General features: G+C 50.1%; 4 protein-coding genes across 5 annotated transcripts in view; 1 reads left to right on the top strand and 3 right to left on the bottom strand.

Annotated features, from left to right (window-relative positions):
• The first annotated feature begins 9,438 nt into the window (after nt 1–9,438).
• SELENOW (selenoprotein W) lies at nt 9,439–11,933 on the top strand. 2 transcript variants are annotated; one of them, XM_044671113.1, is made up of 7 exons: nt 9,439–9,457; nt 10,322–10,401; nt 10,675–10,699; nt 10,797–10,850; nt 11,083–11,157; nt 11,248–11,340; nt 11,493–11,933. In XM_044671113.1, the coding sequence occupies exons 2-6, from the start codon at nt 10,373–10,375 to the stop codon at nt 11,320–11,322; spliced, it is 258 nt and encodes an 85-aa protein (XP_044527048.1). In that variant the 5' UTR covers nt 9,439–9,457; nt 10,322–10,372; the 3' UTR covers nt 11,323–11,340; nt 11,493–11,933. The 2 variants fall into 2 exon arrangements, with proteins under 2 accessions (XP_044527048.1, XP_044527047.1); XM_044671112.1 differs by lacking the exon at nt 9,439–9,457 and having other exon boundaries at nt 10,126–10,401.
• Nucleotides 11,934–21,941: 10,008 nt separating this feature from the next.
• On the bottom strand, nt 21,942–38,554 carry DHX34 (DExH-box helicase 34). The gene is made up of 16 exons (XM_044671111.1): nt 37,853–38,554; nt 35,915–36,226; nt 34,920–35,177; nt 34,390–34,492; nt 30,209–30,426; nt 28,249–28,423; nt 26,693–26,886; nt 26,074–26,175; nt 25,546–25,782; nt 25,223–25,396; nt 24,933–25,044; nt 24,593–24,699; nt 24,063–24,341; nt 23,571–23,747; nt 23,259–23,396; nt 21,942–23,197 (listed from the first exon to the last, which is right to left on the bottom strand). The coding sequence occupies exons 1-16, from the start codon at nt 38,552–38,554 to the stop codon at nt 23,066–23,068; spliced, it is 3,420 nt and encodes a 1,139-aa protein (XP_044527046.1). The 3' UTR covers nt 21,942–23,065.
• A 12,192-nt stretch (nt 38,555–50,746) lies between these two features.
• On the bottom strand, nt 50,747–52,505 carry C5AR2 (complement C5a receptor 2). Its single transcript, XM_044671110.1, has one exon. The coding sequence runs from the start codon at nt 52,479–52,481 to the stop codon at nt 51,456–51,458; it is 1,026 nt and encodes a 341-aa protein (XP_044527045.1). The 5' UTR covers nt 52,482–52,505; the 3' UTR covers nt 50,747–51,455.
• Nucleotides 52,506–59,113: 6,608 nt separating this feature from the next.
• Nucleotides 59,114–64,939, bottom strand: part of C5AR1 (complement C5a receptor 1) — a 10,677-nt gene continuing 4,851 nt past the window's right edge. The window contains exon 2 of the mRNA XM_044668585.1: nt 59,114–60,338. Coding sequence (XP_044524520.1) covers nt 59,317–60,338 — 1,022 coding nt within the window. The 3' untranslated portion in view covers nt 59,114–59,316. The remainder of the gene's footprint in view (nt 60,339–64,939) is intronic.

Genomic DNA, 64,939 nt, shown 5'->3' with positions numbered 1-64,939 from the left:
TGACCCTTCCCAAAGGGGGCCCACCAGTGCCTCAAAGGGGTCGGGCTGCCCCCGTCTCTCCCCCAGGGTCCATGAGCATGAGCGTGAGCCTGGACAGACAGTGGCACTACATGTAGGGGCCGCGGCGGCCTCCCCACCGACGGTGAGTATCTCCTGCCCCCCCCAGCACCCATCGCCCCGGGGGACACAGGAGGGGGGTGAGGGGGGCCTCACGGTCTGGTGAGAGCGAATCCCTCATCTTCTGTCTTGGAATCAATGCTGCAGACTGTCCCGGGGCAGAAGAGCAGTAAGCCTTGGGCCACAGAGGACCAGTGACTCGCCCAGGGTCACCTAGCCAGGAAGTGTCTGAGGCCAGATTAGAACCCAGGACCTCCGTCTCTGGGCCTGACTACCTAGCTACCCCCAGAGCTCTTCTGATGTGCCCTTCAGGGTCAGTCTGTCTCTGGGCTCTGCCTCTCTTTCTCCCCAGCAATGAGGAGCTCCAGAGGAAGGGCCAGCCCGGAGGTCAGGGAGACAGCGGAGGGGAGAGCCGGACCTCGACCGCCCCCTTCCCTGGCCAGCCCCGGCCCACGGACCTTCCTTCCCCTGGTCTCTGCCTCTGAGCCGTCCTCGCCTTCCTCCCTTCATGGGTCTGCCGCCTCGCTGTCTCCTGGGTGTCCCTGTGGGTGCCTCAGTTTCTCTTTCGGTCCGCCTCTCCGGCGTCCCTCGCGTTCTCTGGGCCCATTTTCTGTCCCCCAGCCATGGGGGATGTGAGGGGAGATGCGGGGGGCCTCCAAGCTCTCCTCCAGCTCCTGACCCTCCACAAATCCCTTTCCTCCCCAAAGCCAGGCCTCCATCCGCGTGGCTACGGGGGTCCCGTGAGCCGAGCCCCCCCCCACAGCCGGGGCTCCCGGCCGGGCCCTGCCTGAAGCTGGCCGGGCCGGATGCCCTCCCACCTCAACGCCTACCTCCCCGGGCTCCCCGGGCTCCTGGGCTGGGACTCGCTGCACACTGAGCTATCCATCCCTCAGCGACCATGATGAGAAAATCCCCGCTCCGTCCTGCAGGCGCCTCAAAGACTCCGGGCCCCCCCTGCTTCTCCCTGCGCCCCAGGCCCCTCCGTGCCCCCCGGGAGCAGGAGCCGTGCCTGGCCCGAGGCCAAAGGGTGGGGAAGGTCCGAGGGCCCGGCCGAGCGGGCAGGCCTTCCTCCCGGCCTGGGCCGGCTCTAGAGGGCTCGGGGCCCACAGGGGGCCGGGGCCGGGGCTTCTCGCTGTCTCCCCCGCTCTGCCCCCCACTCTCTTAGTCTGTCTCTTTCTCAGCCTTTTTAAAAAATGATAAAATCTTACCAAAAACTCTCCTGCTCCGGCCTTTCCTGCCCTCGGCCTACCCCGAGTGCGTCTTTGCGGCTGACCATGAAGGCCAGGCGGGGGGGGGGTCCCCGGGGAGGGAGGCAGAGGGAGGAGGAGGGGGACACCGGACTTGGACCGCCTCCGGCCCTTCCACGGGATCCTTCTCTTTCCAACTCTCGTTCTCGGGCCCAGGACCCGAGTCTTTCTCTGTGCCGTACCCCAGTGTGTGCTCCGCCGGGCCCCTGAGCCTTTCACACAAAGGGGGCTGGCCGGAGGGAGGATGCCTGGGCCCCCCCCCAGAAGGGCAGGTGTAAAGGCCCAGGCCTGGCGGGATGGTCCTCCCTCCTGCCTCCCCCTGTGCCTCTTCTCAGAAGGAGGGGGCAGGACTCCTCTCTCCCCTCTTACTGCCCAGAGAGGGAAACCGAGGCAGGGGCTGTTTATCTCAGGCCAACAGCAAAATGGCCCAGATCGGGACTCTCTCCGCCATCCGAGACCGCAAAGGGGCCGGAGCTCGGAGACTTCTCTTAGGGGCAGGAGCCTCAGGGGGGTTTCCAGAGAGGCAGATACAGGGGGATGCAGGGGGGCAGCAGGGCACCCTCTGCTCTGGCTTTCAGCCCCTCCATCCGGATGAATGAAAAACCATTGATTACGCACCTACTGCGTGCCAGGAGCTCTGTGCGGTACAAACAGCCCAGCTTGCAAGGAGCTGTGAAGCCACAAGGAGCCACAGCAGCACAAGGGCAGAGGCCCAGAAGCAGGGCCCAAAGAGAGGAGGCCAGCAGGAGGGGCAGGACAGATGGCAAGGCTGCCGGGGGATCCTGCCCGAGCTCGGTGTGGAGTGGGGCCACAGAGGGAGAGTTTGTACCCCAACCCCACTGACCCATCAGCTGGGAGCAGCCTGGCTCTGTGTGTGGGTGTGAGAGACAGAGAGACAGAGACAGAAAGACAGGGGACAGAGAGAGAGAGAGAGAGAGAGAGACAGAGACAGAGACAGAGACAGAGAGACAGAGAGAGAGACAGATAGAGAGAGAGAGACAGAGAGAGAGAGAAACAAAGACAAACAAAGACAGACAGAGACAGAGAGAGAGAGATATGGAGACAGACAGACAGAGTTTTCTCCCCAACCCCACTGACCCATCAGCTGGGAGGAGGCTGGCTCTAAGTGTGGTTGTGAGAGACAGAAAGACAGAGACAGATGGAGAGGGAGACAGAGAGACAGAGAGAGACAGAGAGACGGGGGGAAGAGAGAGAGAGGAGAGAAGAAAGGTGGGGGAGAGAGAAAGAGAGGAAGAGACAGAGAGACAGAGATGGAGACAGAGAGGCAGAGTTTGCTCCCCAACCCCACTGACCCATCAGCCAGGAGCAGCCTGGCTCTGTGTGTGTTGCCGGATGATGGCCGGACACACACAGCCAGAGCACACCATCCGCACCTCAGCCTGGACTCCACGCGGGACGCTGGCGCACCGTCTACGGCACCCACATCCAATGAGCAGCAGCCCCGGCTCTGTCCTCATTGGAGCCCCCCCAGGCGGCCCCTCTGCTCTTGGAGGGCTCTGCTAGGAAAATCTTTGCAGCGCACTCAGATTGGCCCCTTATAACTTGCGTCCGGCGTTTCCCCTAGAACAAGGCTCAGCCCCCCTGCCGCGTGCCCGCTGCCTAGTCTCTTCCCAGTCAGTCCCTTTAAGGAGCTGCACGTCGGGGGCTCGAGGCCCTTCTCCATCCCAGTTTCCCTCCTCTGGGTGACCCTCTCCAAGGACCCTTCCAGCATCCACGTCCTGGGTCCGAATCGTAGCTGTCGTCCACTCCTGGGGCACCTCCTCCATGACCCAAAAGGCCTCAGACTAGCCGTCCCTGCCAGCCCTAGAGCTGTGGTCCCTCGACGCCTCGTTTGGGGCTCCGTGTCCGTTTTCGATTCAGGATCCACCCAGTATACGGCGACGTCTTCCTTCAGATCTGATGTCCCTGGATGTCGGCAGAGCCCGAGGGCCACCTCCTTGTCTCTCCTCCCCGTGGATCCGTCGTTGCTGGGCCTCCGTTTCTCTGCTCCTCTTCAATGGGTCTTCATTACTCTCGGGATACAGCAGCCAGTTCACACCCGCCGCGCACCTCACGGTGCCCTCGAGGGACCACAGAAGAAGCCGCGAGTCATCCCTGGAGGAGCCCCAGTTTTCCAAATGAGCCTTTATTTCAGGGAGAAACTCGGGGCACCAAAAACTCTAGAGGAACCCCCAGCGGCAACGCGCCCATCTTTGCTTCTCTGGAGCTCAATTCTGGGCTCCATCATTAGCTCTAAGCAGCCTCTGGAGAAGATGGAAGATTGGAAAGCTGAGCTCTGTGTGGCTCTCCCCATTGGCTGTGGATGAAGGTGGATTACAGAATTCTGGGAACCTTGAGATTCCGGATGTCTAAAATGGCTACGAAGCAGAGCCGATTCTATGACTTCTGAGACCCCGGGAGCTCAGAGATTCTAGAATCTGGCAAGCCAGCATTTTACAACGTCTGAGAACCTCAGACTTCATGACAGTATTCTTGTAAAATTCTAGGTGTTAAAGATGCTCATGGACAGCTGGGTGGTGAAGTAGGTAAAGCACTGGGCTAGGAGTTAGGAGGAGATGAGTTCAAATTGGACTTCAGATACTTATGGGTTGTGTGACCCTGAGCAAGTCACTTTACCATGTTTGTCTCAGTTTCCCTTTCTGCTAAATGAACTGGAGAAGGAAATGGCCAACCACTCCAGGATCTTTGCCAAGAAAATCCCAAATGGAGTCACCAAGAATTAGGCAAGACTGAAACTGAATAACAAAATGCTAATACTCAGGACTCCAGCAAGACTGAAATTCTAATAGCACAATAGTCCCTGGTCTAAAATGTTGTGATTCCTCTCTCTCTTTTCTTCTCTTCTCTTCTCTTCTCTTCTCTCCTCTTCTCTTCTCTCCTCTCCTCTCCTCTGTCTCCCTCTCTCTGTCTCTGGGTCTCTGTCTCTCTGGGTCTCTGTCTCCCTCCCTCTCTCTCTCTCTCTCTCTGTCTCCAGATAACGAAACTGAGGCACAGTGGAGCCAAGTGACTGGCCTGCTGTGGCCATACAGCTAGAGTCAGAGGTGAGATTGGCTCCGGAGGCTTCCTGGCTCCAAGTCCAATGCCCTCTGTGGGGGCGGGGGGGGGGGTTCCCCTTTCATCTGCACTTGACTGTTAGGGAGGATCCCAGTCAGGGGAAGGAGGGCTGAGAGAGAGAAATGGCCGCTCAGAACGCTCCTCTCCCACGTTCTGGGATTATTACAATCTTAGCTGCCTGGGACTCGGAGAGGTCGTAGTTTATATAGGATCACAGTCAGGTGTCTCAGGCCAAACTTGAACTCAGGCCTTGCTTCCTCCAAAGCCTCCATTAAATCCTGATTCGAAGACTCAACGACTTTCAGAGCCCGTGACTTTGAAACCTTCTGAGCCAGGCCCATAAGCACATGACAGCCCAGCCAGACTAAGCCCAGCCCCAAGACTGAGGAGCTCCCGGCTTCTGAGAATGCTAGTGCTGGGGGGGGGGGGGGGAGGAGAAGGGGGAAACAGAAAGGAGAACAGGGGATGGGGTGGATAATCTGGGACCCTCCGGAGACTGGGAGGGTCCCAGAGATTGGCTCGTTTCATTATACAGATGGGGAAACTGAGGCCCAGAGAAAGGAGATTTCTTCGAGGGATGTGCGGCTCTGGAAAGAGAGGCAGAGAGGGAGGGAGAGGGAGGGAGAGGGAGGCTCTTATGCAGAAGCTGTTTGGGGAGAAGAAACAGCTACTGTGCCACCCCCCCCCTTCTTCTCCCGAGGGCTCCAGGCTCCCCCCACCCTTTCTCCTGACCTGGGGTCTTGCCTGCTTCATTCACTGTAATTAAACCAATTGGCTTCAGCACTTGCTTCAGAGAACCCAGGGAAGGGAGATAGGAGAGGAGGTTAATGGCAACTAAAAATACCCGGCCCCCTCCCCCCTCCCTCCTCACCGGGGGTCTCTGGTCAGGCCCTGAGCCCCAGGCTGCAGCGAGCCCAATTAGAGCAGGGAGGTGGGGGGAGGAGGAGGTAAGAGACAGAGAGAGAGAGAGAGAGAGAGAGAGAGAGAGAGAGAGAGACAGAGACAGAGACAGAGACAGAGACAGAGACAGAGACAGAGATAGAGACAGAGAAGGAAGGAAGGAAAGAAGGATGAGGGAGGGAAGGGAAGAAAGAGGGGAGGGGAGAGAGGATGAGAGAGCAGAAGAGAAAGAGAAGGAAGGAGGGGGGAAGACAGAGACTAAGGAAGGAGGGAAGGAGGGATGTGATTCTAGATAACTGAGGCTGTGCTGCTACTGTCTCTCTCTGGCTCTGTGTGCTTATGGCTATGTGAGGTGCTGTCATGAAGGCCTGTTGTGACTCTCTGGGGGTGTTCCCAGGTTCTCAATGCATCTCTTCAAATGATACAGGTGGGGACAGCTAAGTGGCTCAGTGGACTGAGTGCCAGGCTTGGAGATGGGAGGTCCTGGGTTCAGATACTTCCTAGCTGTTTGACCCTGGGCAAGTCACTTCACCCCCATTGTTAGCCCCTAGGAACCAATACACAGTATCAATTCTAAGATAGAAGGGAAAGATTTTTTTAAGTGATAGAAGCCACTAACCAGTCCACCCACATTTATTAAGGCAGCAAGCAGCATGGTGGATAGAGTGCTGGGCCTGGAAGACCTGAGTTCAAATCCAGATTCAGGTATTTACCAGTAATGTGGTCCTAGGCAAGTCACCGTTTGCCTCAGTTTTCACAACTGTAAAATGGGGATAATCACAGCACCTGCCTTGCAAGGACGTTGGAAGGATCTAATGAAACCATATTTGCCTGACCCACAGTAGAGCTCTGGAAGGGCCAGCTGGGCTGGAATGGGGGATAACAATGGCCCCCCTTCCCATTAAGAATAACAGCACTCATAGTCTCAATCAGAGCCATCTCAAAGTGCCCTGAGCTACTCCAAAGGCAGGGGGTTCCCCTTCGCTACAGTATTTTTATTTTTTAAGCGTTGCCTTCTGTCTTGGAGTCGATACTAAGTCTCCACCCTAAGCAGAAGAGTACTGCTTGGTCTTCAAGGAAAGGTTGGCAGCCGGGTTGCTCCGTGGATAGAGCTCCGGGTCCTGAGTTAGGAAGACCCGAGTTCAAATCCAGCCTCAGACACTTTATTAGCTGAGAGGGCAAGCCACTTTACCTCTGTCTGCCTCAGTGTCCTCCTCCGTAAAATGGGGATAATGAGGGCACCTCCCCCAGGGCTGTGGGGAGGATGTTGGTAAGGCATCCTGCGAACCTCACAGGGCTCTACGCACACTGGCTCTTGCCGTGGTAATGATGATTGAGAAAATAATTTGGCTTCCATAGTTCCCTCCTCTGTAGTGTGGACGAGGGGAGCTCTGGGTGCTCTTCCAGGTATAGGTCTGTGGGCTTAGGGAATCGGTTTAAGGGTCAAGAACTGTCCAGAAGAGCCACTCTGCTAGGATCCCCTGGAGGAGGTCCAAGTGTGCTGGGGGAGGCTGGGAGAATCTGTGACAATACTAAGTCTCTAAGTTGCCTCAGCCCCACTTCATTCATTCATTCATTCGTTCATTCATTCATTCATTCATTCACTTACACCTGCAAAGGGTCTCCCCATGTCTTGTGCCCTGGAGCCCTTGGGACAGACCAGAGGAGCCTCTGGACAGCAGCTCAGAACCAGGCTTTGAAATGCATAAAATAAAATTCAGAGAATCCCAAAGGAAACCAATTCTGTGGAAATAAGGTTCTTCTGAATCTTTTCCCAAAGGCCACAGACCCCCGGGAAGAACCATCACTGAACAATGGGGAAACTGAGGCCCCGAGAGAGGAAGCTTCCCTTCTGGGGATGAGGGAAGGACAAGGCACTTCTGGGAGCCCCAGCAAGGCTCAGCTCCCTTCAACTCTTCCCTTTATGTTCATTCATAGTTATTCTCTTTGTAAGTTGAGAGAGAGAATAAATGTAGACCCACTGATACTCCCTGAGGGTACCCAGGGTAAAGAATCATTCATTAGCCAGCTGATTAGCGCTTACTGATTGGCCTTTAATTACATATAATTATATAGTATAGTATCACATGTAATGCATAATACAGTATAAATAATATAGAACATATCATATAAATGCGATATACACAGAATATATTCTATCTACATATAAAATAATGCATCATATATGATATAAAATAAATGTAACCTACAATATATTATAAACTAAGATATAGAATATATTTATAGAATAGCTGATTATATATAGTATAAATTATAGTATAGGATCTCTTATAAATAACATGTATAATTATATATAACAGCATATTACATATGATATAGAATTATATCTTAGATAATATGTAATATCAAATAAAGAATAGCAAACATAATAGCTATAATACAATATATTTTATGTAATTACATATAATATATAACATACCATATATTATAACTATACAGAATGTGTTATGTATCACATATAATGCACAATATATAAGTAAGCTATAAAATATAACAATATATTACAAAATAAAATATAGAATAGAATTCTACCCAGCTGTGTGACTCTGGGCAAGTCACTTGACCCCCATTGCCCACCCTTACCACTCTCCCACCTAAGAGCCAATACACAGAAGTTAAGGTTTAAAAAAAAAAAAGAATATAATTCTAGAATAGTTAATTATGTATAGATTAAATTAATATATTATCACATGTAATGCATAATATCTTATAATAGAGCATGTTATATATTATATTATGCTATATTACAATATAGCATAAAATATAGCATATTACATATAACTATACATAAGAGCAAATTATGATATAGGATGCTATATCATAGAGAACATATATTAGTAAATATATAATGGCTAATTTTATCTTTATATATATATATATATGGAGAGAGAGAGAGAGAGAGAGAGAGATCACTAGTAGTGTAGCAAAACATACTCCAACTATTTCATCTGGGCCTATAAACTTCTCTACCACCTGGCTCCAACCTACCTTTCAAGACTTTTATAACTAGCCTGGCCTTGCTGTTCTTCCCATGGAGCACCTCATCTTCAACCTCTTTGCTTTTGCCCAGGCTGTGCCCTGTGCCTGGCGTGCCCTCCCTTCTCACCTCTGCCTCTCAGAATCCTTAGTTTCCTTGAAAGCTTGGGCCTTTTCTGCACCCCTGGGGAACTGTGCTAGTGTCCTCCCTCAAATTACATTGCATTTATCGTATTCTTATTTTGTATAGCGAAAGGAAGCAGGGTCTAGAGCAGTGATGGTGAACCTTTTAGAGTTGGAGTGCTGTTCCCGCTCCCGCCCCAAGGGAGAGGCGGAATAATGGCAGGTTTAGGCCAGAAGAAGGGATTTGAAAGCTCGAGCTCTTGTGGTTATGATGGGTGTTTGACTCTTTGTGGCTGAAGTAGGGGAAATGGCCATAGAAAATGGGTAAACTGAGGCCCTGGGAGGTTCGAGTTTGGGGGAGTCCCTCAATATGAGAGGAGTTCGGAAGACAGAAGGTGGGGAGCCCCTCAGCTGAATTCAGCGAGGGAGGAAGGAAGCCTCGCCGGAATACTGGCTGGGATTGAAGTACGGACTGAGCCATGGAGAAATTCCTGAGTGCGGGAGAGCCTGGCAGGGCAGGAGAAACGAGGAGGCCCCAAATGATGGCGGAGAGACTGGGCACGGGAAGAGGTTACCATGAAATCGCGTTGGTTACCTATGGAGCAGGCATTCCGGGGAGCCCCGGGAGAGGGGCCTAGGCGAGGTCGGTTTGAGGGGGCTCGAGAGAAGCTGGGACGGAAGGGGCTGGTGGGTAGGCGTGCTGCTAACTTTAAGGAAGTTTCAGGCAGCTTATGGATGATCAGAAGGAGGAGCCCCGAGGGAGGTTGGTTAGGGCTAGCAGAGGGCGAGAGCAAGGCCTGGGGCAGAAGCCACAAGAGTCTGGCAGGGGCCGCCCATTTGAGGGGTGGGGCGGGGTCTCATCTGGGAGTGGCCGCGAGGTGCCATAAAGCCCACCCTCGGACCTCCCAGGAGGCTCCAAGTCCTCTGGACGAGCAATGGCCCTTAAGTGGTCTCCCGAAGTCCCCGGGCCTTCTCGAATTCATCCTTGCCTGCAGGCGGTGGGTTTCTTCGAGTCTGTTGGCGTGTCCGTCCCCGCCCCCAACCCCAATAGCTCGGATACCTGGAAGCCCTTCCCAGCGGGGGGGCCCCGTCCTGCTTTCGGGAGTGCCTCGCCTTCCTCACGCTCCATTTGCACCTTTGCACTAGCTGCCCCTACAGGGAACGCGCCGGCCCTTCCCCTCCAAGTTCTGGCTGCCTTCGGGTTTTAGTTCAAATCCTCCCATCCGTCTGGGGCGGGCGGGGGCGGGGGGGAGGCTTTCTGGATCCCTGGGCCCGCCCCCCCCCCTCGAGATTTCCCGGGCTCTATGTTAGCGGAACGCAGTCTCCCGGGTTAGACTAAGCTCGTAGTGGCGTGCGCGGTAACCGGGCAGGCAGGGGAGGGCCGGCTGAAGGCCGAAAGCCTGCCAGCTACAACTCGATTCAGAAGCCCCCGGGTGGAGGAGGGAGGGGGCCGGTGAAGTTACGGGTGCTGGCGGGGAAGACCGAGGGTCAGCTGCCCTCCCTTCCCCCGCTCCCAGGCTGGGATATCGCGGAGGGGGCGGGCTTAGGCCTGGGCTGTACCATCTCTGTCGATGGGGGGGGGGCAGCCTGGGGAGGAGCGCCCGTGGCCCCCCCCTTGGGTCCTCGCGGCGTATCCAGTCCCCGCTCGGTCACTCACTGCAAGGCCAGACCCCCGCTCTGCGGCGGTAGAAGGGAGCCCGGGCCGGCTGTCGGGGGCCGTCCCATCCCCGCTCTCCCCGCTGGCCTCCCCCCCCGCGCGCGGGAGCAGTGGCGGCGCCCCGCCCCCCGCCAGAGGACACAATGTAACATGCGCCGACCGCAGCTGCGTTCTATTTCCGAGCGTGGGCCGCGCTACCTTTCAGCTTCCCGCTGCAGCTGTCCACCCCGGCGGGGACAAAGCCGACGCTCCAGCCATGGCCATCCAAGTCCGTGTGGTCTACTGGTGAGCGGCCCCCGCGCTTGGAGATCCCCTGGGGATGGAGGGGCGGGGGGGGGGGTCAGGTTTGGGACCCGAGGCCGGGGTCTGGAGGGGCCGCGCACCCCCCGGGAGGGAGGCTCCAGGCTGCACTGTCGGTTCCCAAAGCCCTGGACGGTGGGTTTGGGAGGGAATCCCCCCATTCCTACCCTCCCCCCCGCGCGCGTGGCCTCGAAGGTTTTCCCGCTAATGGAGGCTCCTCTCTTCCTTCCCCTCTTTGTCCGCTGTGCTCCCCGCTAGTGGTGCCTGAGGTTACAAGCCCAAGGTCAGTGGTCTGCGGAGGGGGGAGGGGGGAGGGGGCAGCGGGCAGCCCCGGCTGGGCCAGCCACCTCCCATCATCCCCCTGCCCTCTCCTTCCTCAGTATCTGTTGCTGAAGAAGAAGCTAGAGGATGAATTCCCCGGCCTCCTGGACATCGTGAGTGCCAGCATTGGGCGGGCGGTGCCAGGTGCAGGAAGGAGCCCCACATGCCAGCCTGAGATATCTGCTGAGGGGGGCGGGGGGGGGGGCGGGGAAGGGCCCACTCCCACACCATTTGGGAGCCTGCATTTTCTTTAATTACTCCCGCTGGTCCTCTGCCGCAGCCTCTGTGGGGGAAGGTGGGGAAGTGGCACACTGAGAACCTCAGTCTCTTCTTCTATGCCTCCAGAATGGGGAGGGGACCCCGGAGGTCACCGGCTTCTTTGAAGTAACGGTTGCTGGGAAACTTGTCCATTCCAAGAAGGTGAGTGAAGCTGGGGCCGAGGCCTACCACCTTGGGGACCCCCATGAGCAGGGGACACGGGCTCTAGCTCATCCCCTCTCTGCTCCTCAGGCTGGAGATGGCTTCGTGGACACTGTGGACAAATACCTACAAATTGTGGCTGAGATCAAGGCCGCCCTGGCCTAGTGGTGCCTGAAGGCTGAGGTGAGGGGATCCAGAGCAGGAAGGAGCCCCTCCCCGCCCCCTCCCCATCTCCTCCCAGCCTGGTACCTTTAGAGAAGCCTCTGGTGGGGGGAGGGGCCTCCCCAGCCCTCAGGTCTCCTCTGCTTTCTCCTGACCTTCCTCCTCTCCCCCAGCTCCAGGGCCTCGTCCTGCCCCCTGCCCACAATGCTCTATGATGGGAAGGATCGAAATGTCCTCGCGATTCCTGGTTCTTCCCTGAAATCCTCGCAGCTGTTGGGCCGGGGCCGAGGCTGATGTCCTGAGCCTGCCCCGAGTGCTTGTGTGCCCCCTTCGCCCAAGACGCATCTCTCCCGCCGCCCGCTGGGTTCTTCCTGCCCGAAACGCTATTGCCCTCCCAGAAGTGCCCCTTCATCAGCCCCTCTGAGACCTTTTGGGCCTTCCCTGCTCAGGAGCTGTCCAGCCTCTGCAGCCTCAGCGATCTCCTCTGTAAAATGAGGGGGCCACAGCCTCCCAGGAGCCTCCTCTGCCTCCCACAGGCTTGACCCAGCAGGGCCCAGGAAAACCCAAAAAACAGGCTTTGCCATGAGGGCTAATAAAGAGAAAAAATAAATTTCCATTTTGTGTCTGGGACCTGTCTTGTTCCGGGAGAGAGGAGGCCGCCAGGGATCCTTGGGGATGTTGGGGATGTGGCAGGTGTGAAGAGAGCTGGGGACAGTGCGCCACAGGCAGATCCTAGAATAACTAGGGAGCCCTTGAGGATTCTGGAGTGGGGGAGTCCCCCAGCCAGAGCTGGAGCCACCCAGGGTCATACTGACATCCATGGAGTGGGGCTGGAAAAAGGAGAGACCAGGAAAGTGAGAAGTCAGATCTGGTGGGAGGGGAATTGAACCTGATCCAAAAGCTCCCACCTAAACGTGCACTGCTAGGTTCTGGAGGTGGGCAAAGGCAGGAGTACCAGCCCTGGAGCCAGGAAGACTGATGCTAGCTGTGTGACCTTGGGCAAGTCACTTAACCCTCCCAGACTGCCCTGGGGGCCCTCAAAAATCTGCAAGACTGAAGAAAATGCAAACTCAGGTTCAGTGCCATTATCTGCCCATCCAAATTCTCAGCAAATTCTGAAGCTGACCCACAAACCCTAAGAAGAATTCTTTCTGGGCAAAGGGGGGGGGGGTGTTGTTCAGTGGATGGAGAGTCAGGCCTAGAGAGGGACGTTGCGTGTTCAAATTTGACCCCGACACTTCCTAGCTGGGTGACTGGGCAAGTCACTTCACCCCCATTGTCTAGCCCTCATCACTCTTCTGCCTTGGAATCAATACACAGGATTGATTCTAAGAAGGAAAAGAAGGGTTTTAAAAAAAAGAATTCTTTCCCTGGAGCTTTGCCAAGGATTGAAATCAAGTTCACTGGCCTCTTCTTCCTAGAAACCACTTGCTTCCCTTTTTTGAAAATCAGAATTTATCTGGTTTTCTCTCCTCCCATGATTTTCTCTTCCATCTTAGAATCAATCCTGTGTAGCAGTTCCTAGGCAGAAGAGTGGTGAGGGCTAGGCAATGGGGGGGGGGGGGGGGAGGGAGAGTGACTTGCCCAGGGTCACCCAGCTAGGAAGTGTCTGAGTTCAGATTTGAACCCAGGACCTCCCTTCTCTAGGCCTGGCTCTCCATCCACTGAGCCAACCAGCTATCCCTGGCATTTCTCTTTCTGCCTTTAAAATAAATGATTTTACATGTAGAACCTAGTGGAATTGCTTGTCAGCTCCGGGAGGGAAGAGGAGAGGGAGAGAACATGAATCACATAACCATGAAATATTTTTAAAGAAGAAAAATTTAAAAAAAGAAAAAAATGTATTTTAAAGAATAAAATTATATATTTTAATTGATTTTTCCATAAAACTCCTACAATGTCCATGTCCAAAGATGTTCCTCCTGACCACTCCCCATTGGATTCCTATTCAAATGATGTGCCCGCAGGACTAGAGGGAAGACACCTATTGCCACAGGGGGAAAATGCTCCATCAGGTCCTTAATCTTTAGGGTGATGCAGATTAAAGCAGCTCAGAGGTTCCATTCCACATTCAAAACTGACCCCCTTACACACACAAAAGCAAGAGACACCTTGGAGGGGCTGTGGGACAAGAGGAGCAATGATGCCCTGATGGGAGGATGAGGCAGTCATTGGTCCAGCCATTCTAGAGCTCTGCCCCTCCAGGGATTAAATTGTGCATATACCTGGACCCAGCAATTCAGTGACTAGGCCTTAGCTCCAAAGAGAACTAAGCTCAAAAACACCCACATGTGCAAAAATATTTGTAGCAAACACAGATTGGAAAATATTAGAAAATGATGATTAATTGTATTAACAGGTATTCTGGGAAAAATGGGAAAGAAAAATCGATTTGTAGCTGGTCTTTTTATAGCAGAAAAAGGGAAGAGCCAAGATGGTGGTTTAGTAGCAGCAAAATCCTGAAACCACTATGACTGTCCTTCCAAACTGATCTTTAAAAGGCACCCCAAAAGGACAGGAGTCAAAGCAGGACAAGTGAAGGGGCTTTCCCACTGAGTACAATGTGAAAGGTAGGCAGAGAGAGTGGATTTCCATGATATAAGTACTGGAAACAAAACTGTATACAGAAAAGTGCAGGCTGACCATCCCTTCCACCTAGAGAGTCAGACTCAGAACCAGGACATAGGCAACTTTGGGATTCCATGTCAGGGGCTACACCAACAAAAGGACACTTCAGACCCACCCTTGGAAGTCCTAAGCTCTGGCAGGGATGTTTGGAGGTCCATAGTGCTGGGCACACTCAAATCTCCACGGCAGCAGTGAAAACAGCCCCAGGGCAAAATGCTGAGAGCTAGAAGCTAAGAGAGAAATGGCCAACAATTTGCAGATTCCCTGGTAGGAAAATGAGCAAACCAGCAGCAAAACTAACTAACTAACTAAAAAACAACAACAAAAAACTCTTGACCCTCAAAAATTTCTACAAGGAAAAAGAGCTAAGAATAGAACCAATAGAAAATGGTAAGATACTAGCAAACATATGCAAAATCTCAAAAAAAAAAAAAGAATTGGTCACAAGCTCTGGAAGAACTCAATAAAGGAATTCAAAAATCAAGTAAGGCAGATTGAAGAAAAATGGGGGAAAAGAAATTAAAATAATGCAAAAAGAAAATAACAGCTTAAAAAGCAAAATTGGTCAACTGGAAAAAGAAGCATAAAAATCCAATGAAGAAAAAGTGTATTTTCAAAAACAGAATTGACCTACTGGAAAAAGAGGCAAAAAAATCCAATGGAAAAAAGAATACCAGGAAAAGTAGAATGGACCAAAAGGAAAAAGAGGAGCAAAAGGTCATGGAAGAAATTCAGTCTTTAAAAATTAGATTTTGGCAAATAGAAGCCAATGATTTCACAAGAGAACAAGAAGCAATAAAACAAAATCAAAAGAATGAAAAAAAATAGAAGAAAATATGAAATATCTCACTAAAAAAATAACTGATCTGGAAAACAGATCCAGGAGAGACAATTTAATAATTATTGAACTACCTGAAAGTCATGACCAGAAAAAAGCCTAGATACCATATTACAAAAATTATCCAAGAAAACTGCCCTGATATTCTTGAACAAGAGGATAAAAATAGAGAATGAAAGAATCCACAGATCACTTCCTACAATAAATCCCCAAATGACAACTCTCAGGAAAGTTATAGCCAAATAGAGCTACCAGGTCAAAGAGAAAATACTGTAAATGGCCAGAAAGAAACAATTCAGATATCTATGGCACCCCAGTCAGGGTTACACAAAATCTGACAACTTCCACATTGAAGGACCAAAAGGCTTAGAATGATATTCTGGAAGCAAGGGAACTGGATTTACAACCAAGAATCATCTACCCAGCAAAACTGACTATATTCTTCCAGGGAAAGGTATAGTCACTTAATAAAATGGAAGATTTCTAAGCATTCCTGAAGAAAAGACTAGACTTAAACAGAACATTTGATGTCCAAATGCAAAATTCAAGAGAAGCATAAAAAGGTAAATAAGAAACAGGAAAAAAATTAAGGGCTTCAATAATATAGTTGCAAAGAATTGGAAACACAATATGCCTATCCACTGGGGAATAGCTAAACAAGTTATGGTAAGGGGCTTCTAGGTAGCTCAGTGGATTGAGAGCCAAGCCTAAAAATGGGAGGTCCTGGGTTCAGATCCACTCTCAGACACATCCTAACTGTGTGACCTTGGGTAAGTTCTTTTAGCCCCCAATGCCTAACCTTTACTGCTCTTCTGCCTTGGAACCAGTATTGGTTCTAAAATGGAAGATGAGGTTTTATAAAACAACCAAAAAACCAAGTTATGGCATATAAAGGTGATGGAATGCTTTTATTTTCTTTTTTAAACTCTTACCTTCTGTCTTAAAATCTATACAAAGTATCATTTCCAAGGCAGACAGAAGAACAGTAAGGGCTAGGCAGTTGGGATTAAGTGGCTTGCCCAGGGTCATGCAGCTAGAAAGGGTCTGAGGTCAAATTTGAACCCAGGACCTCCCATCTCTAGAACTGGATCTCTAACCACTGAGCAACCCAGCTGCCCTGGTGGAACACTTTGATGAAGGGGAAGGTTTCAGAGAAGCCTCAAATGCTGTCAAGTTTGCAAGCATCATTATGTACCTGCTATGTGCCAGGCACTGTGCTGAGTGCTCTGGATACAGAGATCCTTGGTTTGTTTTAGGGTTCCTGATGTGATAGGAAGGAGGAAAATGAGCAAACATTTATTAAGTGACTACTATGTACTAAATATTTTATAACTATCTCATTTGATCTTTCCCACAACACTGAGAGGTAGGTGCTAATTATTATGCCCATTGAGGAAACTGAGTTAAGTGACTTGTCCAGAATTTACTTGTGGTAAGAGTCTGAGGCTGGATTTGAATTTAGGTCTTCCTGACTTCATGTCTGCCCAAGATTCTTTTTTTTTTTTTTTTTTTTTTTTAGAAACATCCTCCATGGTTACATGATTCATGTTCTTACTTTCCCCTTCAACCCCCTCAGCCCCCCCCTCAGCTGACGCACATTTCTACTGGTTTTAACATGTGTCATCCATCAAGACTTATTTCCATATTATTGATAGTTGCATTGGTGTGGTCATTTCGAGTCTACATCCCCAATCATGTCCACATCAACCCATGTGTTCAAGCAGTTGTTTTTCTTCTGTGTTTCCACTCCTGCAGTTCTTCCTCTGAATGTGGGTAGCATCTTTACCATAAGTCCCTCAGAATTGTCCTGGGTCATTGCATTGCTGCTAGTACAGAAGCCCATTACATTCGATTTTACCACAGTGTATCAGTCTCTGTGTACAATGTTTTTCTGGCTCTGCTCCTTTCACTCTGCATCACTTCCTGGAGGTCATTCCAGTTCACATGGAATTCCTCCAGTTCATTATTCTTTGAGCACAATAGTATTCCATCACCAACATATACCACAGTTTGTTCAGCCATTCCTCAATCGAAGGATATTCTCTCATTTTCTAATTTTTTGCCACCACAAAGAGCGCAGCTATAAATATTTTTGTACAAGTCTTTTTCCTTATGATCTCTTTGGGGTACAAACCCAACAATGGTATGGCTGGATCAAAGGGCAGGCAGTCTTTTAGCTCTCTTGGTCTGCCCACGATTCTGTCTACTTCACCACCTGGCTGCTCCTTAGACCATATCTCACCAAGTCAGTGATAACTCTGAAATAAAATATGTCCCCTTATTGAGACCTCGAGCTCCTTTTACTTACTGGCCATATTTTTGTGTTCAGACCCCTAAAATCCTGGGGTTTTGTGTCCTATTTCTGAGGGTTCCAACTGCTACACTGACTAAACAACAGCTTCCTCTACATGGTGGCTAGCTTGGAAGAAAAAGTGAAATCTTTCCCCAGCCTCTCTTTGGTACAAAGCCCTTTTGATTAGCTTTGATCCCATTTTTTAGTAAAGGCAAGCACACTCTTTTAAATCCTTACTTTCTGTCTTCATAACAACTAAGAGAAGGGCAGGGTGGCAATGGGGGTGAAGTGGCTTGCACAGGACTAGGAAGTGTCTGAGGCTTAGATTTGAACCCAGGACCTCCCCTCTCTAGGTCTGGTACTCTATCTTCTGTGCCACTCGGCTGCCCCCAGGCACATTCTTAGCTGACCCTTGCTAGATACGCTCCATCCCTGGCCAGGAAGCTGCTATTCCCCCATTTTAACTCCCAGTCTAGAAAAATCTAAATCCCATTCTCAGACATCACCCTCTTAGCCAGCAGTTCATCCCCTTCATCCTCCTCCTTCTGAGCCCTCGTCTTCTGTGGGGCCAAGTAAGACCTTCAGCTTCCCACACAATGATCTCCTCTCTGGCCTTGACCGCATCCCTCTGTTCTCTGTAAGTGGTCAGAAGCAGAGTCCTGGCTCCCTCCTCTTCAGGCACTCCTTCATCCTCACTCAGATCTTTGCCCCATTCACAGCCCCCCTCCAGCCACCGGACACTGGTAGGGGCTCCCCTTTGCCTTCTCAGGTCCTCCTTGGCGCTCAGACTTTCCAGCTTTTCTTGGAATAATGACTTTGATGTCGCTAATGCCCAGGAAGGGGAAGGTGCTCCTTGGGCTCCATTCTCTCCCTCTTGAGGATAGATAATACAGAAATGCAAACGTCGCCCACCGGCTTACTGAATTGTCCTTCAGAGCTGCTTGGGCAAACTCCTCATGGGGATGGCAATCCCAGAGGGGTCGCCGGATCACAGACTCAGAGCTGGAAGGACTGTTGAGGTCATCAAATTCTCATTTTACAGATGAAGAAACTGAGGCACAGGGAGATAAAAGAACTGGCTAGTAAGTAGCTGAGGCAAGATTGGAATCCAGGACTTCTTGCCTCTGGTTCCAGCCTTGGATGGAGTCTTTCTGTGTGCCATCGTCAGTCTGGCTCTTCCTTCAGTTTTCCCTCATCTTCCCACATTTCTTCTCAGTCAATTCAGCCTCTGCCCCATCTCACGGAGCACCGTTCATAGTTCCTTCTGGTTTCCACTTGCCTCACTTCTGCTCCTGCCCCAGCGCTCCGGTGTTTGTGTCCCTTGTCTCCGCCCCCAGCCCGTATGGAGAGATAATGTTTGTTAAATGAAATTGCATCAAGTGTCTACTGAGGCACAAACCTGGAGATGATCAGAAGAGCAGCTCCCATGTATGTAAAATAATAACCACCCTTTATCCGTGCCTTCTTTGTGCCTAGGCTTTGTGTTAAGTGCTTTATAAATATCTTATTTGATCTTCACGACCACTCTGGGAGATGGCTCTGGCTATTATGCCCATTTTGTACAAGAAGAAATTGGGGCAGACAGAGGTTCAGTGACTTGTCCAGAGTCATACAACTAGGATGCATCTGGGGCTGCATGTGACTTCATCTTCCTGACTCCAAGCTCAGCATTCGATCAACAAAATAAATCCCATCTTTTTGGTGGTGTCATATTTTCTTTGTAAAAACCCTTGTTTTCTGCCTTAGAATCGACCTGCAGTTTGGTTCCAAGGCAGAAGCGGGCAAGGGCAATCCAACACAATCCAGGCACACCCAAAATTCCTCCCGTGGCGTCTCTGAGTCATGCAGAACAAGTGGGGTGTGAACAGAGGGAGGAGAAGGAGGGAGCCAGGGAGGGTGTCATTCGGCCAAGAATACAGCCTAAGCATCATCAGCTCCCAGTCTGTGGTTTCTAACAAGGAGGCGCCATTGGAAACCCTGAAAAGGTCCCCTGAGACCGTTGAGGCTAGCCCACAAGGAAGAGAGGCCTCTCCAGCCCCCCAGTGAGTGGTTGTTCAGCCTGGCACAGCAAAGTCGACTGGGTGGGGGCGCTCATGACGAGTAGGCCGGCCCAGTCCACCTGGGGACCCCCATCACTGGGAAGCTCTTGTCGACTTCCAGCCAAAGCCTCTTCCTCTTGGCAGCTGTTCCCCCTCCATTCTGGTTCTGCCTCTGGGGCCAAACAGAACAAGAATGTTCCTTCTTCCTACACGCCGGCTCTCCAACTCCTTGTTCCGGCTTCAGGTCTCTCACCCTTCCCGTTAGTCTTCCCTGGCATCCACCTATCGGTGTCCTTGCCGAAAATGAATTGTTAGCTTCACTTCTTCACAAAATGTCCTCTAAATGGGGCGACTCCGACTCAACACAGTGTTCCAGATTTTCCAAAGAAGTCTAGCGAGGTTCGAGCAGAGCAGAGCGAACGTCTGCCCTATTTCTGCAGCCCATGAGGGCATTTGCTTTTCCGGCTGCCAAGCCCCACTGTTGACTCTTCCTAAGCTTGTCCCCCGAGCTGCCAGACCGTCTAGGTGAACTCCCAAGTGGCCTTGCCTCTCTACTTGGAAGTTGAGTCTTTGAACCCCACTGTGAGAATCTGCCTTTGCTCCCACTAACATTGACCAGGCCAGCAGGTCCACCCTACGGAGAGGCCTTTTTGAATCCTGGCAACCCTACCTATTAGTTGCTACTTTGGCTGCAAATCTGGTCATTCTTTATCGCAGATGTGGCATTTTGGGGTTGTTTTCAAAACGAATTTGCAGCATATGGAAATGTGTATTCCATGAAAGTACTGGTATAACCTATACCAGATTATTTACTAACCTTGGAGTAGTGGGAAGAGGAGGCAGAAAATCAGAATCCTAAAATGTCAGAAAATGATTGTAAAAAATTGTTCTATGTGTAACTGAAAAAAAATTTTTTTTAAATTTTATAAAAACCCTCACTTCCGTATTGGAGTCAATATTGTGTATTGGGCTCCAAGGCAAAAGAGTGGTAAGGGCTAGGCAATGGGGGATAAGTGACTTGCCCAGGGTCACACAGCTGAGGCCAGATTTGAAACTAGGGCCTCCCGTCTCTAGGCCTGGTTCTCAATTCACTGAGCTACCCAGCTGCCCCCATAAATTTTTAAAAAACGGATTTGCATTAAAATAATGCTGAGGTACCTACCTCACCCCTATCAGATTGGCCAATATGACAGTAGAGAAAAGTAGTAAATGTTGGAGGGGATGTGGCACAATTGGGACACTAATGCATTGTTGGTGGAGTTACGAACTGATCCAACCATGCTATAGGGCAATTTGGAACTATGCCCAAAGGGCTATAAAACTCTGTATACCCTTTGATCTGGTAACACCACTACAGGGTCTTTATGCCAAAGAGATAAAGGGAAAAGGACCTACTTATAAAAAAATATTTTTAGCAGCTCTTTTTGCAGCGGCAAAGAATTAGAAAATGAGTGGATGTCCATCAACTAGGGAATGGCTGAACCAATTGGGGTACGTGTTGGTGATGGAATACGATTGTGCTATAAAAAAGGATAAGGTGATTTCAGAAAAGGCCGGGAAGATCTGCGGGAACTGATGCAGAGTGAAATAAGCAGAACCAGGAGAACATTATATGTACCGGACGATGATCATCGGTGAAAAGTTAGCCTCTCTCAGTCTGGGACAATCCTGAAAGACTTTTGACAGGAAATGCTCTCCAGCTCCAGAGAAAGAACTGTGGGAGTCGTCTTTCCCATCAGTGTATTTTATGGTTTAGTTTTGGGGTTTGGGTTGTGTATGAGTTTGCTCTCACAACAGTGGCCAACCTGGAAGTGTTTTGCATGACAATAAAAAAATGAGGAAAAAAAAAGAACTTGCACTGATATTCCCCATTGAATCCCTTTCCCCAATGAGCCTTCCCTTATAAGGAACTTTGGGGTGAGAGTGGGGGGGTATCAGCAAAACTAACCAACATATGCAAAAAATCTGATGGTCTATGCAGTGCTCCACACACCTGTGGGCTCCCACATCCGCCTTCTTGTGCTTTCTTGGTGGCAGGCATTCAGGATCAGACTTCATTGTCCTTTGGTTTACATTGTTTTAATCACAGTACGTCTTGTCTTCCTGGGTCCATCTTCTTCGATGTTTTGCATCTGTGCCTCTAAATTTATGCTTCTCTGTACTCATTGTACTCCTCATTTCCTATGGCATAGTCATTATATTCATTTACCACCATTTAGCCATTTCCCAACTGAAGGGCATCCACTGTTTCCAACTGTTTTGGCTACTACAGAAAGTGCTATTCTATTCTGGTACAGATGGGACCTTTCTTTTGGTCACCCATCTCCTTGGATTATATGCCCGGTGGTGGGATTTCTGGGTAGGAAGGAATGGACAGAAATTGCCTTCCAGAAATGGTTGGATCAATCACAGCTCCACCAACAATGTACCAGTGAGCCGTGTGCCTGGCTTTCCGTCAACCCAATGATCTCGACTATTCCCATTGTTAGTCATCTTTTCCAATTTGCTGGGTGTCTGGAGCCTTCTTTCATAACTGCAAATGGTTTATAATTCCTTGGAATAGTTTGCTTATATCCTTTGCCCACTCATTGGATGGGGAACGGCTTTAGTTCTTAGATAATTGTTTACAGCATCATTTAGAGTTCATGTGACTTGCCTACCTGGCTACTATGGAAAGATGTTTTGCAAGACTATACAAGTTTAATTGATATCAAATTGCTTGCCTTCTCAAAGAGAAGAGAGGTGAAGAGAGAATTCGGGGTTCAAAATTTTTAAAAACAAACGTTAAAAAATGTTAAAACGTGTTAAAAAGATGAAAAAAAGAAAAGATTACCATTTTATTAAAGGGATGCACTACAAAGATTTCCCCCCAGTCAGTCTCTTCCCTTCTTATTCTCAATGCATTCATTTTGTGCAGGGAGAAGCTTTTCAATTCCACATAAATGGAATTATTTTATCTCTTCTGAATTCATTCCCTGTTCGTAGCTGTGAATAGCATGTGATCGGTTTCTCTTCTAAGGTTTAAAAAAATGATTCAGAATTGATAAAGCACATTAAATGGGTCACAGCTAAATGCCAATCCTGGGAGGCCTCCATTAGCCGCCTCTCCCTCCATTCAGACGCTCGGCTGGCTGTGGATCCCCCTCTCCTACGGCTAATCTCGGCATCTTCTCCCAAGCGTAGCGGGAAAAGCTGCCCACACTTTGTGTCAGAAATCCTAACCTAGAGTCTCGCCCTCCGCTCCGAGGGCCCACTCTGCGAGCAGCCGTCCTGGCGCCGGAGATGGTGCCAGCGGGCCGCCCTGTAGCTCGCAGCTCAGGGGACGAGCCAGAAGAGGGGGTTTCTGGGTTCCATCCCCGACCTCTCCGGGAGCCCGGGACGTGGCTGCGGACAAGATGGTGGCCAGGAAGCTCTCCGAGGGAGGCAGCCGGACTAAGGGTCTCCCTTCCCCAAACTACGCATTTCCCTTTGGGGAGAAAGGAAGCTTGACGGAGAATGTCAGGGTCCAGAGGGAAAGCCCTGAGACGAGGCGCCCCAGCCCGGTTCTGGCCCAGGTTCTGCCCCACCACAGCACCTTGCATGAACTTGTTCCCTGAAATTCAGCAAGCTCCAAGTCCAGGCGAAGGACTGGCGCGGCCTGAGCCCGCCTCATGAGGCCGGACGCTCCAGGAGGCTCAGGGCAGGCCTGGGCCAGAGGAAAGGGGGGCCGGGTGTGGCCAGGGAAATGGGCCCGAGCAAAGGCAAACCCGGGCCCGGAGGGCGACAGGAGGGCCTTCCGGGAATCGAGGCGGGCCGCAGCGAGGAGGGGATGGCGCCCGACTTTCCATTCACACCCAGAGGACGAAACCCCCCAGTGGGCATGGCTGGCCCCGCGGGCAGCCGGGACCGAGTCCTTAACCCCCAAACACCAGCCCTGGGCCCCCCGCTGGCCGCTCATCTCCAGCCCCCTCACGTGTGCTGCTTGCGGTGACGAAGGATCTCGGTGGGCGTGAGCAGCAGGTCCTTCTGGCAGAGCTCACAGCGGTAGGGCCGCTGCAGGGCTGACGTCTGGCGGCTGGATTCGGCCTCCTCGTCGCTGACCTCTGGGAAGGGAAGGGGGGGTGAGGGTGGGTCCGAAGCGGCTTCGGGGGGCCCCTCCAGCTCCCGGGCACTCACCGGGGGCGGCCTGGCAGCTGTTCTCGTGGCACATCCGCTCCAGGGGGGTGAAGGGCAGGTACAGCGAACAGCGGGGGCAGCTCCAGAACGTGCGCAGGCAGTCGCTGTACAAGTCTGTGTCGCTCTGGGGGACGCCGGCCCGAGTTTCTCAGGTTTGGCCGATGGTCCCCGAAGACTCTCCCCACGATCCCCCCGGCTGTGGCCGCCCCCCCCAGGCCCCTGGCAAGGGGAGCACCGGAGCGTGTCCGGCCCCGGGCCCACCCGCCCGCAGGATGCCGGCCCCGCGTCCGGCACTCACCGTGAGGCAGTTATAGGTAAGGAAGCTGGAGACGGTGTAGCCGCCCTTGGTGTGGTCGGGGCTCATGGCTGCACCCCCAAACACAGCTGAGAGCTGGGGGGCCGCTAAGACGGTCTGGGGCCCCACGTACAGGTTCTGAGCCTCCAGAGCGGTCAGCCTGTGGACGCTGTAGAACACCTGAGGGAGAGGAGAGGGGGACGGGGTGACCTTCCCCGGCACAGACCGCAGCCTGCGCGGGGCGCCCCCAACCCCGCCTGCGGCCCCCGAATCACTAGCCACAACGTGGGCTCCATCCCAGCCGGGCTGAGCACGGAGAACAGACGGGAGGTGCCAAGCACATGGCTGAGGCCACCTGGAAGAGAGAACTGGGCCGCAGAGGCCGGCCTGGACCGCCTGCTCCGACCACCACGCCGGAGGCAGCGCCCTCGGCCTGGGCCCCCCAGGCTCGCCCTCCCCATCCCCAGGAGCCGCTTCCCCCTCCTGTGGGCGGACCTCGGATCTCACGAAGTCCAGCAGGTCCCGGCCCAGGGCCGCTGCCGCCTTCCTCTCGGCCTTGAGGGCCACGGCCTCCCTCTCCTCGCCGTGCGGCCGGGCCTGGCGGGCCAGCTGCCGGTCCAGGGCCTCTTCCCAGCGGGCCCGGAGGCGCAGGGCCGTGGCCAGGAGCTGCGTGGCCCTCTCGCCGCTCTCCAGCCGGAGCTCCAGCCAGCCGTCCGCCACCAGGCGGGAGCAGTCGCCGTTTGTGTCCAGGCTTCGGCTGAAGAGCAGGACGGCCTGGCACCGGGAGGACAGAGAAGGGAAGGGTGAGAGGCCGGCCGGCCGCCGGCGCCTGCCGCTCCTCCTTCCTGTGGAAGGTCCCAAAGGCCACCCTCGGGCTGTCCGCACGGGCAGGGCCCGGGCCAAAGGCGGAGGCTGGCGCCGAGTCCCGAGCACAGCCTCGCTCGGAGAAGCCCTCCTGAGTCCGGCGCGCCTGCCCAGACCCGCACTGACCCCGGAGAGAGGCCGGGCCGGCCGCGCTGGCTCACCTGCAGGGCCGGGAGGCGCACGCAGCTCACCAGGTAGGGCTTGTTGGTCTCCAGGAGAGAGACGAAGGCCAGCAGCTGGTGCCGGCTGCTCAGGCCGTCCTTGTGATCTGAAAGGGGCCGCGGCTTAGGCCTGGGGAGGGCCCAGGGCAAGGGGCAGGCCTCCCCCCGGGGCCCAAAGACGGCGGGCCTGGAGTCGGGAAGTCCCGGGCTCGGATCCCTCTTCAGACCTCCCCGGGGGTCCTCCCTGCCTCCCTGCAGGGCCCAGCACAGCGGGGGTGCCTCTGGGTCCCAGGCTCCCCCGCCTCTCCCCTCCAGGGCTGACGCCCCCCGGCCCCCCCACCTCTGCCCTTCTCCCGGGCCTCCGTCTGGCCTCCCTGGAGCAGGTCGGGATTGCTGGCGAAGACCGAGGTCGGGTGGAGCACGGCCCCCTGCTTGCTCTGCGTGTGGAAGAACTGGAGAGCACAGAAGACTCAGGCCCGGGCCGGGGAGCGCTGCCGGGGAGGCCGGGGGTGAAGCCTGGAATGTGCCCCCCTCCCCCCCCCCCCGGCTCCTCAAGCCAGACTGGAAGGAAAGCGAGGCTGGTGCACGGAGGCCGCCCGGGGAGGGGGGCCCACAGATGGGCACAGATACCTGGTCCGAGTCCTTGCGGCAGCCGTTGAACGGGTCCGGGGTGGCCAGCTGGGGGTAGAGGCCTCGGCCCAGCACGAGCTTCAGCAGGGCCAGCTGGTCCCGGGACAGGTCCTGGGCGGAGCTGGCGGCGGCCTGAAGCTGGCCCATGTCGTGTCGGAGCTTGAACTTGACATCCTGGGAGGGAGACGGAGGCGGCTCCTGAGGGAGGCGGCCTGGGCCGGCAATGGCGTCACAGCCGGGGAGCCGGCGGGAACCCCGGGGGGCGCCGCCTCTGCTGGGGGAAGGGTGGAGGCAAGGAGGACCCTCCTTTCGAGGCAGCCCACCTGGATGTCCACAGGCCGGGCGTCCTCCCCGGCCCGGGCCGCCGCGTCGTCGTCGCTGGACGAGCCGCCCTCCGGGGCCTCGAGCCGCAGGACCTTCCGCTTGCGGCCTTCGCCCTCCTCGTGCTCCCGCTTCAGCTGGTACAGCTCCCGGCGCCGGCGGTGCTGCTGCTGGCGGCTGTAGCTGTCCATGGCGGCCGGCCTGGCCTCCACCAGCAGCCCGTGCTCCTGCAGCAGCCCCTGCCCCAAGAAAGGCCGCAGGGTCCTGAGGCGGGAGGCCGGGCACACCCAGACCAGCCCCCGGTGCCAGGGCGGGCCCTGCCCGTGCCGAGGAGGCTCCTCGGGCCTCGGGGGCAGGCCGCGGCCTCTTGTCTGCGCACCCCCTCAGGTCTCTGCCAGGTCCCTTGCCCCAGGGCCGCCGACTCCCCCCTCGGCCCCAGGGCTGCTGACCCCTCGAGCCCTTCCTCCACGAGGCCTCCGCTCGGCCACCCTCTCTGGTGGCGTGGGGATGGCCGGCCCTGAACTTCGCACCTTGAACTGCCGGCGCAGGTTGGCGATCTCATAGAGGCGATGCTCCTCGAGGCCCCGGCGGCGGCACCACTTCCTGGAGTTGGCGCCGCGCTCTGACTTCACCTGGCAAGGAAGGAGCACAGAACCCGTCAGGCTCGTCCTCGGCCTCCTGCCCGAGCGTGGAAGCCCCGACTCCGAGGGGGCAGAGCACAGGCCTGACCACACATCGGAGGTGGCGTCTAGGCTAACTCCACCCTGAAGGTGGGCTGCCCCGGAAGGAGGGTCAGCCCAGATCAGCCTCTTCCCCCGCCACCCCGGTGCCGCCCTGGGCCAGGCAGAACAAGGCCAAGGCCCTCGGACATGCACAGAGGACCGTCCTGTCCCCCCATCCTCCGTCCTTCGGGCTAACCTCTCCTGGTTCCTTCCCTACCCTGGTGGTCCCGCTGGGACATTCAGAACTGGCCCGGGTAGAAGGTAAGCAGGGCAGCCCCAGGGGGCATCGCCCACCCTGACTTCCCTGCCTGGGCTCTCTATACCCCCATTTCTCCCGGCATTGCCCAGGTCAGGCGTCCAGTCCCTGTCCCTAGTCTGGTCCAAGGGAGCCCCCCGCCTTGAGAAGCCCACCTGACCAGGGGCTCACCTGCACCCAGGCATTGAAGGCATTGAGCAGGGTGAAGGGGTCCCCGTGGTCACTCTCCAGGGGCTTCCGGGCTGTTCCGTGGTCCAGGTTGCTCTGAGCACTTCGCACAAAGGGGGACTGGACGCTCAGGGCCGCTGCCATGGTCAGCACAGGCTCCACCAGGTCAAAGAGGCAACCCAGGATCAAGATCTTCCCTGGAAAGAACAGGAATGCCGTGGGATTGGGGGCTCCCGGGGGGAGGGGAGAGCTTTTTTCCTTCAAATCTCCACGACTCTCCAAACTGAAGAAGTGGAGGAAGGGGCGTCCCTGGGAGGGGCTCCCCACCTTCTCCCCATGGCAGTCTTTCCAGCCTGGCCCTCCTTCCCTGCTGGGTCTTGAGCTCTCAGGACCCTCGGCCACTGCCTCACCCCTGAGGCCCCCCAGCATACCCTCCCAGCCTCCCTGGGGGTTCCGGGAGGGTGAGGGCCGGCTCGTTAATTATCTGATTGGGGGCCAGCCCTGAGATTTTATCACCAAAGAAACCGTCTGCCAACACTGATGGCACAGAGAGTGGCCGGGGGCCCCGGGGAGCCGTGACCCCAGGTCTTTGTGAGTCCAGCCTGCCTGCCCACCCCAGTCAGGCTGACTCCCCCAAGTCGTCCCTCTCCCTCCCCTGCCTTCTGGTTCTCCTCCTGGCTCTCTGGCCTCTCCTCTGCCTCCACTGCTGGGTCCTCTTCCAGATCATGCCCTCTAACCACTGGGGTCCCCCAGGCTCTGGCCAGGACCCCCTTCTCTTCTCCCTCCACTACGGCCCTTGGTGACCCCCTCAGCTCCCCTGGCCGCCTCTCTGCTGATCTACTCATCTCCAGCCACCTTTTAGATATCTCCACTCAGTATGCCCCATACTGACCTCATCACCCTTCCCCCAGCCTTCCTCATTACTGGAGGGCAACCCCACGCTCCCCGGTCTGCAGACTCCCGAGCCAGGGTCGCCCCGGCCTCCTTGCTCCCCCTCACATCCACACTGTTGCCAAGGCCTGCGTATGCGGCCTTTGTAACCTCTCCCGAGTACACCCCCCTCCCTCCTGGCACTGTCCGTTCCTCCGGACAGCTGCTCCGGACGTAGGTGAGGCCTCTTGTCTCCCTCTGAGGGCGTGGGCTGGCTTCTGCCTCTTTCTGGATCCACTGTGCCTGGCATGCAGTAGGCACATAATGCTTGCAGACTGACTGATGGAGCTTCCAAGAGGCCTTCTTCCACCCCTACCCTGCCGTGATGTGAGCAGTCCAGGCTTCCTCCATTTCCCAGAGGGTGACCTGCGTCTCAGAGGTGCCCAAAGTGGCCAAGGTGAGGGCGTGCTGGAGCTGGCATTTAGGCCTGGCGTTCAAAGCTGGGTCGAGCAGTCTAAACCCCGGGCTCTCTCCCCAGTACCAAGGATGCCCTCGAAGAATCTTCAGCCTGAGCCTCGCCCAAAGCTGGGGCTGAAACTCCTCTCCTCTGCCCCATCCTGCTTGTCTCTCTGCCCCAGCATTCCCTTCTCCGGCACAGAACTCTGACGCGTGCCAGAGCGCGTCCTTACCTATGACCACGTCCACAGGCAGCTCAGACAGCAGGGTCCCTATGGGCGTGAGGTTCTCCGAGGCGTCCAGGGCACCTTGGTCCCGCAGGTAGACGATGGCTGTTTCCAGGCTGGCAGCAGGCGGAGGCTCAATGAAGGGGAAGTTTCGGGGGTCCCCTAGCCCCATACTCTTCATCTAAATCACAGAACAGACTCAGCAGGAGACCTTTCGAGCCTTAGCCCAGAGAGGGCAAGGACCTTGCCCAAGTCACAGTGTATGGTCAAACCTAAATCTCCCACCACAGCCATGATATAAGGCTGCTTCTGGAAGGAGACACCCCCAAAGAGAAAAGGAGGGGCACCAAAGGGGCATGGCCAGTGTGTCCTTAATGATCCTTCAAGCCCTGCCAGGCCCTAGAGGGAACCCCTGGGGGTAGGGAGGTCCTGGAAGGGGACCAAGGATGCCTGCTGGCAGTGGTCTGGGCCAGTCCCAGGGACAGGCCTACCTTTGGAGGTTTGGGGCTAGGCATCTGCCTACGAGGAAGGGGCTAAGACACCTACTGGCCATTTGCCTCTGCTTAGGAATCCCGGGGAGCCATGGGCAAAAAGTATGTCGGGAGTCCCTCACAGGACCATGTGCTCTGGGGGAGCTCCCCAAACTAGGCACCATCTCCCACTCCCATGCCTGGGAGAGTGTGGACACCCCCAAAAGACTGGCTAGCTGGGTAAGACCAGGAGCCAGCCCAGTGGACAGGGAACAAGCCAGGCAGCCATCTGCGAAGAAATCTGGACCCAGGTGAGGCTGCCAGCCTCTTCTCTGAGAGTGTGACTAACGACCCACCATGTCTGCTCCTGTGACGCTCAGGGACAAAGAAGAAGTACCAGGGGCGTGGGGGGGTCTGAGTGCGGACCACCCCGAACAGAGGAAGGTCCCGCCCCTAAGAAGAGACTGCTATGGAAGGGGGAACTGTCAATGTGTGCTTCTATGCGGCACACGGGCATACACTGAAAAATTCATTGTACGAAACCCGAGTATAAAGACGTCTTTTACTGCCAAAGTCTGCTCTATGTTTTCTTTTTCCTTCTAAACCCTCACCTTCCGTCTCAGAAATCAATACTGTTGGCTCCAAGGCAGAGGGAGGCAACTGGGGGGTAAGTGACTTGCCCAGTATCACACGGCTAGGAAGTGTCTGAAGTCACATTTGAACCCAGGACCGCCCATCTCCAGGCCTGGAGTTCTTTCCACTGAGCTATTTACAAAGTTTTTTTTTTTTCATTTCCAATGTTTCAGGAATTTTCCTGAACACCAAGAGTGCAGCGATGGCAAGATGACTGACTCTAAAGACCCACTTACAGGCTCCCCACAGGTACTACCAGAGTCATTCTCTATTTGGACCAGCAGTCACATCCCCCACCCCTTCAGGCTCTCTAATACTGGCCCGATTAGTTTCCTTGTTTGTCCCCACTCCGAGCATCCACACACACTCCTCCTCTGCACCCCCTCTCAGAACCCCCAAACTCCCTTCAAGGCCCAGCTCAGGTCGCAAGATCAAGAATTTGTAGCTGAAAGGGTGTTAGAGGCCAGGAGGAAACTGAAGCAGGCAGAGGGGAAATGACTTGTCCAGGGTCACACAGACAGGATCTGATCTCAGTTCCTCCTCTGCTATGCAATAAAAGGCCTTTCCTCATCCCTACACTTGGCAGAGCCTCCCTCAGCTCCCCAAAACGGTGCTATACTTCCACTGTGCACATTTTATACTCAGTTTATCTGAGGTGCTTTACCAAATGCCCAGGTAATAGGAAGGTCAAGGAGTACATTTGTTTCCATTTTACTGATGAGAAAACTGAGGCTGAGCAAGGTGAGAGGAAGAGACCTGCCTAGCTAGGGCCATGCAGCAAGGCCATGACACAGAAATGAGAACCCAGGACTTCTCTCCACGCCCTCTCCTCTGCCCAGGAAGAGTCCTGGCCTCCTACCTACCTGCAGTACCAAAGCATCCAGGGCCACCCTCTGGATCTCTGGGACAGGGTAGGGGGCAAAGTCATCATAGTCAGACTCTGCATAGAGACGATAGCACACCCCGGGCCCCGTGCGGCCAGCTCGGCCCTTCCTCTGCTCAGCGCTGGCCCGACTGATCCAGAACTCCTGCAGCCTCTGTAGCTTGGCCTTGGGGTCAAAGCTCATCTCCTTCACTTTACCTGGAGGGCAGAGGAGAACATATCAACCCATCTGCTGAAGCCACAGAACCCACGGGACCATGACTATGTGCCCAGCTCTAGACTTAGTGCCGTGGAGAGGAGTAGACGAGATGGTCTCTAAGCGCCCACCCAGTTCTCATCATCTGATCTACTCCTTCACTGGGGGGCCTCAGACCCTTCCTCCCTTGGCTTCAATTTCCCCATTTATAAAATGAAGGGATATCTGAGGTCCCCTCAAGCCCTGAAGGTCTATCTTTATGCTGACTTGTAAGTGCTGCCAAACTTTAAAGAAAGGAGAGGTCAGTGTTGTGGACTGGAAATGGTCAAGAAGGGCTTCCTGGAGATGATGGGGCTTAAGCCATGGCTTGGAGGACAGGGCAGCTGGAGAGAGCAAGGAGAAAGGCTTTGCCTGGGCCAGGCCTGCAGGACCACAGGACAGAGCCCTGCAGAAGGAGCTCAGGTCCTGGGGGAAGGGACCTGGGTTTGGCTTCCAGCTCTTCTAGATCCTTCCAAGTTTTTAAAAAGTTAGCATGCTCACCGCTTCTTATGGCACAAGAGTATTCCATCACAATCATATGCCATAATTTGTTCAGCTATTCTCCAATTGATGGGCATCCCTCAGTTTCCAATTCTTTGCCATCACAAAGAGAGCTGCTAAAAATATTCTGGAATATAATGGATTCTTTTCCTCTTTCCCTGATGCTCTTGGGAAACAAAACCAGCATTGACACTGCTGGGTCTAAGCTTTACAGTTTTACAACTCTCCGGGTACAATTCCAAACAACTCACCAAAATGGTTGGATTGGTTCCCGGATCCACCAACACTGCATTCATGTCCCCATTTTTCCACATCCCCTCCAACGTTCAGCACTTTGCCCGTTTATCATTTTAGCCCATCTGATGGATGTGAGGTCATATCTCAGAACTGTTTTGGTTTGCATTTCTCTGACCAGTAGTGAATTAGAGGATTTTTTTTTTCATATGCCTATATATGGCTTTGATTTCTTCATCTGAGAATTATCTCTTCGTATCTTTTGCCCATTTATCATTTGGGAGATGGCTCTTATTCTTATAAACTTGACAAAGTTCTTTATATATGAGACCTCTATCCGAGAGGTTATCTATAAAATTCTGCCCTCTTCCCCCCCCCCCCAACTTTCTGCTTTCCTTCTAAACTTGCCTACATTTGTCTTCTCTGTACAAAACCTTTTCAAGTTAACGAACTCAAAATTATCCATTTTACATTTCACCATGTTTTTCATCTCTTGCTGACTCATAAATATCTCCCCTACCCATAAATCTGATAGGTAATATGTTCCCTGTTCTTCTAATGTACTTATATCTCTTTTAATGTCTAGATCATGTATCCATTTTGATCTCATGGAAAGCTGTAAGATACTGGTCTATACCTGGTTTCTGCCAAACTAGCTTCTAGTTGTCCCAGCAATTTTTACCAAATAGTGATTTCTTATCACCAAAACCTGAATCTACTTTTTTTGTCAAATATAAGGTTCTTATAAACTTTTACCGCTGTTTGTTGTACATTTGCTCTGTTCCACCAATCTAACTTTCTATTTCTAGCCAGTACCATAGTTTTAATAATTACTGCTTTATAATACAATTTAAAATCTGGTACTGCTAGACCGCCTTCCTTTATGGTTTTTTTTTAAATGAATTCTTTTGATATTCTTGATCTTTTGTTCTTACAAATGAATTTTATTATTTCTTCTAACTCGATAAAATAAGTTTTTGGTAATCTAATTAAGATGGCATTCAATAAGTAAACTAGTTTAGGTAAGACTGTCATTTTAATTGTATTGGTTCTGCCCATCCATGAACAATTAATATTTCTCCAATTATTTAGATTTGACTTTATTTGTGTAAAAAGTGTTTTATAATTATATTCTTGTAGTTCATGGGTTTGATTTTGTATACTCCAAAATATTTCATTCTATCTGTGATTATTTTTAGAGGAATATTTGTTTCTATCTCTTCTTGAAGGACTTCATTAGTGATAGATAGACATATGATGATTTATGTGGGTTTATTTTCTATCCTGCTACTTTGCTAAAATTATTGATAGTTTCAATTAACTTTTTAGTTGAATTTCTAGGATTTTCCACATGGATCATCATGCCATCTGCAAACAGAGATAGTTTTATTTCCTTTTTGCCCATTTTGAATCCTTCCATTTCTTTCTCCTCTTTTGCTACTGCTAGCCATCTCTAATATTATCTTAAATAATACTGGTGATAATGGGCATCCTTGTTTCACTCCTGATCTTACTGGAAGGCTTCTAGCTTCTTCCCATTACAGAATATTCTAGCTAATAGTTTTAGGTAGATGTTTCGATTCATTTTAAGAAAAATCCATTCATCCCTATGCTTTCCAGTGATTTTAATAGGAATGAGTGTTGTATGTTGTCAAAGGCTTTTTCTGCATCTATTGATATCAATGGTTTTTATTTCGTTATTGATATTATTAATCATGTTGATAGTTTTCCGTATGTCAAACCATCCCTGCATTGCTGGGATTTATAGCAGGCTCAGTTTCGTTGCAATGTAGTATCTTTGTGATGTATTGTTGTAGTCTTCCAGCTAGTATTTTAGTTAGGATCTTTGCATCCACATTCATTAATGAGATTGCTCTATAATTAATTTTCTTTCTCCATTTAGTTCTCTTCTTGGTTTAGGTGTCAGTACCATATTTGTCTCATAAGAGGAATTTGGTAAAACTCCTTTACCTTTTACTTCAAATAATTTATTTAATCCTGAAATTAATTGATCCTTAACTGTTTGGTAGAATTCACTTATAAATCCATCTGACCCTGATGCTTTTTTCTTAGGAAGTTCATTTGTGGCTTGTTCAATTTCTCTGTCTAAAATGGGTTTATTTAGATGTTCTATTTCTTGCTCTAATTTTCTGGGCAGTTTATTTTTTGTGAGTGTTCTTCCACTTCTCTTCCATTGTTAAATGTGTTTTCATGTAACTGAGCAAAATCACTCCTAGTAATTACTTTAATTCCATCTTCACTGGTGGTATATTCGCCCTTTTCATGTTAAATGCTAGTGACTTGGTTTTCTTTTCTCTTTTTTATCTGATTAATCAATGGCTAATCAATTTTGTTCATTTTTCCTAAAACCAGCTCTTAGTCATATTAATTCAATGGTTTTCTTACATCAGTTTAATTGATCTCACCTTTAACTTTTAGGATTCCTAATTTGGTGTTTAGTTAGGGATTTTTTATTTGTCCTTTTTCTAGTTTTTTTTTTTTAAAACCCTCACCTCCCGTCTTGGAGTCAATACTGTGTATTGGCTCCAAGGCAGAAGAGTGGTAAGGGTGGGCAATGGGGGCCAAGTGACTTTCCCAGGGTCACACAGCTAGGCAATGTCTGAGGCTTGAGATTTGAACCCAGGACCTCCCGTCTCTAGGCCTGGCTCTCAAACCACTGAGCTACCCAGCTGCCCCCTTTTTTCTAGTTTAAAAAAATTTTTAATTTCCACCTGTATGACTTGAGGCAATTAGCTAATTCAAGTCAATAAGCTGGCAAACACAGAATGCCAGGGGCACAAAGACAAAAGCAAACAGCCTCTCCTCTCATTGGTACAGAAGAGGGCTGGATGGGCTAGCCTCTGAAGTCCCTCCAGCTCTGGGCCTCAGCTTCCTCCTCTGGAAGATAAAGGAGTTTGTTCAGATGACCTCTGAGGCCCCCTCCAGACTCTATCTCCATCTATGACATGGGCTGGGGGCGGGGATTCAGAGGAGGGGGGGAAAGTGCTCACAGGAAGGGGCAAGGCCTGCACTTGTTCCTACTGCTGACATTCTGGAGTTCTGTGCATCTCTGTAGTGGGCTGGCCTCTGCCTCTGAGAAATCTCTTCTTCCCAGGCTTCCCTCTGCCAGGTTGGAGGGACACAAGACTCTGAACATCATAGAAAGAGAAGGGAAGAGGGAAGGCTCTCACCAGAATCCAGCACAAATCGGACACCATCGATGGTCACTGAGGTTTCTGCGATGTTGGTAGACAGGATACATTTTCGTACCCCAGGAGGAGCCACATCAAATACCTGGGAGGCACAAAAGAGGGTGAAAGAAGAATTAGTGTTCCCAGCCTTAGGGCCCAGGGTGGCCTCCACTGGGGGAAGGGAGGGATGAGAAGAAGGAGGAAGGGGCGATCTTCACAGAGTTGGTCCAAGGTGGGGCTGATTATCCAATCCTAGGACAGTTCTAGCACTGCCATACTTGGCCCCCTGGGTCTATCTCCCCTGTTCAGAATTCCCCCTAACTGAAATGCAACAGAGATACAGAGAGATGGGAAGAGACAGACAGACAGACAGACAGAGACACAGAGACAGAGAGAGGGAGAGGCAAAGGAAGAGCATGGGGGCAGGGAGAGAGAGGGAGACAAAGGAGAAGTGGGGGGGAGGGAGGAAAAGAGGGAGCATCTTTGACTTGGAGTCACATGTGCCCACCCCTCCCCCCTAAGTCTGTCACCTTGTCCTGGTCCGTGATGGAGAGGGCACTGTGCAGGGGCAGCACCACCCAGCGTTTGGTGTGGGCAGCGTATGGCTGGAAGGCCTCAAGCACCGCACTGATCTCAGCCATGCCACTGAGGAACACCAGCAGGTCACCCCGCTCCTCCGGCGGGTACTTGTGGTCAATGGCCTGCAGCACCCGCAAGAATGGCCTTGGGTCCAACTTCTCCGACTTGGACGTTGGCGCTTCCTCCTTTGGTACCGGCTGGTAGATGACCTGCAGGGAGAAAACAGGCCTCGTCACATCCTCAGCAGCAGCCTCTGGGGCTCGGTGAGCACGAGGTGGGCAGCAGTGCAGGGCTCTCGAGTCTAACCCCCTCGTTCTACAGATTTCCTGGCTCACAGCTCTTCTCTGCAATGAGAGCTCTGCTGTGGCAGTGTGAGTGGTCCGAGCTCCCCTGCCCGAGCACAGCCAGGCCAAGGGGCCCCCCGACTCCGAAGCCAGGCTCCCCACAACACGAGGCCTCTCCAATGCTTATCACTGCTCCACAGTGTTCAAGGACACTAAGGCTCCTGGCCAAAGGAGCTGCCTGACCAAATCGCAGAGACTTTGGGGCAGATCAGAGCCGAGTCCAAGTCCCCTGAGCCCCCGGGAGTTGAGACTACCAAAGGGACGAATCCCACAGGGCCAGCCCTCAACGCCTCGCCATTTGGGACTCTGCACTGTGCACTCTGAGGCATCGGAATTATGGGAAACAGAAAAGGAAGGGGCCTTAGAAACCCCTCCTCATTTTACACAAGAGGAATCAAAGGCAGAGCGTGGTGGAAGGGTCTGGTGGAGGGCCTGCCCACACCTGGTTCCCTCCTTGGGGATGGAGCCTCTAGCTTGGGGAAGGGCTACCCGGGAGAGTGATGGGCAAGAAATGAGCCTGAGGGCCACCCTGGGGAGGGGAGACAGGACCAGGCCCTCAGCTGGGCAGGAGCAGGGCCAGCACCGCCTGGGGAGGCACTGACCGTGATGGGGAACAGCCTCCCGGGCACCTGCACCACTGGCGCGTGGCCGAAATAGCCGGAGAAGAGGCTGATGTTGATGGTGGCCGACATGAGGATGAGCTTGAGGTCTGGGCGGGCGGGCAGCAGGCGTCGCAGGACACCCAGCAGGAAGTCGCTGTGGAGGTGGCGCTCGTGGACCTCATCCACTATGAGCACCTGATACTGGGGCAGGCCTGGCTCCCGCTGGATCTGCCGCAGCAGGAGGCCCTCCGTCAGGAACACGATCTTAGTGGCCGGAGAACGCGTGCTCTCAAAGCGGATCTGGTAGCCCACCTGGACAAAGGCAGACGATGGAAGGAGGGACCCCCAGCCCATGCCCCTGGGCCACACAGAGGAAGATGCTTGTCCGGGTCCTGAGGCGTTGGCCAAGCGGGCCTCATCTCTGAATCCCCAGGCCTTGGCTGACTGCCCTCGTCCCCAACAACGAGTCCCAAGGCCTGGCAGCTCTCCCTGCCCAACGGCCCTCGCGTGTGCCCCCTCCTCTCCCTGAGATTGTTGTCCCTGGGCTCAGGCTCCTCTTCTGGCCTGGCTCTGACCTTCTCTCTGCTCGGCCCTGCTCGGGGGCCTCGGCGGTCCTCAGCATCCACACCCTGCACCCAAGTCTGGCCCCATCTCCTCCAGCCAAACTAGTTTCTTCCTGGCCATCTAGTGACCTCATTTGGACACCCCCCCTTCACTGGACACGCTGGGCTGAAGGGCCTCAGAGCCACCTACCCAAGCAGGAACCCTCTGGGCCATCCCCACCTCTGCGTGAGACGGGGAAACCCCTTCCCTGCCACAGCCGGACACCCAGCCAGGCTGACCACGTGTTCTGGCTCATCCCGTCCCCAGTCACTGGCCGGAGCCTGGTGCCTCTGCTCCTACCAGAGTGGCCTAGTAAGAATGGCCCGGATGGTGGCCCAAGAAGGCCGGGCTTCACTAGTTACTACTACCAGTAACAGCATCGTACTGGGCTTTGCCTGTGAACCACTAGCATGCATTCTCATTCAGTCCTCACAACCACCCGGGGAGGTAACTGCTGTCATCCCCATCTTACAAAAACATGAATTAAGCACCTACTATGTGCCTGGCACTGGGCTGTGTGCCGGGGATCCAAGAAAAGCAGAAATAAAGAGTCCCTACCTTCAAGGAGCTCCGAATCTAATGGGGGGGGGGGGCATGCGACAGATAATCAAAGCAAGCGCTAAACAGAATAAAGAGGAGACAATGAACAGAGGGAAGGCTTCCTGGAAGAGAAGGGATTTTAGCTGGGATTGGAAGGTAGTCAGGGTGTCCAGAATTGGAGTGGGGGGAGTGCTCCAGACAGGGGGAAAAGCCAGCCTCACCAGAGCCACAGAGCTAGGAAGTAGGATTTGAATTCAGGGCGCCTGAGTGCAGGCTCCCAGCTGCCCATGTGTAGTAGGAGGATAACAAGCTGATATCCGGGGTCAGTGACCCAACTCTGATCCCCAGTTTTCTCTCTCTGCATCAGCACCACTACACAGAGACATGCGGCTCCCCTCACAATGGCCCTAGGAAGTGCCAGTACATTTAACCCCATTTTTTTAAAACCCTGACCTTCCGTCTTAGAGTCAATGCTGTGTATTGGCTCCTAGGTGGAAGAGTGGTAAGGGCGGGCAATGAGGGTTAAGTGACTTGCCCAGGGTCACACAGCTGGGAAGTGTCTGAGGTCAGATTTGAACCTGGGACCTCCCGTCTCGAGGCCTGGCTCTCCATCCACTGAGCTACCCAGCTGCCCCCCATTTAGCCCCATTTTACAGGTGAGCAAAGGAAGACTTGGAGGAGGGAGCACGCCTTTCTAGGGTTCAGAGCCAGCCCGTCCTGACCTTGGCTCTCCTGCGGTGGCCCCTGTCTCACCGCCCAGCTCGCTGGCTGTCCCTGTCACCCTGGCCCACTTACCTGGGATCCATACTGGCTGAGGCTCTCAAAGCTAACACGCTTGGCGAGGGAGATGCATGCGATTCTCCGGGGCTGGGTGCAGGCCACGTGGCTGAAGCCGGCAGCCAGCAGGTACTGGGGCACCTGTGTGGACTTGCCACAGCCTGTGTCCCCAGCCACAACCACCACCTGGTGTCCCTGGAGGGCCTGCAGCAGGTGCCGCCCATATCGGGCCATGGGCAGGGCTGCCCGCTCCCGCTGCAGCTTAGCCAGCTTCCCAAAAGCCTGCTTCTGCCCAAAGTCCAGGTAGTGCAGGACAGCCCGGCGGAACTCTGCCAGCCGGTCGTGGGGCAGCTGGCTGCGGCTCCCTCTGAGTTCAGTGACTGGCTCTCCCTTGCTGCTCAGCAAGGCCAGGTTGATGCGGTAGCGCGGGTCGTAGGTGGCAGGGAGGTCGGCCAGGGCCGTGCATCTGGGTCCCTGTGGGGCCCCAGCCTCGGGTGGCCTCTTGGCCTCTGAGCTTGCCTTAGACCTCTGGAAGGTCTGCAGGCGTTCGAAAAAGGCCCAGAACTTGCGGCAGTCCTCTGAACCCCGGCGGATGACATCCTGGTCCCCAAAGAAAATCTCCTCCAGTTGGCTCCGAGTCTCTGGACAGCCCCAGTCCCACTGTCTGGAGCTCTTGGGCTCCCGGCAGCCCCTGCCCTCTGACCGTTTGGATGAGGACATGGCTCCCGTCCCATGTGCCCTGGGCTCTGGTGGTCCTATTGGCCTCGGGAGCAGGCTACCAGCCCACTGACCTCATTCCCTCTGGGGCCCAGGACCCGAGAGAAGGCAGAGAAGCGAGCACCAGGCTTGAGTCAGACCAGCCTCCCGGGTCAGCAGAGATGAGCTGGGAGTGGTGCCTGCCCCCTCCTTTCACCCATAGGGGCAGTCTGTGTCTTCTCTGCAGGACAGCAGGATGTTGGGATCTCTCCTCAGGGATGGTGACCGACTGTAGGGAACTGGCCACAGCTGAATGCCTGCAGGGATAAAAAGTAATCTTAAAAGTCAGAACACACCAGAGCCAGCAAAGACCACAGCAAGGGATCCATGGAACAGAACAGTAGAATGAATGAACTGAATGAATATTTCTTTTATCAACTTATCAGTTTAAGGCACAAGAGCCCCATGTCTACAGTTGTCTCCCAGGGTCACTGGGAGGAAGGGGAGGTCCCAAAGATGCTGAAGCCATGAAATGGAGTAAATTTACAACTTCAGAGTCTACAAAGGCGGCTAGTACTGGAGGCAGACATTTGAAGTCGGATTCCCCAACTTCAGAATCTTGAAAATCAATCCTCTCAGAGACCTCAGTCTCTCCATCTACAAAAGCGAAGGAATAAGTCCAGCCCTGCCTCCTAAGAAGTGCTGTCATGTTCTCCAGTTATTATAAGAGGCCCGAAACAAGAGGGGAAATGCCCTCCTCCAAGGAACTCCTCACCCAGGTCTTCAGAGGAGACGAGACCCGCGGGACCTCAGAGTCAGAAGAGAAGCCATCTAAGCCAACTCCGGCCTTTCAAGGAATTCCCTCTACAAAATTCCTGGACATGATTGCACAGCCTCCTATGGAGTCCTCCACTGAGAGAAAATGTCCTCATCAGGGCAAGCATTGTTATCTTGATTTCAGACTTACAAAGAACTTAACAGCTACAGTCTCATTTAGCCCTCACAACAATACTGAGAGGCAAGGGCTATTATCATTCCCATTTTTCAGATGAGGAAACTGAGGCTCTCTCCACTGGCACCCCCTCCCTCTATCCAGAGCTGACTGTTAACAAATCTGACATCATGCCAGGAATGAGAGGTCTCCCACAGCAGCTAGCTTGAATTCAATCCAAATGGACTTATTAAGCATTTACTGTGTGCCAAACAGATAGGAAGTGTGGTTGATTAGCCTAGAATCTGGAAGCTCCTGGTTCAAGTCCTGCCTGGGACACTTCTCAGTGCTGGGACCCTGGTCAAGTCCTAAATGGCAGAGCAAGCCCTTTTGAGCACTGATAAAAGGTTAGTTTCCTCACCAGGAGTTCCCTATAGAAGCCACTAGAGGGTGCCAACTGAGTTCAAATCTGGCCTGACAGTTCTTGTCTGCCTCAGTTTCCTCATCTATAAAGGGGGAATAAACCCAATACACTAATAATAGTGCCTACTATGAGCGCTTTTTTATAAGTATCATTGGATCCTCACGATAACCCTGGGAGGAGGGGGAGGCTGTTATTATCTCCATTTTACAGATGTAGAAACTGAATCGGTTAAGTGATTTGACCAGGGATACACAGCTAGTGTCTGAGGCCCTCTGAGATCTGTGCACCACCTGCCTGGGGGAGGGGTCATTGTAACTCTCACCCCCCAGATTGTGGAGGGTCAAACGAAATCTTTGCCAAGTTCTTTGCAAATCTCCAAGCACTCTGTAAATGCTACTAGCTATTTAGCCTGCTGCAGTGCTATTGATTGTTAAGAATAATAATTATTGATACTATTATGTAATGTATTGTTTATATGATATTGATATTATTGCCTATATTATATGATATTGATATTATTGCCCATATTATATGATATTGATATTATTGTGTAATGACATTATTTACGTTATAATATTGAAATTGTCACACTACATTATTATTGTATAATATTGAGAGTGTAATTTTGATATTATTAACATTCTTTCATATTGGAACTATATGATATGACTATTATTTACATTATTATAACATATACGTTATTATATTTATATACTATATATCATTTACATTATTGCATAATGTTGACATCATTATGTGCAATATTGATATCACTTACATTATATATATTGTTTTTACTGTGTAATATCACTATTGTTTATATTATTGCAATATTGGAATTATATCACATTACATTATTATTGTATGATATTGATATTATATTGTGTAATTTTGATAGTATTTACATTATTATATAATACTAATATTATTGGATATATCGGTATTATAAGTGCTAATTATATTATGTATAATTTACATTGTATAACATAGATATTATGTCACTATTATTTACATTATGGTATATTGATATTATGATACTGTTACATGATATGTTGACATGTGACATTGATATCACTACTTACATTATATAATATTGACATTATGTAATGGCATTTACATTGGACAACTTAATGTGATAGTGACATTTACCATTATGTAATATTAGTATTATTGTATAATATAGACAGTATTTACATGATTGTATAATATTTAAGTTTCATTGTGCAAATTTTTATGTTATTTACATTAGTATGTAACATTGCAATTATGTGATATGGATATTATTTAAATTACTATATCGATCTATATTGTTTACATTATGTAACACTGACATTATTGTTGCTATTGATTAGGCGACTGCTGTGTGCCAAGGACACAAAAAGAGGCATTTAAAACGACAGGCTGGGTGGTCCTATGGAAAGGGCGCTGCCTCGGACCCGGGATGTGGATTCCAATCCTTCACCCAGTTTTTGGGTTGCCACTCTCTTGGTTCTGAACCTCAGTTTCTCTTTCTGGAAAGAATTCTGGGGACCCTCTCAGCTGTGTCCTAAGTTTTCATTTTAGAGGAGCGGAAGCGTCCTGGTCTGGAAAGGGAAACTGAGGCACCGAGACAGTCCCTTCCCGCCGCCCGGGCCGGTTTCCACTTCTGGAGATTGGGGCGGAAGACGCACCTCAGCCACTCCCTCCCCAACGGCGTAGCCCCACTCCAAATGGGCAGTGGAGACCCTCAAAGAGGAGACAGGGCCCTAGATGGACCTCCCCAACCTCGCCCGCCCAGTGCCCAGATCAGTACCCCACTAGCCCTCACCTCTCCAAGAGGCCTACACACCCCCACTTCCGGTCCGTTCTCTGAGTGCTTCGCTGCGTCTGCGCGCGCCATCAGGCCCCGCCCCGAGCGTCAGAGGGGGCGGTGCCGCGCATTGCGTAAGGGCGGGGCCAGAGGAGGAGCCACCGCATGCTCCCTCCCCCGGAGCAGCAGGCCGGGGGAGTCTGGGAATTGTTGTTCGGATTTTGTGACGAGGAGGACCTCAGCTCACCAGACCCTCAATTCAGACCCGTGTTCATTGCTTCCATGGCCCTCTCCACTTGGCATCTCCTTCTCCTTTTGCCTTGAATCTTTCTCACCAGGAGCTTTTCCAGTCACTCCCGCTCCTCATTATGTGGCCAGAGTACACTGTGGTAAAATCGAATGCAATGGACCTCTGTACCAGCAGCAATGCAATGACACAGGACAATTCTGAGGGATTTATGGAAAAGACGCTACCCACATTCAGAGGAAGGACTGCAGGAGAGGAAACACAGAAGAAAAACAACTGCTTGAACACATGGGTTGATGCAGACATGATGGGGGATGTAGACTCGAAATGACCACACCAATGCAACTATCAATAATATGGAAATAGATCTTGATGGATGACACATGTTAAAACCAGTGGAAATGCGCATCAGCTATGGGAGGGGGTGGGGGGTGAAGAGGAGAGTAAGAACATGAATCGTGGAACCATGGAAAATTTTTCAAAAAAAGAAAAAAAAAATTATGTGGCCAGAGTAGTTAAGCTTCAGCTTAAAGGATTAGTCAATTAATTTCTTTAAATACTGACCGATTTGAGCTCCTTGACATCCGAGGGACTCTGAGAAGTCTCTCCAGCGCCTCGATGAGAAAGTGTCCACTCTACCCCGCTGAGCTCTCCTTAAAGTCCAACTCTTACAGTGGCTACTGGAAATGTTAGCAATTTGGTCTCTAGTTCGTCTGCCTCTTCAAAGCCAGCTTGCACTTCTGGTGATTCTTGGTTCTGAGATGCTGAAGCCCAGCTTGAACAATCTTAAGCACAACTTTGCTGGGGCTGAAATGAGCTCAATTGTTCAGTCATTTGAACATTCTTTGACATTAACCTTCTTTCGGATGAAGACGTCTAAGGAACTTTTCCATCCTGTGGCCACCATTGAGTTTTCTAAATTTGCTGAAATACTAAGTGCGGCACTTGAGAATCATCTTTTAGGGTTGTTTGCTGTTTTTTTTTAAACCCTTACCTTTCTTCCATCTTAGAGTCAATACTGTGTATTGGCTCCAAGGCAGAAGAGTGGTTAAGAGGGGTTAAGTGACTTGCCCAGGGTCACACAGCTGGGAAGTGTCTGAGGCCAGATTTGAACCTAAGACCTCCTGTCTCTAGGCCTGGCTCTCAATCCACTGAGCTACCCTGCTGCCCCCCCCCCTTTTTTTTTTAATCTTTTAGGATTTTAAATAGCTCATCTGGAAAGCCATTTCCTTAAAGTTTGGTAACTACACCATTGTGGTTATCAGTGAAATGTAGATCTTCCTTGTACAGTTCTTCTCTATGTTCTTGCCACCCCCTTTTAATTCCTTCTATTTTTGTTAAGTATCTACCATTTTTGCATGAAATGCAAAGTTCTAATTTTCTTGAAGAGATTTCTTGTCTTTTCCATTCTGTTATTCTCTTCTTTTTTCTTTTCTTTTCTTTCTTTCTTTCTTTCTATTTTTTTTTTTTTTTTTGCATTGCTCATTTCAGAAAATGTTAATATGTCTCCTAGCTATTCTCTGGAATTCTTCATTCAGTTGGATATATCTTTCCCTTTCCCTTTCCCCTTCCTTCTTTCCTCAGCTATTTGTAAAGCTTCATCAGACCACCATTTTGTTTTCTTGATATTTTGCTTTGGAATATTTTTTGTTGCCACTTTTAGAACAATATTTTCAAACCTCTGTCTATAGCTCTTTAGGCATTCTATTTAATCTATTTATCTCCTCCACTTCATATTCATAAAGATGGTTATTTAGGACCATTGCTCTAAGCTGATGGTGTTCCTACTTTCTTCAATTTAAGTCTGAATTTTGCAATAAGAAGTTCATGATCTGAGTCACAGTCATCTCTGGATCCTATTTTAATTGACAATATAGAGCAGCATTTGGCAAAGTATTGGCACATCTGCCAAGCTGGCACTGGGGGAGCTTCTCAGTTCCCCGTCTTCTCCATTTTTTTGCATGCCCTGCCACCCAAAGCCAGAACTTCCTAACCTCAGCTATCTGGCATAATGCAGGGGCTCACAGCTTGAGATCACAGTTTGGGCACCAAACTTGAAAACCTTTGCCAGTGCTGATATAGAGCTTCTCTACCTATATAATCAATCTGATTTTGTTTGATATTGACCATCTGGTGATATCTATGTGTAGCGTCACCTTTTGGGTTGTTGGAAAAGAATGTTTACTATGACCATCAAGTTATCCGAAGAAGACTCTATTAGTCTTTGTCCTGCTTCATTTTTTTACTCCAAAGCCACACTTGCCTGTTATTCCAATTATCTTTTGATTTCCTACTTTAGCATTGCAATCCCTCATAATAACTGTGATGTCTTTTTTTGGTGTTATTTCTAGACGATGTTTTAGATCTTCATAGAACTGAACAACTCTAGCTTCTTTGGTATCAGTGGTTGGAGCATAGACTTGTATGACTATGATGTTGAATGGTTTGGCTTGGGTGCAAACAGATATAATTCTATCATTTTTGAGATTATAGCCCAGAAATGCTTTTCTCATCCTTTTATTGACTGGGAGGACTTCTCCATTTCTTCTGAAAGTTTCTTGTTCACAGTAGTATCTGTAATGATCACCTCAATTAAATTCACTCCTTCCCATCCATTTAAATTCACCAACTCCCAAGATATCAATGTTTAATCTTATCATCTCCCATTTGACCACATTCAGCTTACCTTGGTTCATAGAATTTATAGTCCAGGTTTCTGTGCAGTATTGAGTCTTCAAGACCCAAGTTCAAGTGGAGGCTGTGACCCTGAAAAAGTCATTGAATATTCTCATCCTCAGTTTCCTTATTTATAAAATGGAGATAATCACCGTCTCTACCTCCCTGGATTGTCTTGAGGATCAAATAAGATCATGTTCATTGTGTTTTGCAAACTTTAGAGCAGTCTATAAATACTGGCTCTAGTTGACTATCAGCTTCTGAGAGGAGGAGTTTTTATTCAATCCATCAACACTTATCAGGCACCTATTGTATGTCAGCCACTGTGCGAAGAGGCAAAAGACAGTCTCTGCCCTCTAGGAATTCACAATATAAAGTGGTACTTAATAAATGCCGATTGATTGATACCTTGGAAGGGTCCTTATGACATAATAACAGAGTTGCCCTTTCCATGCCTGGGATGTTCTCCCTCCTCAATTCCACCTCCTGGCTATCTTCTATAGGAGGCCTTCCTTGATTGGCTTTCATGCTAACAGCACCCTTTGATTAGTGATCTCCAATTTATTCTGATTGTAGCTTATTTGTATACAGGTGTTTGCATCTTGTCTCCTCCATTACTCTGTAAGCTCTTTGGGGGCAGTGACTGTCCTTGGCCATTCTCTGATCCCTTAGGCTTACCTCTATGCCTGATAATCAGTGTTTATTGACTGACATAATGACTGACTCTCCAACATCCCAGTGCCTGACTGTGGGGTGAGGGAGAGAGCAGCCAGGTGCTAAGGGAAGGAAGAGCCATGAAAAGGGAGGAGGGAGAAAGGTGAGGCCAGGCCAGTTCTGTGTCTTTCAAAAGAAGCCTTCTCCCAGACTCCCTTCTGGCTCCCCCGCAACCTCCCCAACACACATACAGCTCGAGTACTCCTCCCTTTGTGTCTTGTCCTCTTTAGAATGTGAGCTCCTTGAGGGCAGGATGGTCTTTTTGTTGTATTTGTATTACTAGTGCTTAGGACAGTGTCTGGAATACTTGGTCGTTCCATCTTGTCTGACTCTCTGTCATGCCATTTGGGTTTTCTTGGCAGAGATACTGGAATAGTTTGCCATTTCCTTCTTCAGCTCATTTTACAGATGAGGAAACTGAGGCAAACAAGGTGAAGTGACTTGTCTGGAGCCACACAGCTAGGAAGTGTCTGAGGTCACATTTGAAATCTTGACTCCAAGCCAGGCACTCTATCTACTGCTCCACCTAGCTGCCATCTTGCATGGCACTTAGAAAGCCTTTAATCATTGCTTTTTTTTTTTTTTTTTTTTTTTAAACCCTTAACTTCTGTATATTGACTTATAGGTGGAAGATTGGTAAGGGTGGGCAATGGGGGTCAAGTGACTTGCCCAGGGTCACACAGCTGGGAAGTGTCTGAGGCCGGATTTGAACCTAGGACCTCCCGTCTCTAGGCCTGGCTCTCAATTCACTGAGCTACCCAGCTGCCCCTAATCATTGCTTTTTGACTGATTAAATGTCTGTCTATCTAGGAGGAAGAACGCCTATGGGGTCCTCTTCTCCATGTCAGCCTAGAGCCCATTTTTGTCCATTCTGACATTTGACATTCTGTCCTTCCCTTATTTATGTTTATGATCCTTGAGGGCCAAAAATGTTTTCTTCTTGATCTCAGATCATTTTAACTTCTTATAATCAATCAACCAGCATTTATTAAGCATTTACTATGTATCAGTCACTGAGCCAAGTGCTGGGTCTTTGTGGGCAGCTGAGTGGGGGACAGTTTGATGGTAGGAAAGAGCCCAAGTAGGAGGCTATAGCGATAAGCCAGGGGAGAGTCAGCCACATCATACCCCTAGTAGCCAGTCTAGCATATTGAACTTTTTGGGGTCCAAATCTCTGGTTTTAACTGGTACAGAGAACTCCCTCTGAACTTACGGTCTCGGTTCTCAGCTTAAGAACTCTCTCTTAACCTATGTCCTCTCTGTGCTTGGGGGGCAGAGAAATAAGTGCCTTGACTGAGCTCACACAACCAAGATGTATCAGAGGCTGGTCATAAACTTGGGGATTACAATTCTGAGGAACTTATGAGAAAGAACCGCTATCCACACCCAGAGGAAGAACTGTGGGAGCGGAAACATAGAAGAAAAACAACTGCTTGATCACGTGGTTTGATGGGGATATGACTGGGGATGTAGACTCTAAATGATCACCCTAATACAATTATCAATAATATGGAAATAGGTCTTGATCAATAAAAGGGGCAGCTGGGTAGCTCAGTGGATTGAGAGTCAGGCCTAGAGACGGGAGGTCCTAGGTTCAAATCCGGCCTCAGACACTTCCCAGCTGTGTGACCCTGGGCAAGTCACTTGACCCCCATTGCCCACCCTTACCACTCTTCTGCCTAGGAGTCAATACACAGAAGTTAAAGGTTTAAAAAAAAAAAAAAAAAAAGAATACATGTAAAACCCAGTGGAATTTCTCATTGGTTACAGAAGAGGGGTGGGAGGAGGAGAGGGAAAAATGAATCATGTAACCATGGAAAAATATTCCAAATTAATTAATTAATTAATTTTCTTCAGTTAAACAATCAAATAAATGAATAAATGAACTTGGGAATTCCCAGCTTAGAGATCACCTCTCTTTTGTCACAGTACAGAGCCTCTTGTCTTGGGCATAATGGCAGTGTCAACCCTATCCCAAGGCCCAAAAGCCCATTGGCATGGGGCTCTCTCTCAGGTCAGTGTCCCACCCCTGCAGGAAGGGAGGAGAAGAGTGGATTTGGCCAATAAGAGAGGGAGAGAGGGAAGTTGCTCTTTTTTTTCAGGAGCTCCTGGCTTCCAGAGAGAAGGTGGAAGAGGCCAACCCCACTTCGGGATGCTGGACGAAAAGACTCGGGGAAGAAGTCGACATGAGAGGAACCAACGATCCTTCTTATGTCTTCATCCCCAGCTTGGCACAGTAGAGACTTTGAGGACCTTTTCCTAGGGCGAGATCCAGCGGCCCTTCTCTAACTGAGTTACCTGGTTCTCAGTGGGAGAACTCCCTCCCCTGCATGGTTTGGCATGTATTCTCCTACGTAGACGTCTGATTTCTGCTCGCTTTGGGCTTGGCTAAATGGGCTTCATTGTTATTGCTTATGTGTGTTCGTTATGGAACTAGTGTTTGGTGGAAAAGAGTCAGGCCTTGGCTCGAGAGCTTGGGGTCCTCTTTCGCCCCTTCCAATGAATGAACAGCCATCAGGAGGTTATCTTGAACCTGGAAGCCATGTCCCCATGACCCATCAGGTTTAAGGGAGCAGACAGAGAAAATAAGTCAAGCCTGGCCCTTGCTTCCCTCTGAGGAGAGAATGGCCAAGCCTCTGGCCCCAACCTCTGGCTTTGTGTCCTGGAAGGAATTAAATCTCCCTTGGAGAAGGATGAGGGGGGAAGAGCCTAGAGATGCCTCTTCTGCCTTCCTCCCAGCCCCACAATGACACCCCCGTGCTCTACAGGGGAGCGTGGGGCACAGCCCTGGTTACCGAAGTTCTGGAGCAGTCAGGAACCTGAGAGACGGAAGACAGTGTTTACCTCCAGCCTTTAAGAGAACGCTAGCGTCGGATGGGAAGATGATTTCATTGAGGCAACAGTTATTAGCATTTCCTGGGCCCTGGGAAGGGGGGCAGAGAAGACGGGGTTCTAGTTCCTATTCTTTCCTTGGATAATTATCTGACTTAATAAATGAATGAAAGAAAAGAACATTCAGCCCTTATTACTAGTCGAGTACTTTGCTAAATATTTGGGATACAAATACTGGTAAGTATTTGTTCTTGTCCTCAGAGGCTTACCTACTAAGGTATGAGGAAAGAGTTCCTGTAAAGGTGACACAGGGCCAGGTAGGTGGCTCAGTGGATGGAGAGCCAGAGGTCCTGGGTTCAAATCTGACCTCAAGAATTTCTCAGCTGTGTGACTCTGGGAGAGTGACTTAACCCCAGTTGCCTAGGCCTTCCTGATGACATAGATGAGGCGGGAGATCTGTGAATAGCCCCATGGTTTGCGAATGACTAGGAAGTGGTGGCTAGATATGATGAAAACTCACCTCTCGGAGACCACGATCCCAGGGCAGAGTCTGAGTCCAGGGGGAGGCAGAGGTTTGGAAGGGCCGTGATGGCCTGATTCCTCACAAGATTAGGCCAAAACTCACTATGGATTAGGCACAGGCCTGTCCTAAGGAAGCTCATAATCTGGTAGAGGTGATTAGAAATCTCTCATGCATTGGGAATCGATCCACAAGCATTTATTAAGCACCTACTATGTGTTGGGTCACCCGGGTGGTGCCATAGTGCAGAGAGTCCTGGCCTTGGAATCAGGGAGACTCATCCTCATGAGTTCAAATCAGCCTCAGACACTTGCTAACTGTATATCCCTGGGCAAGTCACTTCACCCACTTTGCCTCAGTTTCTTCATCTGTAGAATGGACTGGAGAAGGAAATGGCAAACCATTCTAGGATCTGTGCCAAGAAAGTCCCAAACAGGGTCACAAAGAGTTGGATATGCCTGAAACTAATGAACAATTTAGTCCCCACAGACACTCCCTCACCGCATGACTCTGAACAAGTCACTTAACCCTGTTTGCCTCAGTTTCCTCATCTGTAAAATGAGCTGGAGAAAGAAATGGCAAACCTCTCCAGTATCTTTGTTAAGAAAATCCTAAATAGAATCATAAAAAGTTGAACACAACTGAAAAACAACTCACGTGCTAGGCACTGGAGATGCAAAGATTTTTTAAAAAGGTCTTTGGTCTGAAGAAACATAGATTCTATCTATGAAACAACCCATAAACGTGGTACACTGAGCCTGGGATCAGGGAGGCCTGGGTTCAAATTGGACAATCTTCTAGCTATGCAACCCTGGGAAAATCACTTCACCTCTGTCTGCCTCAGTTTCCCCAACTATGTAATGGGGATGACAATAACTGCTATCTCCCAGGAGGGTGGTAAGGACCAACCAAATGAGAGAATATTTGTAAAATTCTTAGCACATTCCCATTCTCCGCTTCCCTAGGAACAGGCACCGACTGGCAACTTCAGGGATAGATGGTCCTCCAAAGAGAAAACTCCTCCCCATGCAAATCAGCACCCTCTCTAGAATTTATATGAAATAGAGAACATTCATATAAAGACATTTTTTTGTCAGGCGAGCTGGAGCTGGGCTTTCAATTCAGGGGAAAATTCCAGGAATCTGAGGCAGAGAGAGAAAGAGCATTCCAGGCACGGGACGTGGAGACGGGGGGATGATGGCACGAGGCATACGGTCCAAAGCAAGTCAGCCAATTTGCCCGGGGAAAAGAGTCCCGTGTGCTTAGTGTGTGGGGTGGGAGTAGCCGTGGAAGAGAGACGAAGATGACAGAAAACGAAGTCTCTGTCCTCAGCGTGACCGTCTTGTTAGGAGAGATAAGACGCGTTCATTATATATTTTTTAACCCTTACCTTTCTTCTTAGTATCAATTCTAAGACAGAAGAACATCAAGGACTAGGCAATTGGGGTTAAGTGACTTGCCCAGGGTCATACAGCTAGAAAGCATCTAAGAGCAGATTTGAACCCAGGACCTCCTTATCTGCAGGCCTGGTGTACTACCCACTAGCCCCCACAAATAATTTTTGACACCTACTCTGCAAAACACACTGGGCTTTCCTGTAAAGGGGAGAATAGAATGCAGGCCTGGCTCTTGGGGAACTCATCATGTTGTAGGGATCATGAGACATTATGGGTGAATGCCATTTGTCAGTCAGACAAACGTCTGAATGTCAATTTGTCAATCAACAAACTTGTGTTAGCAGCAATTTTGGGAAGACCAAGCACTCTCCACGGAGGGGTGAGGGATATTAACTGAAAAGTGAGCTCTTTGGGGAAAGAACTTGAAATTTGATTTGTTTTCATGTCAACTGTGCTTACTTATCGAGTATTCAGTTGGTGCTTCATAAGTGCCCAATGGCTGGATCATGTCATTGGAGCTTCGGCAGTTCTCCAAGGCTCTACTTGGCCCAGAAGATGCCATCCCAGCCCCCAGGCTTCCTAGGGATGAGGCGGAGAGTCGAGGGCCTCGTAAGAATCCGAGGACTTTCGGATCTGGATCTAGAAGGGGTTGGAGAGGCCAAGACCCTTGATTTAATGCTTTAAAATGAGATGTTTTATTGAAAAGTTAATATGGAATATCAGGACAACCACCTAGACTGGTTTAATAACCATTTGCAGCCAACTTCTACTCAAGGAGTAAAATATTACATCACTGAGAGGCGGAAGGGGCAAAAGGGGCCAATATTCCGAGCCGGATGCCAATCACAGGCGAGCCCGATGCCAATCACAGGCGAGCCCGGTGAGAGTCGTTTCTTTAGCAGCCCTTCGAAGGCACCCTCGGACCCCGCTTTGGTCAGAGCTCTGTCGCCCTCTCCCACCGCCCTTCTGGGCATTCGGCGATTTGTTCTTCTGGCTCTGCTCGCTTCGCTCGGTGTCAGTCATAAAAGACTCTCCCGCCACGTTCCTCCCTTTCTTATAGTGCAGTCGATCCCCGTCGCCTTCCTGCGATCCACACGAGTGGTTCAGCCGTCCCCTTCCGCCATTGTTGTCCTTTGTACTCGTCGAAGAGAACCGAAAGGGATAAAGTCGGGTCGAATGACGACTTCTCTGCTACAACAGAAAGGGCTAACCTAGAAGAATATTTGCATTTTTGTACGCCCGGGTCCCTCCTCTCGGTCCTGGGCCGGGCCTCGGGGGCCGCTTGGTGACTCTGTCCAGACCCTCCATTGAGAGACGGCCAACCCGAGAGGCTGTGGGAACTTGGCCACGGTCCCTGGCCGTAGAGCCAAGCCTCGAACCCTGCTCCTCCTCCATCTAGACGGTGTCGGAGACCTGTCCTTCGCTGGTGGACTTTTTGCTGCTGGGCCCGTCCGCTCCCTCCCCTTCGGCATCCTCTCCCAGAGCCAGGCGGCAGGCAGCCCAGAGGGACTTCCTGAGCTGAGTCCGGCCTAAGAGCAGGAACAGCATGGGGTTGAGACAGCTATTGGCCAAGGCCAAGCCTATAACGAGAGCCTCGGCCTGCAGGACGCTGGCCAGGAGCTCCGAATGAGGGGCCGCGGCGGCTATCGTCAGCCCCACCACGTGGTAAGGTCCCCAACACAGGAAGAAGCCGACCACGGCCAGGGTCAACAGGTGCAGGGCCCGGGGCTCCGGCCGCCCCCTCAGGTGAGCCAGCAGGGCTACGTGGCAGCCGGCCACGATCCCCAGGGGCACGAGAAAGCCGCCCACGAAGCGGATGCCAGCCACGGCCCACTCCACCTTGTGGGACGGGCCGTAGTCCACGACACACTCGTATCGCTTCGGGAAGAATTCCTGGTGAAGTCGTCGGGTCAGCACGGAGGGGACAGTGAGCAGCAGCGCCAGGGCCCAGGCGACCCCGCAGCCTGCCCACACCGGCCACAGGCGGTCCCAGGCCCTCCCTGGCCAAAACACGGCCAGGCACCGGCAGATGCTGGCGCCGGCCAAGAGCAGGACACTGGCATACATGTTGAACAGGATGGCCGAGGGCAGAAGGCGGCAGGCGGCCAAGCCAAAGGGCCAGGCGCCTTTGAGGATGACTGGCACGGCCATCAGGGGCAGGGACAGGCAGCAGAGCAGGTCAGCTACGGCCAGGTTCAAGAACCAGATGGAGGGAGCTGACCGATGCGCTATGGCCCCAGTCACCCAGGCCACGATGGCATTTCCTGGCACTCCCACTAGGAAAACTACAGCATAAAGCAACAGAGGAGATACCTGGAGAGGGTTCACGGAGCCACAGGAGCCGCCAGGCCCACAGTCTACAGGCAGGTCAGGACCCGGGCTATAGTCCTCGTAATCATAGCTTATCGAGGAGTTCTCCATTTCGGTCCCGTACACGGCACCCAGGGGGCCCTGAGGAGGGAGAGGAAGACCCCGGTGGGGCTACTTTAGAATCTAGAAAATGAGGCAGGGGGCCGCTTTGGGAATGTATTAGAATCCTAGAATCCTAGATTTAGAGGCGCCTTAGGGGGTCTCCTAATCTAGTTACCCCTGCGATGGATGAATTCCCTCTGACCATCTCTATTAAGGACCATCCGGCCTTGAGTGAAGATATGGAAAACAGACGAATCTGGGATGCTGGGAGGAAGAGTGTGTAGAGAGAGTGAAAGAAATGAGAGCCGTAGACTGGCTCTCTCAGACACTATCAAGGGTAAGGATGGAGGGATGGCGGGAAAAACCAGAGTCTAGTGAAGAGAAAGGGGACTACTCCAAGGTCATTTAGGCCCAGAACCAGAATCCCCAAAGATCTCATTGAGCCAAAGAGACAAAATGAAACCAAGGAAGTAACAGCTAAGGAGCAAAGGGTTTGGAGACAGAACACTGGGATCCCGAGTCTGTCCCTGAATAGAAATGCCTGCTTTGGGGTTCCCAAGGTGGATAGTGGTGATGACTCCTGATGGAGAGGTGACAGGCTCAAGGTAAGCTAGCTAGCAAGACATAAATAGATACATAGACAGACAGATAGATAGACAGGTAGATAGATAGATAGATAGATAGATAGATAGATAGATAGATAGATAGATAGATAGATAGACCAACCAACAGGTAAAAATGGATGGATGGATGGATGGATGGATGGGTAGATAGATAGATGGATAAATGGATGGATGGATAGACAGACAGACAGACAGACAGATAGATAGATAGATAGATAGATAGATAGATAGATAGATAGACCAACCAACCAACAGGTAAAAATGGATGGATGGATGGGTAGATAGATAGATGGATAAATGGATGGATGGATAGACAGACAGACAGATAGATAGATAGATAGATAGATAGATAGATAGATAGATAGATAGATGGATGGATGGATGGGTAGATAGATAGATGGATAAATGGATGGATGGATAGACAGACAGACAGACAGACAGACAGACAGACAGATAGATAGATAGATAGATAGATAGATAAATAGATAGATAAATAGATGGATAGATAGATAGATGGATAGATAGATAGATAAGTCAGGGGGCTGCATTGGGAATTTACTAGACTCATAGATGTAGTGTGGGGACATGACCAATATGGGAGTTTGTCTTACATGATCATACATGCCACTAATGGGTTTTGTTTTTCTTGCTTTCTCAATGGGGAATGAGGTGGAAATGGAGGGAGAAAACGAGAATTTGGAAATAAAATTGAATTCTAAAAAATAGCAATAGAGTATACAAAGAGAGGGAGCTATTAGTTCCCCCTGGGAGAGTCAGGATCCGCTTGGAGGACTGTGTTTAGTTCCGGGCACCACACTTTAGGAAAGACAGTCTGGGGCACTCCTAGATGAGTGAGACTAGGGTGGAAATTATAGACTCATAGAACAAAAACTAGAAGTAACTTCACAGACCATCTAGGCCAATATCTCATGTTATAATTCGGTGTTTCTTCTTCTAAGGCCCTCCAGGCTCTGATATCCGCTGTTCTAAAGGCCCCTCCCAGCTCTGACATCCCCTGTTCTAAGCTCCCTCCCAGCTCTGACATTCCCGTTCTAAGAGCCCCTGCGGAAGGACTCGGGTCCATTTATCGGGTTTGACGCTCCCCGAAGGCTGCTTCAGACGACTGAAGGGCCGGGTGGGGAGGCAGGATTAAAAGAGAGGGTCCAACAGGAGGCCCCGGAGGAAGTGTCGTCGGGGAGTCTTTCGGACAAGGCAGACCCCCCCCAGGAAGAGCTGAGAACTTGCCGCGGAGCTGAGCAGGGAGTTCTCCACGGAGGAGGGCGGGCGCTGGGGCAGTCCCTGGGCTGAGGGGCCCCAAACCCGAAGGAGATCCGTCCTTCAGCGGCACAACAGGAAAAATTAGGGCGGAAGGAAGAGCGTCAGAGATGGGGAAATGAGGAAGTGGGGGTGGGGGGAGGATTTCAACAGCCCATTTCCCTTGGTCGACCCCCATGCCGTAACCCCACTGTCACCCCAGACCTTACCATTTGCTAGAGTCAATGAAATCGTCACCAAAGTTCTTGGAATTCCAAGGCCGCTGAGCCCTTCTTCTCTCCTCCACCCTCCCCGGGCTGTGTCTACACACACACACACACACACTCATCCACTCTCCACCTCCTGGAAGGGCCGCGGCGACCAATGCCAGGGAGGGTGTGGTGGCCCTTCTGCTTACCCTGAGTCAGCCCTCCTCTAGCCACTGGCTTCCAGGATAAGGGGTTGGCAGGCAGACACAGGAAAGATCCGGCGCCCTTCCCTCCCTAGTCTCAGAGCCCGATAACAGCCCTCAGCTTGGCATCGGACCCCAGAGCCAGGGAAGAGCCAAAAGGCTTCTCCCCCTCCGACTCTTAGCTCCCCGGGGCGTCCCCCGACACCAAGGCTTGGCCTGGGGTCACCCTTCAGAATGGCCGGGACTGCTGTCCTTCTGGGGCACCCCTAGGTTCGCTGCCCCTAGACCTGGCAGATTCTCCTCGAGGGGAACCTTGGGCCCCCTCCCTTTCTCTTTCCCATCTTCCTTCTGCCCAGGACTCCACAAGGATGATGGTTCCTTATATCTGACTCAGAGGCCCTCCTAGCCCCCGGGGTCCTCTCCCGCTCCTCTGACCCTGACTTTCTGGGCCTTGGGGGAGCCCTTATCAGGCACAGTTTGTCCAGGGCCTATCTGCCCCGGGACAGAGAAGCCAGACTTATCAAGCCCTGCTTCGCCCTTAGTCCGGGCTTGTAGAATGTTTATGGAAAGAAGAAATGGCGCTGGGGGTTTCTCCCGGAGCCCGATGCCCTTTTGCCTCTGCATACCCCCCCCCACTATCTGTGAGACCTTGGGAAAGGGTCTCCCCTCCTCTCTAAAACTGGGACTGGAGTGTCCCAGCTTTGACAATCCACATTCACTGAGTCACAGAATTTTCCTTTTGACAAGGACCTGAAAGCAATCCCCTTCTGAGACATTCTCCACAAATAACTTGAAGGAGAGGGAAGCTACCGTCTCTGCGGGCTGCCCATTCCACGAGAGGAGTGCTCTAACCCTTAGGTGTTTTCTGACCCCAACCAAGCATGGATATACTTCCTGACAACTTCCACCCACTGCAGCGAGTTCTGAGGACCTTGCAAGCTTAGACATTACATGCTTTGTTATTATTATTTTTTAACCCTGACCTTCTGTCTTAGTATCAGTTCTAGGACAGAAGAGTAGCAAGGTCCAGGTCATGGGGGCTAAGTGACTGGCCCAAGGTCACACAACTAGGAAGTGTCTGAGGCCAGATTTGAACCCAGAACCTCCTGACTCCAGGTCTGGTGCTCTAGCCACTGTGCTACCTACCTGCCCCTGGCATTATATGTCACATAAGATTGAGCTTCCTCACTTGGACCCTATGGATAGATTTCAGGGCATCCACGAAGTTTGGTGTAGGGAAAAAAACTTTATTTTCACTCACCTCTAACAGAATTTAGCATTTCCATCACTAATTAATTTTTTTTAATGATTCTGAGAAGGGATCCATTGGCTTCACCAGGCTTCCAAAAGGGTTAGGTCCCCTATCATAAGGTCCTTTCCAGCTCAAACACAGGGCCTTGTGGAAGTCAGCATTTAATAAGTGTTGACTGCTACCAGGGAATGCAGACTGAAAGGAGCAGAGCCAGAAGAACATTGTACACAGAGACTGATACACTGTGGTAAAATTGAAGGTAATGGACTTCTGTACTAGCAACGATGCAATGACAGGGAGGGAAGAATTCAGTGCCAAGTCTATGCAGAGGGCCTGAGTTCAAATCTCAGCTTCATCACTTACTGTCCATATGTCCTTGGACAGTCATTTCCTCTCTCTTAGTCCTTACTTTCCTCTAAGATGAAGGGGTTGTGGTGGCAAAAAAAAAAACTGGAAAACGAAGGGATGCCCTTCAATTGGGGAATGGCTGAACAAATTGTGGTATCTGATGGTGATGGAATACTATTGTGCTCAAAGGAATAATGAACTGGAGAAACTCCATGTGAACTGGAATGATCTCTAGGAGTTGATGCAGACTGAAAGGAGCAGAGCCAGAAGAACGTTGTACACAGAGACTGATACACTGTGGTAAAATCGAATGTAATGGATGTCTGTACTAGCAGCAATGCAATGACCCAGGACAATTCTGAGGGACTTATGGAAAAGACGCTACCCACACTCAGAGGAAGAACTATAGGAGAGGAAACACAGAAGAAAAACAACCACTTGAACACATGGGTTGATGAGGACATGGTTGGGGATGTGACACTAAACAACCACACAAATGAAACTATCAATAATATGTAAATAAGTCTTGATTGATCACACATGTTAAAACCAATGGAAATGCAGATTGATCACACATGTTAAAACCAGTGGAAATGTGCATTGGATGGAGGGGTGAAGGGGGGTGAAGGGGAAAGTAAAAATAAGAATCATATAACCATGGAAAATTTTTCTAAAAAATAAAATATTTTAAAAAATAAAAATAAAATGAAGGAGTTGGAGGAGATGGCTCTGAGACTCCCTCCAGCTTGAAATCTATGATCCTGGGAAGCAAACCTTTTCAGATCCTCTCAAAGCCAATGACACATCTAAGGCCCTTGACCACCCTAAAGTCAGGGTTCTAAAAAAGATGAGGGTCTAGGGCATCCATGTTTACCTCTTCCCTAGACGTCTTCTGGACCAAGATGGGAGTTTGGAGATAGGAATGAGTGAACTGTCAGGACTTTAAAAGGCAGGAGAAGGGATAATCATCTTCCTGGCCAAGGAGCTGAGCAAGAACTAGAGAGAAAAGAGGCAGGCAGGCAGGCAGGCAAACTTGGCCCAGACTCTGCTAGGGAAAGATGCCAAGATAAAGACAGGATCTCAGAACCAGACTATTGGAAGGACTCCAAAAGCCCCTTTAAATGGCTGACTCATATAGAACTGGCAGTCCACTAAGACCCTCTCCTCAGCTTGTTTATTTTTTCAAATAAATTATTGTCTAACCAATACTTCCTCCATAAAATGAATCTCTGGACATCAATGAAAGGGAAAGAACAGTGAGATGAGGGTGGCCCTATGGGGAGGGGTTTAGGGAAGAATTGGTTCACCATCCAGAAAGGCTTTTTGGAGGAAGCAGCTGAGAACAAGAGGGGGCAAAACATTTGGGGTGGAAGGAGAGAAGTTTGGGAGCCGGAACTTCATCTAATTTCCCTTTTTTAAATAGGGTGTCCCCACCCTGGTTCCTCTTAGTCATGTCTATTTCTCAAAGCAAAGATTCAGCAAAATGAAATTTTGGGAACCTTGACTCAACTGGGTGACTGGTGACATGGCAGGCTACCCTCCCAAGGCAGATTCTCCAGTGTAAATGGGTGGGGGAAGCAGTCGTCTTCTTAATTTCTTAATTCTTTAATAATTAATTACATATATAATAATTAAATAATTAAAATTTCAAATTAAATTCTTAAAGAATTGAAAAACTAAAGAGATGTCCCTCCATTGGGGAATGGCTGAACAAATTGTGGTCTTCTATGATGATGGAATACTATTATGCTATAGGGAAAGATGAACAGCATGATTTCAGAAAGAGCTGCAAAGACCTCCATGAACTGAAGCAGAGTGAAATAAGCAGAACCAGGAGATCATTATACGCAGTAACTGCAATATTGTGGAATGATCAAATGCGATAGACCTGGCTACTAATAGCAATACCATGATCCAGGACAATTCTGGGGGACTTATGAAAAAGAATGCTTATCTACCTTAGAGAAAGAATTGTTGGGGTAGAAATGCAGAAGAAAACATGTGATTTATCACTTGTTTATTTGGTTATAAGATTTGGGGTTTGGGGTTTAAAAGACTATTCTCTTATAAGAATGAATAACAAAGAAACAGGTATTAAGTGATAATAGACGTATAGTCCAGTGGAATTGCTTGTCAACTCCAGGAAGGGGGTGGGAAGAAGGGAGGAAGAAAGCATGAATCATGTAACCATGAAAAACTTATGTGTAAATTTGTTATTGGAATAAAATAAAGATAAAGTTAAAAAATAAAATCCTTGCCTTCTGTCAATATCAATTCTAAGACAGAAGAATGGCAAGGCTAGGCAATTGGGGTGAAGTGACTTGCCCAAGGTCACACAGCTAGGGTCTGAGGCCAGGTCCTCCTGACTTCAATTCTGGAGCTCTAGCCACTGTGCTACCTCACTGCCCCTGGAAGCAGTCATCTTTAGACCATCCTTAACCAGTCTGCTGGGACACTAGGCAGAATCCATCATCTCCTGAATTCCCATTCAATTGCAATCAGTTCAAATTCTCAGAGATTTCTTAAAACAAGATGGAGAAGATGATGGGATGATGGTGGTGGCAGGCTGCCTGAAGCAGGAAGGATTTCCTGGAGAAAGAGGAAAACAGGACACCAAAAATACTTTAGAAGCGGGTCCCCGCAGGGGCTGAGGGCATTCTGAGAAGATCTCCAAGAGGAGATGGAGATTCGCCTGGGAGGTCGGCTGGAGAGGAGGCCATAGAGGAAGGATTATCTGAGGGGTAGACAGGAATCTCCTTTATTGATAAACACTGAGAATGCAAACAAAGGCAAGACAGACCCAGCCCTCAAGAAGCTCGTCCTGTAGCGGGAGGCTCAGGGAAGCCAGTGATTTAGGAGAGGAAGAGGAAGACTCCGGAATCCTCCACAGTTTAAACTCGATCGTTCCTCCAGGTGGCTCCCTCGGAGCTCCTGGGCGCCCACAGGAGGCCACCTTCACACATGCTCCTCGGAAACCGCCGTGGATCGGGTAAAGGACTTGCTTTCTCGCCCTACAGAGTCCTCAGTGAGCACCTTCTGGAGCAGGGAGTATATGGAGTAGCGCGCCATGCGGTCCTTGATGCCATGACCAGCGACCACGTAGATGACTGGGTTGATGCAGCTGTTCACATAAGCCAAAGCGATGGTCAAGCTGTCGAAATGCTGCATCCATCTGTAGACGCTGGAGCCCTTGGAGCTCACAGCTATGAGGAGCCCCACTATCTGGTAGGGGGTCCAGCAGAAGAAGAAGCCCACCACCACAGCCACCACCACCTTGATGGTCTTATGCGAGCGAGTGGCCTGGCGGCTCCACAGTCGGTTGAGCAGAAGGACGTAGCAGATGGAGATGATGAGGAGGGGACCGACGAAGCTAAACAGGAAGCGCGAGACCGCTATGCCCACCTCCACCTGCCATTTCCCCTCGAAGTCCACCACGCACTCCCAGTGGCCCGGGAGATCCTCCTTGAGCGTGCGGTAAATCATGGCGGGAATGGTCAGCACCAGGGCCAGCGCCCAAACCACTCCGCAGGCCACCTTGGCCAAGGTCACGTTTCGGTGGTTCTGGCACCAGATGGGTTTCATAACGAGCATGCAGCGGTCCAGGCTGATGAGCGTGAGCAGCAGGACGCTGGTGTACAGATTGAGCAGGATCACGCAAGACAGCAGGCGGCAGGAGACGTTGTCGAAGGGCCATCGGTCGTGCTGGATGATGGGGACGGCCAAGAGCGGGAGCACCAGGCAGCAGAAGAGGTCGGCAGTAGCCAAGTTCTGGAACCAGACGGCATTCACCACCTTGTGGCTCTCCAGTCTTGTCACCCAGATTACCAGAGCGTTGCCTGGCACCCCCAAGAGGAAGACCACAAAAAAGACCAGGAGGGAGACTATCTGGTAAGCTGTATATCTCTTGGCCCCATCCACAGGGGTATAATCGGTGGAGTTATCATAATCTGAGTAGTCTCTACTGAAATACTCGGTACCTGGGAGGAACCAAACAACGAACACAGGACGTTAATAAGGGACACCTAGATGGAGCAGTGGATAAGCTCCAGGTCTGGAGTCAGGAACATTCATCTTCCTGAGTTCAAATCTGGCTTCAGACACTTACTATGTGACCCTAGCCAAGTCACTTATTGGCCTCAGTTTCTTCATCCGTAAAATGAGCTGGAGAAAGAAAGAAGTGGCAAACCACTCCAGTATCTTTGCCAAGAAAACCTCCGAAGGGGGTCGGAAAGGTTTGGAAATGACCCAAAAGGATTAAATATCAAGAACATATTTTAAGGGGGCAGCTGGGTAGCTCAATGGATGGAGAGCCAGGCCTAGAGATGGGAGGTCCTAGGTTCAAATCTGGCCTCACACACTTCCCAGCTGTGTGACCCTGGGCAAGTCACTTAACCCCCATTGCCTACCCTTACCACTCTGCCTTAGAACCAATTCACAGTATTGACTCCAAGACGGAAGGTAAAGGGGGAAAAAAAGAACATATTTTAAGTATGTAAAAACATTATTCTAGAAAGGGGTCAAAAGCTTTGCACCAGATTGCCAAATGGGGCCACAGCAGCTGGTTGGTTCTGTGGATAGAGCACCAGGCCTGAAGTTAAGAAGACCTGAGTTCAAACCCAACCTGAGACACTTATTAACTTTGTGACTCTGGACAGATCACTTAATTCTGCCTTAGTTTCCTCATCTGTAAAATGAGGGTTATAAGAGTTGTTTTGTGTTATTGTGTGAGGATCAAATGAGATATTTGTAAAGCAATTAGCATAGCACCTGAAACATAGGAAGTGCTTACCAAATGCTTGTCCTCTTCTTTCTGACATGAAAAAAGTTTAAAACCTCTGTTTCCAATGAACTGCATTTTTCTTTTTCTAGTTCTATAAAATAATTTTTTGGTAGTTTGGTATGACCCTGAATAAATTAATTTATTTATTTTCATTTTAATTATAAAGTAATTCGTATTTCTACAATTATTTAGGTCAAGTTGCTCCAACAAGCTTTTGTTAAGGACCTACTATGTACAAAGCACTATTTCTGAAAAGAAGGTCTTGCAGTTGCATTCATACATTTTTTGAGTGTGATGGTAGACAGACAAGACTCCTTGAATTCAGGCATTTTGTCACTATTTTGAATGAAATAAGACTGGGTCTTCTTGACTCCAACTTCTCCACTCCATTCACTGTGCCAAAAATAGCATACTTTGGTGACCCTGACTCTGCCCAAACCAAGAATGGTCACTTTGATTTAAAAAAAAAATCTACTTGGGGGCAGCTGGGTAGCCCAGCAGATTAAGAACCAGGCCTAGAGACGGGAGGTCCTGGGTTCAAATCTGACCTCAGACACTTCCTAGCTATGTGACTCTGGGCAAGTCACTTAACCCCACATTGCTCAGCCCTTACTGCTCTTCTGCCTGGGAACCAATACATAGTATTGATTCTAAAATGGAAGGTAAGAGGTTTTGGGGTTTTTTAAATCTACTTCACAAATACAGATTTGTGGAAGCTTCGTAGACTATAGTTCCATTTGGAGAGAACTGGATGTCTTAGTGGACCATAAGCTTAGAATGAGTAAATGGCATGATTTGGCAGCCACGAAAAGTTTTTTGAGTTTTCATTCAGAGATATAGTTATAATAATAAGCTTGGTCTTAGAGAGGAGATGAGAAAATGTACCTCAAGCCCTTCTCTACAGGGATGATGGTGTTATTGGTGGTGATGGAGGCATCTGGTCTATAGGTGTAGAATTAATAGATTATATATCTCTATCTCTATCTATCTATCTATCTATCTATCTATATCTATCTATCTCTCTGTTTGTCTGTCTGTCTGCCTCTTTCTCTATCTATATCTATCTATCTTTCTATCTGTTTGTCTATCTGTCTGTCTGTCTGCCTCTCTATCTCTCTATCTATCTGTCTGTCTGCCTCTATCCATCTATCGATCTATCTATCTATCTATCTATCTATCTATCTATCTATCTATCTCCCTCTATCTATCTATCTATCTATCTATCTATCTATCTATCCATCTATCTATCTATCTGTCTGTCTATCTATCTGTCTATTTGTCTATCTATCTGTCTGTCTGTCTGCCTCTCTCTATCTCTCTATCTATGTCTATCTATCTATATCTAAATCTATCTGTCTATCCACCTATATCTATCTATCTACATCTATCTATACCTATTTCTATCTATATCTATACATACAATCTAGAAATATTCCTCAAGAGGCTTCGTGGCATGGTAGAGAGAGTGCAGGAGATGGAGCCAAGAAGATCTGCCATCTTTTGACTTTGTGTGTGTGACCCTGGACGAGACATTTACACTTTCTCAGCCTAAGTCTCTTCATTTCTAGAAAAGAACTCCTTCTTTCCAGAGTTTGTCCGAATCAAATGCATGGAAAGCATTTTGCAAGCCTTAAATCTCTCTATAAATAATAGCTCTTATTATCATTAAGCATCTACAAAGGCTACAGAGACAAAAGCAATATGGTCCATGTCCTTAAGGGGTTCACATTCTGCTGGAAGAGGGAACATCTATAGGTATATACAAAACACCCATACAGTAATTGGGGGGAGGTAAAAGAGGGGCACCAATGGCTGGAAAGACTAAGAAAGACCTTCTTGACCAAGGTGACACGAGGTGAATATGGAAGTAATCTAGGGATTCCCTGATGGGCATCAGCCAAAATGGCATTCCTGGCATAGGGTACAGTCAGTAGAAAAGCAAAGAAGTGGGAGACGGGCTGTTGTGCATGACAAATAAAAGGTACGCTGGGGCTAAATTGTGACGGTCATTAAATATAGACCTAAAGGTAACATCAAGCCGCCAACATTTACCAAGTAGAGCTACGATTTAAGAAGGGAAACTCCATTTGGCAGCTGGCTGAAGGATGGCTTAGACAGGAAAAATCTTGTGACTGATAGATTAATTAGGAGGCTTTTACAATGCCCAGGGTTGTGGCATGAAGAAGGCTTGAACTAAGGCATTGATGGGTGAGTCCAATGGTTAGTTTTACTGAATTGCATTTTTCCTCTTTCTTTTTCATTCTTTGTTATAAGAGATGGCTCAACCGGGAAAGAGGGAGTGATTTATTCAGAAATTAAAGTATTAAAACAAGATTTAAAAATCAATGTCCTTCCTACATAAGACACAAATTAAATAATGTTTTAAATATGATTCCTGAGAGGGGAAAAAAAAAAACAACAAAGAGCTGATATCCAGAATAAGGGTGTTGCTGTTGTTGAGGACCAAAACAAAGAGGAAAGGGAAAGAGATGATGTAAGAATAGAAATCCTCATAATTGGGATGCGATGAAATTAGCCGTAACCTTCACTAGAGCTTCTCATTCATTGTAAGCATTTACAACTCAGAAGTCATCGATTCTAACAAATCAGGGCTTGATTTATTTTTTGTGGAGAGTCTAGACTTAAGAAAGCATCAATAATACAGACTGAACTTAAAAGGGCATGCTCATAACATTCCCTTTCCCCCCCTTATCCAGAACATGGTTGTTAAACATTTACCAGCACACTTTTGTGTGTTCAATCAACATTTCCTGGGATCTCAGTAGAAATGCAATAAAAAGACTCAAAGGATGAAGTCATAATTAGACCAAAGGCTAATTAATAATAATAATAAAAACCTGGAATTTGCATGACTCCTTAAAGTTTGCAAAATTTATTGGCAAAGCTTGCATATTTATTATCTCATTTGGGCTTTGAAATACCCTCTCTTGTAATGATGTGGGGAAATCCAGGACTGAGAGGAGGGAAGCATAACAGAGAACATTTGGTTGAGCAAACAGAGGAAAAACAAGAAGTGTTTCTTCCTACAATAGGTTCAGAAAAACTTGCCAACTGTCAGTGAAATTCTGAGTGTCCCATAAGTCTTTGTGCAGATAAGTGAGGAGCCAGTTGGTTTTTGTTTGTTTTTTAAAGTAGAGATAGAAGCCCTTGATGAGTTTAAGTCTCTGCCCCTGATAAACTACATCTCTGGGTCCTGAGAGAATTGGCATCTGCAATTGCTGAGACCCAATTATTTGATATTTGAAAGATCACAGAGATAGAAGAAATACTATAGGACTGCAGAAGGGTTTAAGTTTTGCCTTTATTTGAGGGGGAAAAAAAGGGAAGAGAATGGAGGATGAGCTTATAGACTACTAAGCCCTGATTTCATTCTCTGGGAGAATTTAGGAAGGATTAAAGGCACGCCTTGTGAGCATATGGTTGGGAAAATAGAGATGACATAGTGGCTTGGTTTCATCAGAAACAGCTCACATGTGAAAAAAATAAAGAAGGAAGTCTCAGGGATTATCTAACCAGCAGTTCAGTGCTGAAAAAAACCCTGGGGGCAGTGAGGTGGCTCAGGGGATAGAAAGCCAGGCCTGGAGACTGGGTTCAAATCTGGCCTCAGATTTCTAGCTATGTGACCCTGGACAAGTCACTTAGCCCCAGTCATCTAACCTGACTGCTCTTCTGCCTTGGAACCAATTCTTGGTATTGATTCTAAGACAGAAAGTAAGGGTTTAAAAAAAAGAAAAGGTCCTGAAAAACAAATGACTGGGGGGAAAGGTTCCTTATTCC

This window comes from Gracilinanus agilis, chromosome 3 (genome assembly GCF_016433145.1).
Source record: "Gracilinanus agilis isolate LMUSP501 chromosome 3, AgileGrace, whole genome shotgun sequence".
In the NCBI taxonomy this organism is placed as follows: domain Eukaryota; kingdom Metazoa; phylum Chordata; class Mammalia; order Didelphimorphia; family Didelphidae; genus Gracilinanus; species Gracilinanus agilis.
This window is presented reverse-complemented; position numbering and strand designations above follow the sequence as displayed.

What these genes read in the sequence shown, in the direction of transcription:
- DHX34 (XM_044671111.1), bottom strand. Translation starts at nt 38,554, where the DNA reads ATGTCCTCATCCAAACGGTCAGAGGGCAGGGGCTGCCGGGAGCCCAAG. An exon ending in TGCGCCTCCCGGCCCTGCAG is followed by an intron (nt 24,342 to 24,592) that starts GTGAGCCAGCGC and finishes TCCCGGTGCCAG; the next exon opens with GCCGTCCTGCTCTTCAGCCG. An exon ending in TGGACTTCGTGAGATCCGAG is followed by an intron (nt 23,748 to 24,062) that starts GTCCGCCCACAG and finishes CCTCTCCCTCAG; the next exon opens with GTGTTCTACAGCGTCCACAG.
- C5AR2 (XM_044671110.1), bottom strand. Translation starts at nt 52,481, where the DNA reads ATGGAGAACTCCTCGATAAGCTATGATTACGAGGACTATAGCCCGGGT.